Raw genomic sequence first — 69,601 nt, forward strand, 5'->3', positions numbered from 1 at the left:
CACCACTCGCTCATGCCCCGTGTCTCTCTCTTGTTGCCCCCACCCCCGCTCATGCCCCGTGTCTCTCTCCTGTTGCCCCCTACCACCCGGTCATGCCCCGTGTCTCCCTGCTGTTGCCCCCCACCCCCACTCATGCCCCATGTCTCTCCTGTTACCCCCCTCTCATGCCCCGTGTCTCCCTCCTGTTACCCCCCACCCCCCTCTCATGCCCCGTGTCTCTCTCCTGTTGTCCCCTACCCCCAGTCATGACCTGTGTCTTCCTTCTGTTGCCCGCCACCCCCCGGTCATGCCCCATGTCTCCCTGCTGTTGCCCCCCACCCCCCGCTCATGCCCCGTGTCTCCCTCCTTTTACCCCCACACCCCTCTCATACCCCGTGTCTCCCTCGTATTCTCCCCACACCCCGCTCATGCCCCGTGTCTCCCTGCTGTTGCCCCAACCCCCCGCTCATGCCCCATGTCTCCCTGCTGTTGCCCCCTACCCCCCGCTCATGCCCTGTGTCTCTCTCCTGTTACCACCCACCCCCCGCTTATTCCCCGTGTCTCCCTGCTGTTGCCCCCCACTCCCCGCTCATGCCCCGTGTCTCCCTTCTGTTGCCCCCATCCCTCGCTCATGCCCCGTGTCTCTCTCTTGTTACCCCCCGCTCAGCCCCATGTCTCCCTCGTGTTCCACCCATCCCCTGCTCATGCTCCGTGTCTCCCTCCTGTTGCCCCCCACCCCCCGGTCATGCCCCGTGTCTCCCTGTTTTTGCCCCCCACCCCCGCTCATGCCCCGTGTCTCCCTCCTGTTGCCACCCGCCCACCGCTCATGCACTGTGTCTCTCTCCTGTTACCCCCACCCCCTGCTCATTCCCCATGTCTCCCTTGTGTTCCCCCCACCACTTGCTCATCCCCCGTGTATCCCTACTGTTGCCCCCCACCCCCTGCTCATGTCCCGTGTCTCTCTCCTGTTACACCCCACCCCCCTCTCATGCCCCGTGTCTCTATCCTGTTGCCCGCCACCTCCCGGTCATGCCCCGTGTCTCCTGCTGTTGCCCCCCACCCCCGGTCATGCCTGTGTCTCCCTGATGTTGCCCCCCACCCCCGCTCATGCCCCGTGTCTCTCTCCTGTTGCTTCCCACCCCCACTCATGCCCCGTGGCTCCCTGCTGTTGCCCCCACCCCCCGCTCATGCCCGTGTCTCTCTCCTGTTACCCCCCACCCCCGCTCTTGCCCCGTGTCTCCCTCATGTTCCCCAAACCCCTGTTCATGCCCCATGTCTTCTTCTTGTTGCCCCCACCCCCTGCTCATGCTCATGTCTCTCTCCTGTTACCCCCCACCCCCCTCTCATGCCCCGTGTCTCTCTCCTGTTGTCCCCTACCCCCAGTCATGACCTGTGTCTTCCTTCTGTTGCCCGCCACCCCCCGGTCATGCCCCATGTCTCCCTGCGGTTGCCCCCCACCCCTGCTCATGCCCCGTGTCTCCCTCCTTTTACCCCCACACCCCTCTCATACCCCGTGTCTCCCTCGTATTCTCCCCACACCCCGCTCATGCCCCGTGTCTCCCTGTTGTTGCCCCAACCCCCCGCTCATGCCCCATGTCTCCCTGCTGTTGCCCCCCACCCCCCGCTCATGCCCCGTGTCTCTCTCCTGTTACCACCCACCCCCCGCTCATTCCCCGTGTCTCCCTTCTGTTGCCCCCCACTCCCCGCTCATGCCCCGTGTCTCCCTTCTGTTGCCCCCCACCCCCCGCTCATGCCCCGTGTCTCTCTCTTGTTACCCCCCGCTCAGCCCCATGTCTCCCTCGTGTTCCACCCATCCCCTGATCATGCTCCGTGTCTCCCTCCTGTTGCCCCCCACCCCCCGGTCATGCCCCGTGTCTCCCTGTTTTTGCCCCCCACCCCCGCTCATGCCCCGTGTCTCCCTCCTGTTGCCACCCGCCCACCGCTCATGCACTGTGTCTCTCTCCTGTTACCCCCACCCCCTGCTCGTTCCCCATGTCTCACTTGTGTTCCCCCCACCACTTGCTCATCCCCCGTGTATCCCTACTGTTGCCCCCCACCCCCTGCTCATGTCCCGTGTCTCTCTCCTGTTACACTCCACCCCCCTCTCATGCCCCGTGTCTCTATCCTGTTGCCCGCCACCTCCCGGTCATGCCCCGTGTCTCCCTGCTGTTGCCCCCACCCCCGGTCATGCCTGTGTCTCCCTGATGTTGCCCCCCACCCCCGCTCATGCCCCGTGTCTCTCTCCTGTTGCTTCCCACCCCCACTCATGCCCCGTGGCTCCCTGCTGTTGCCCCCACCCCCCGCTCATGCCCCGTGTCTCTCTCCTGTTACCCCCCACCCCGCTCATGCCCCGTGTCTCCCTCATGTTGTCCCCTACCCCCAGTCATGACCTGTGTCTTCCTTCTGTTGCCCGCCACCCCCCGGTCATGCCCCATGTCTCCCTGCTGTTGCCCCCCAACCCCCACTCATGCCCCGTGTCTCCCTCCTTTTACCCCCACACCGCTCTCATACCCCGTGTCTCCCTCGTATTCTCCCCACACCCCTCTCATGCCCCGTGTCTCCCTGCTGTTGCCCCAACCCCCCGCTCATGCCTCATGTCTCCCTGCTGTTGCCCCCTACCCCCCGCTCATGCCCCGAGTCTCTCTCCTGTTACCCCCCACCCCCCGCTCATGCCCCGTGTCTCCCTGCTGTTGCCCCCCACTCCCTGCTCATGCCCCGTGTCTCCCTGCTGTTGCCCCCACCCCCCGCTCATGCCCCGTGTCTCTCTCTTGTTACCCCCCGCTCAGCCCCATGTCTCCCTCGTGTTCCACCCATCCCCCCGCTCATGCCCCGTGTCTCCCTGCTGTTGCCCCCCACCCCCCGCTCATGCCCCGTGTTCCCTCCTGTTGCCACCCACCCACCGCTCATGCACTGTGTCTCTCTCCTGTTACCCCCACCCCTGCTCATTCCCCATGTCTCCCTTGTGTTCCCCCCACCACTTGCTCATCCCCCGTGTATCCCTGCTGTTGCCCCCCACCCCCTGCTCATGTCCCGTGTCTCTCTCATGTTACACCCCACCCCCCTCTCATGTCCCGTGTCTCTATCCTGTTGCCCGCCACCTCCCGGTCATGCCCCGTGTCTCCCTGCTGTTGCCCCCCACCCCCCGGTCATGCCTGTGTCTCCCTGATGTTGCCCCCCACCCCCGCTCATGCCCCGTGTCTCTCTCCTGTTGCTTCCCACCCCCACTCATGCCCCGTGGCTCCCTGCTGTTGCCCCCACCCCCAGCTCATGCCCTGTGTCTCTCTCCTGTTACCCCCCACCCCCCGCTCATGCCCCATGCCTCCCTCATGTTCCCCAAACCCCCGTTCATGCCCCATGTCTTCTTCTTGTTGCCCCCACCCCCTGCTCATGCTCATGTCTCTCTCCTGTTGCCCCCCACCCCCCGGTCATGCCCCGTGACTCCCTGCTGTTGCCCTCTAGCCCCCAGTCATGCCCGTGTCTCCGTGCTGTTGCCCCCACCCCTGCTCATGCCCCTTGTCTCTCTGCTGTTGCCCCCCACCCTACGCTCATGCCCCGTGTCTCTCCCCTGTTACCCCATCCCCCTCTCATTCTCCATGTCTCCCTCGTGTTCCCCCCACCCCCCGGTCATGCCCTGTGTCTCCCTCGTGTTCCCCCCACCCCCCGCTCATGCCCTGTGTCTCCCTGCTGTTGCTTCCCCACCCCCACTCATGCCCTGTGTCTCCCTGCTGTTGCCCCCCACCCACCACTCATGTCCCGTGTCTCCCTCCTGTTGCCCCCCACCTCCCGCTCATGCCCTGTGTCTCTCTCCTGTTACCCCCACCCCTCGCTCATGCCCCGTGTCTCTCTCTTGTTGCCCCAGCACCGCTCATCCCCCGTGTCTCTCTCCTGTTGCCCACCCACCACTCTCTCATGCCTCGTGACTCTCTCCTGTTGCCCCCTACCCCCGGTCATGCCCTGTGTCTCCCTGCTGTTGCCTGCCACCCCAGGTCATGCCCCATGTCTCCCTGCTGTTGCCCCCCACCCCCCGCTCATGCCCCGTGTCTCCCTCCTTTTACACCCACCCCCCCTCATGCCCCGTGTCTCCCTCGTATTCTCCCCACACCCCGCTCATGCCCCGTGTCTCCCTGCTGTTGCCACCACCCCCCGCTCATGCCCCATGTCTCCCTGCTGTTGCCCCCCACCCCCCGCTCATTCCCCGTGTCTCCCTGCTGTTGCCCTCCAACCCCCGCTCATGCCCTGTGTCTCCATGCTGTTGCCCCCACCACCCGCTCATGCCACATGTCTCTCTCTTGTTACCCCCCGCTCATGCCCCATGTCTCCCTCGTGTTCCACCCACCCCCCGCTCATGCCCCGTGTCTCTCTCCTGTTGCCCCCCACCCCCCGGTCATGCCCTATGTCTCCCTGCTGTTGCCCCCCACCCCCTGCTCATGCCCCGTGTCTCCCTCCTGTTCATCTGCACCCACCTCTCATGCCCTGTGTCTCTCTTCTGTTACCCCCACCCCCTCTCATGCCCTGTGTATCTCTCCTGGTGCCCCCCACCCCACGGTCATTCCCCATGTCTCCCTTGTGTTCCCCCCACCACTTGCTCATCCCCGTGTCTCCCTGCTGTTGCCCGCCACCCCCAGCTCATGTCCAGTGTATCCCTCGTGTTCCCTCATCCCCCGCTCATACCCTGTGTCTCCCTCCTGTTACCCCCCAGCCCCCACTCATGCCCCGTGTCTCTCTCCTGGTACTCCCCACCCCCATCTCATGCCCCGTGTCTCCCTCGTGTTCCTCCCACCCCCGCTCATGCCCCGTGTCTCCCTGCTGTTGCCTCCCACCCCCCGCTCATGCCCCGTGTCTCCCTGCTGTTGCCCCCAATCCCCGCTCATGCCCCGTGTCTCCCTCCTGTTGCCCCCAATCCCCGCTCATGCCCCGTGTCTCTCTCCTGTCACCCCCCTCTCATGCACCGTGTCTCCCTCCTGTTACCCACCAAACCCCTCTCATGCCTTGTGTCTCCCTCGTGTTCCCCTCACCCCCGCTCATTCCCTGTGTCTCTCTCCTGTTGCCACGCACCCCCCGGTCATGCCCCATGTCTCCCTGCTGTTGCCTCCCACCCCCCGCTCATGCCCCATTTCTCTCTCCTGTTCCCCGCACCCCCAGGTCATGCCCCGTGTCTCCCTGCTGTTGCCCCTCACCCTCTGCTCATGCCTGTGTCTCCCTGCTGTTGCTCCCCCACCCTCCACTCATGCCCTGTGTCTCCCTGCTGTTGCCCCCCACCACCCGCTCATGCCCCATGTCTCTCTCGTGTTACCCCCCGCTCATGCCCCATGTCTCCCTCGTGTTCCACCCACCCCCCGCTCATGCCCCGTGCCTCTCTTCTGTTGCCTCCCACCCCCCGCTCATACCCCATGTCTCCCTGCTGTTTCCCCCCACCCCCCGCTCATGCCCCGTGTCTCCCTGCTGTTGCCCTCCACCCCCGCTCATTCCCTGTGTCTCCCTGCTTTTGCCCCCATCACCCGCTCATGCCCAATGTCTCTCTCTTGTTACCCCCCGCTCATGCCCCATGTCTCCCTCGTGTTCCACCCACCCCCCGCTCATGCCCCGTGTCTCTCTCCTGTTGCCCCCCAACCCCCAGTCATGCCCCGTGTCTCCCTGCTGTTGCCCCCCACCCCCTGCTCATGCCCCGTGTCTCCCTCCTGTTGATCTGCACCCACCTCTCATGCCCTGTGTCTCTCTTCTGTTACCCCCACCCCTCTCATGCCCTGTGTATCTCTCCTGGTGCCCCCCACCCCACGGTCATTCCCCATTTCTCCCTTGTGTTCCCCCCACCACTTGCTCATCCCCGTGTCTCCCTGCTGTTGCCCCCCACCCCCAGCTCATGTCCCGTGTCTCCCTCGTGTTCCCCCATCCCCCGCTCATACCCTGTGTCTCCCTCCTGTTGCCCCCAGCCCCCGTGTCTCTCTCCTGGTACTCCCCACCCCCATCTCATGCCCCGTGTCTCCCTCGTCATCCTCCCACCCCCGCTCATGCCCCGTGTCTCCCTGCTGTTGCCTCCCACCCCCCGCTCATGCCCCGTGTCTCCCTGCTGTTGCCCCCAATCCCCGCTCATGCCCTGTGTCTCTCTCCTGTTGCCCCCCACCCCCCGCTCATGCCCCGTGTCTCTCTCCTGTTGCCCCCCAACCCCCAGTCATGCCCCGTGTCTCCCTGCTGTTGCCCCCCACCCCCTGCTCATGCCCCGTGTCTCCCTCCTGTTGATCTGCACCCACCTCTCATGCCCTGTGTCTCTCTTCTGTTACCCCCACCCCCTCTCATGCCCTGTGTATCTCTCCTGGTGCCCCCCACCCCACGGTCATTCCCCATTTCTCCCTTGTGTTCCCCCCACCACTTGCTCATCCCCGTGTCTCCCTGCTGTTGCCCCAAACCCCCAGCTCATGTCCCGTGTCTCCCTCGTGTTCCCCCATCCCTCGCTCATACCCTGTGTCTCCCTCCTGTTACCCCCCAGACCCCGTGTCTCTCTCCTGGTACTCCCCACCCCCATCTCATGCCCCGTGTCTCCCTCGTCGTCCTCCCACCCCCGCTCATGCCCCGTGTCTCCCTGCTGTTGCCTCCCACCCCCCGCTCATGCCCCGTGTCTCCCTGCTGTTGCCCCCAATCCCCGCTCATGCCCCGTGTCTCTCTCCTGTCATCCCCATCTCATGCACCGTGTCTCCCTACTGTTACCAACCACACCCCTCTCATGCCTTGTGTCTCCCTCGTGTTCCCCTCACCCCCCGCTCATGCCCTGTGTCTCTCTCCTGTTGCCCCCCACCACCCGGTCATGCCCCATGTCTCCCTGCTGCTGCCCCCCACCCCCCGCTCATGCCCCATTTCTCTATCCTGTTCCCCCCATCCCCAGGTCATGCCCCGTGTCTCCCTGCTGTTGCCCCTCACCCCCTGCCCATGCCTGTGTCTCCCTCGTGTTCCCCTCACCCCCCGCTCATGCCCTGTGTCTCTCTCCTGTTGCCCCCCACCACCCGGTCATGCCCCATGTCTCCCTGCTGTTGTCCCTCACCACCTGCTCATGCCTGTGTCTCCCTGCTGTTGCTCCCCCACCCTCCACTCATGCCCTGTGTCTCCCTGCTGTTGCCCCCCACCCCGGTCATGCCCCGTGTCTCCCTGCTGTTGCCCTCCACCCCCTGCTCATGCCCCGTGTCTCCCTCCTGTTGATCTGCACCCACCTCTCATGCCCTGTGTCTCTCTTCTGTTACCCCCCACCCCCTCTCATGCCCTGTGTATCTCTCCTGGTGCCCCCCACCCCACGGTCATTCCCCATGTCTCCCTTGAGTTCCCCCCACCACTTGCTCATCCCCGTGTCTCCCTGCTGTTGCCCCCCACCCCCAGCTCATGTCCCGTGTCTCCCTCGTGTTCCCCCATCCCCCGCTCATACCCTGTGTCTCCCTCCTGTTACCCCCCAGGCCCCACTCATGCCCCGTGTCTCTCTCCTGGTACTCCCCACCCCCATCTCATGCCCCGTGTCTCCCTCGTGTTCCTCCCACCCCCGCTCATGCCCCGTGTCTCCCTGCTGTTGCCCCCAATCCCCGCTCATGCCCCGTGTCTCTCTCCTGTCACCCCCCTCTCATACACCGTGTCTCCCTCCTGTTACCCACCACACCCCTCTCATGCCTTGTGTCTCCCTCGTGTTCCCCTCACCCCCCGCTCATGCCCTGTGTCTCTCTCCTGTTGCCCCCCACCCCCCGGTCATGCCCCATGTCTCCCTGCTGTTGACCCCCACCCCCCGCTCATGCCCCATTTCTCTCTCCTGTTCCCCCCACCCCCAGGTCATGCCCCGTGTCTCCCTGCTGTTGCCCCTCACCCCCTGCTCATGCCTGTGTCTCCCTGCTGTTGCTCCCCCACCCTCCACTCATGCCCCGTGTCTCTCTCCTGTTACCCCCCACCCCCGCTCATGCCCCGTGTCTCTCTCCTGTTGCCTCCACCCCCGCTCATGCCCCATGTCTCTCTCCTGTTACCCCCCAACACCCGCTCATGCCCCGTGTCTCTCTCCTGTTGCCCCCACCCCCCGCTCATGCCCTGTGTCTCTCTTCTGTTACCCCTGTCCCCCTCTCATGCCCCGTGTCTCCCTGCTGTTGTCCCCCACCCTCTGTTCATGCCCCGTGTCTCCCTGCTGTTGCCCCCAACCCCCGCTCATGCCCCATGTCTCTCTCCTGTTACCCCCCAAACAGCTCTCATGCCCCATGTCTCTCTCCTGTTGCCCCCCACTCCCCAGTCATGCCGCATGTCTCTCTGCTGTTGCCCCCCACCCCCGCTCATGCCCCGTGTCTCTCCCCTGTTACCCCTACCCCCCTCTCATGCCCCATGTCTCCCTCGTGTTCTCCCCACCCCCCAGTCATGCCCCGTGTCTCCCTGCTGTTGCCCCCACCCGCGCTCATGCCCCATGTCTCCCTGCTGTTGATATGCACCCACCTATCATGCCCTGTGTCTCTCTTCTGTTACCCCCCACCCCCTCTCATGCCCTGTGTATCTCTCCTGGTGCCCCCCACCCCCCGGTCATGCTCCGTGTCTCCATGCTGTTGCCCCCACCCCCCGGTCATGCCCTGTGTCTCTCTCCTCTTACTCCCACCCCCCGGTCATGCCCCGCGTCTCCCTACTGTTGCCCCCCACCCCCGATCATGCCCCGTGTCTCTCTCTCCTGTTACCCCCAGCTCCCTCTCATGCCCATGTCGCTCTCCTGTTGACTCCACCCTCGGTCATGCCCCGTGTCTCCCCTGCTGTTGCCCCCCACCCCCCGCTCATGTCCTATGTCTTTCTCCTGTTACCCCCACCCCCGGTCATGCCCTGTTTCTCCCTGCTGTTGCCCCCCACCCCTCGCTCATGCCCCATGTCTCTCTCCTGTTCCCCCACCCCCCCGGCGCATGCCTCATGTCTCCCCTCTTCCCCCCACCCCCCGCTCATGCCCCATGTCTCCCTGCTGTTGCCCCGTGCCCCCCGCTCATGCCCAATGTCTCTCTCCTGTTACCACCCACCCCCATCTCATGCCCCGTGTCTCCCTCCTGTTGCCCCCACCCCCCATCATGCCCCGTGTCTCCCTGCTGTTTCCCCACACCACCCGCTCATTCCCCGTGTCTCTCTCCTGTTACCCCACACCCCACTCTCATGCCTTGTGTCTCTCTCCTGTTACCCCCCACCCTCCTCTCATGCCCCGTGTCTCTCTTTTGTTGCCAATCACCCACCATTCATGCCCCGTGTCTCCCTTTGGTTGCCCCCCACCCCACGGTCATGCCCCGTGTCTCTCTCCTGTTACACCCCACCCCTCGCTCTTGCCCCGTGTCTCCCTGCTGTTGCCCCCCACACCCCACTCATGCCCTGTGTCTCTCTCCTGTTACCCTCCACTCCCCGCTCAGGCCCAGTGTCTCTCTGCTGTTGCCTCCACCCCCCGGTCATGCCTCGTGTCTCCCTGCTGTTGCCCCCACCCCCCGCTCATGCCCCGTGTCTCCCTGCTGTTGCCCCCCACCCCCCGCTTATGTCCCGTGTCTCTCTCCTGTTACCCCCACCCCCCTCTCATGCCCCATGTCTCTCTCCTGTTGCCCACCACCTCCCTGTCATGCCCCGTGTCTCCTTGCTGTTGCCCCCCACCCCCCGGTCATGCCTGTGTCTCCCTGCTGTTGCCCCCCACCCCCTGCTCATGCCCTGTGTCTCCCTCGTGTTCCCCAACCCCCCGTTCATGCCCCATGTCTCCCTCTTGTTGCCCCCACCCCCTGCTCATGCTCATGTCTCTCTCCTTTTGCCCCCACCCCCCGGTCATGCCCCGTGACTCCCTGCTGTTGCCCTCCAGCCCCCAGTCATGCCCGTGTCTCCCTGCTGTTGTACCCACCCCTGCTCATGTGCCGTGTCTCTCTCCTGTTACCCCCCACCCCCCTCTCATGCCCTGTGTCTCCCTCATGTTCCCCCCACCTCCCGCTCATGCCCCATGTCTCCCTCATGTTCCCCAAACCCCCGTTCATGCCCCATGTCTTCTTCTTGTTGCCCCCACCCCCTGCTCATGCTCATGTCTCTCTCCTGTTGCCCCCCACCTCCCGGTCATGCCCCGTGACTCCCTGCTGTTGCCCTCCAGCCCCCAGTCATGCCCGTGTCTCCCTGCTGTTGCCCCCACCCCTGCTCATGCCCCGTGTCTCTCTGCTGTTGCCCCCCACCCCCCGCTCATGCCCCTTGTCTCTCCCCTGTTACCCCATCCCCCTCTCATTCCCCATGTCTCCCTCGTGTTCCCCCCACATCCAGGTCATGCCCTGTGTCTCCCTCGTGTTCCCCCCACCCCCCGCTCATGCCCCGTGTCTCCCTGCTGTTGCCTCCCCACCCCCCGCTAATGCCCTGTGTCTCCCTCCTGTTACCCCCCACCCCCACTCATGCCCCGTGTCTCTCTCGCGTTCCCCCCACCCTCCGCTCATGCCCTGTGTCTCCCTGCTGTTGCCCCCCATCCACCACTCATGTCCCGTGTCTCTCTTGTGTTCCTCCCATCCCCCGCTAATCCCCCGTGTCTCCCTCCTGTTGCCCCCCACCCCCCGCATATGCCCTGTGTCTCTCTCCTGTTACCCCCACCCCTCGCTCATGCCCCGTGTCTCTCTCTTGTTGCCCCAGCCCCGCTCATGCCCCGTGTCTCTCTCCTGTTGCCCACCCACCACCCTCTCATGCCCCGTGTCTCTCTCCTGTTGCCCCCTACCCCCGGTCATGCCCTGTGTCTCCCTGCTGTTGCCCGCCACCCCGGGTCATGCCCCATGTCTCCCTGCTGTTCCCCCCCACCCCCCGCTCATGCCCCGTGTATCCCTCCTTTTACCCCCACCCCCCTCTCATGCCCCGTGTCTCCCTCGTATTCTCCCCACACCCCGCTCATGCCCCGTGTCTCCCTGCTGTTGCCCCCACCCCCCGCTCATGCCCCATGTCTCCCTGCTGTTGCTCCTCACCCCCCGCTCATGCCCCGTGTCTCCCTGCTGTTGCCCTCCACCCCTGCTCATGCCCTGTGTCTCAATGCTGTTGCCCCCCACCACCCGCTCATGCCCCATGTCTCTATCTTGTTACCCCCCGCTCATGCCCCATGTCTCCCTTGTGTTCCACCCACCCCCCGCTCATGCCCCGTGTCTCTCTCCTGTTGCCCCCCACCCCCGGTCATGCCCCGTGTCTCCCTGCTGTTGCCCCCCACCCCCTGCTCATGCCCCATGTCTCCCTCCTGTTGATCTGCACCCACCTCTCATGCCCTGTGTCTCTCTTCTGTTACCCCCCACCCCCTCTCATGCCCTGTGTATCTCTCCTGGTGCCCCCCACCCCACGGTCATTCCCCATGTCTCCCTTGTGTTCCCCCACCACTTGCTCATCCCCGTGTCTCCCTGCTGTTGCCCCCCACCCCATCTCATGTCCCGTGTCTCCCTCGTGTTCCTCCCACCCCCGCTCATGCCCCATGTCTCCCTGCTGTTGCCTCCCACCCCCCGCTCATGCCCCGTGTCTCCCTGCTGTTGCCCCCAATCCCCGCTCATGCCCCGTGTCTCTCTCCTGTCACCCCCCTCTCATGCACCGTGTCTCCCTCCTGTTACCCACCACATCCCTCTCATGCTTTGTGTCTCCCTCGTGTTCCGCTCACCCCCCGCTCATGCCCAGTGTCTTCCTGCTGTTGCCCCCCACCCCCCGCTCATGCCCCATTTCTCTCTCCTGTTACCCCCCACCCTCCTCTCATGCCCCGTGTCTCTCTTTTGTTGCCCCCCACCCCCCGGTCATGCCCCGTGTCTCCCTTCGGTTGCCCTCCACCCCACGGTCATGCCCCGTGTCTCTCTCCTGTTACACCCCACCCCCCGCTCATGCCCCATGTCTCCCTGCTGTTGCCCCCCACACCCCACTCATGCCCTGTGTCTCTCTCCTGTTACCCTCCACTCCCCGCTCAGGCCCAGTGTCTCTCTGCTGTTGCCTCCACCCCCCGGTCATGCCCCGTGTCTCCCTGCTGTTGCCCCCACCCCCCGCTCATGCCCCGTGTCTCCCTGCTGTTGCCCCCCACCCCCCGCTCATGTCCCGTGTCTCTCTCCTGTTACCCCCACCCCCCTCTCATGCCCCATGTCTCTCTCCTGTTGCCCACCACCTCCCTGTCATGCCCCGTGTCTCCCTGCTGTTCCCCCCCACCCCCCGGTCATGCCTGTGTCTCCCTGCTGTTGCCCCCCACCCCCTGCTCATGTCCCGTGTCTCCCTCGTGTTCCCCAACCCCCCGTTCATGCCCCATGTCTCCCTCTTGTTGCCCCCACCCCCTGCTCATGCTCATGTCTCTCTCCTTTTGCCCCCACCCCCCGGTCATGCTCCGTGACTCCCTGCTGTTGCCCTCCAGCCCCCAGTCATGCCCGTGTCTCCCTGCTGTTGCCCCACACCCCTGCTCATGCGCCGTGTCTCTCTCCTGTTACCCCCCACCCCCCTCTCATGCCCCGTGTCTCCCTCATGTTCCCCAAACCCCCGTTCATGCCCCATGTCTTCTTCTTGTTGCCCCCACCCCCTGCTCATGCTCATGTCTCTCTCCTGTTGCCCCCCACCTCCCGGTCATGCCCCGTGACTCCCTGCTGTTGCCCTCCAGCCCCCAGTCATGCCCGTGTCTCCCTGCTGTTGCCCCCACCCCTGCTCATGCCCCGTGTCTCTCTGCTGTTGCCCCCCACCTCCCGGTCATGCCCCGTGACTCCCTGCTGTTGCACTCCAGCCCCCAGTCATGCCCGTGTCTCCCTGCTGTTGCCCCCACCCCTGCTCATGCCCCTTGTCTCTCCCCTGTTACCCCATCCCCCTCTCATTCCCCATGTCTCCCTCGTGTTCCCCCCACATCCCGGTCATGCCCTGTGTCTCCCTCGTGATCCCCCCACCCCGCACTCATGCCCCGTGTTTCCTGCTGTTGCCTCCCCACCCCCCGCTAATGCCCTGTGTCTCCCTCCTGTTACCCCCCACCCCCACTCATGCCCCGTGTCTCTCTCGCGTTCCCCCCACCCTCCGCTCATGCCCTGTGTCTCCCTGCTGTTGCCCCCCACCCACCACTCATGTCCCGTGTCTCTCTTGTGTTCCTCCCATCCCCCGCTAATGCCCCGTGTCTCCCTCCTGTTGCCCCCCACCCCCCGCACATGCCCTGTGTCTCTCTCCTGTTACCCCCACCCCTCGCTCATGCCCCGTGTCTCTCTCTTGTTGCCCCAGCCCCGCTCATGCCCCGTGTCTCTCTCCTGTTGCCCACCCACCACCCTCTCATGCCCTGTGTCTCTCTCCTGTTGCCCCCTACCCCCGGTCATGCCCTGTGTCTCCCTGCTGTTGCCCGCCACCCCGGGTCATGCCCCATGTCTCCCTGCTGTTCCCCCCCACCCCCCGCTCATGCCCCGTGTATCCCTCCTTTTACCCCCACCCCCCTCTCATGCCCCGTGTCTCCCTCGTATTCTCCCCACACCCCGCTCATGCCCCGTGTCTCCCTGCTGTTGCCCCCACCCCCCGCTCATGCCCCATGTCTCCCTGCTGTTGCCCCCCACCCCCCGCTCATGCCCGTGTCTCCCTGCTGTTGCCCTCCACCCCCTGCTCATGCCCTGTGTCTCCATGCTGTTGCCCCCCACCACCCGCTCATGCCCCATGTCTCTATCTTGTTACCCCCCGCTCATGCCCGATGTCTCCCTTGTGTTCCACCCACCCCCCGCTCATGCCCCGTGTTTCTCTCCTGTTGCCCCCCACCCCCCGGTCATGCCCCGTGTCTCCCTGCTGTTGCCCCCCACCCACTGCTCATGCCCCATGTCTCCCTCCTGTTGATCTGCACCCACCTCTCATGCCCTGTGTCTCTCTTCTGTTACCCCCCACCCCCTCTCATGCCCTGTGTATCTCTCCTGGTGCCCCCCACCCCACGGTCATTCCCCATGTCTCCCTTGTGTTCCCCCACCACTTGCTCATCCCCGTGTCTCCCTGCTGTTGCCCCCACCCCATCTCATGTCCCGTGTCTCCCTCGTGTTCCCCCATCCCCCGCTCATACCCTGTGTCTCCATCCTGTTACCCCCCAGCCCCCACTCATGCCCCGTGTCTCTCTCCTGGTACTCCCCACCCCCATCTCATGCCCCGTGTCTCCCTCGTGTTCCTCCCACCCCCGCTCATGCCCCATGTCTCCCTGCTGTTGCCTCCCACCCCCTGCTCATGCCCCGTGTCTCCCTGCTGTTGCGCCCAATCCCCGCTCATGCCCCGTGTCTCGCTCCTGTCACCCCCCTCTCATGCACCATGTCTCCCTCCTGTTACCCACCACACCCCTCTCATGCCTTGTGTCTCCCTCGTGTTCCGCTCACCCCCCGCTCATGCCCTGTGTCTCTCTCCTGTTGCCCCCCACCCCCCGGTCATGCCCCATGTCTCCCTGCTGTTGCCCCCCACCCCCCGCTCATGCCCCATTTCTCTCTCCTGTTACCCCCACCCTCCTCTCATGCCCCGTGTCTCTCTTTTGTTGCCCCCCACCCCCCGGTCATGCCCCGTGTCTCCCTTCGGTTGCCCCCACCCCACGGTCATGCCCCGTGTCTCCCTGCTGTTGCCCCCCATACCCCACTCATGCCCTGTGTCTCTCTCCTGTTACACCCCACCCCCCGCTCATGCCCCATGTCTCCCTGCTGTTGCCCCCCATACCCCACTCATGCCCTGTGTCTCTCTCCTGTTACCCTCCACTCCCCGCTCAGGCCCAGTGTCTCTCTGCTGTTGCCTCCACCCCCCGGTCATGCCCCGTGTCTCCCTGCTGTTGCCCCCACCCCCCGCTCATGCCCCGTGTCTCCCTGCTGTTGCCCCCCACCCCCCGCTCATGTCCCGTGTCTCTCTCCTGTTACCCCCACCCCCCTCTCATGCCCCATGTCTCCATGCTGTTGCCCCCCACCACCCGCTCATGCCCCATGTCTCTATCTTGTTACCCCCCGCTCATGCCCCATGTCTCCCTTGTGTTCCACCCACCCCCCGCTCATGCCCCGTGTTTCTCTCCTGTTGCCCCCCACCCCCCGGTCATGCCCCGTGTCTCCCTGTTGTTGCCCCCCACCCACTGCTCATGCCCCATGTCTCCCTCCTGTTGATCTGCACCCACCTCTCATGCCCTGTGTCTCTCTTCTGTTACCCCCCACCCCCTCTCATGCCCTGTGTATCTCTCCTGGTGCCCCCCACCCCACGGTCATTCCCCATGTCTCCCTTGTGTTCCCCCACCACTTGCTCATCCCCGTGTCTCCCTGCTGTTGCCCCCCACCCCATCTCATGTCCCGTGTCTCCCTCGTGTTCCCCCATCCCCCGCTCATACCCTGTGTCTCCATCCTGTTACCCCCCAGCCCCCACTCATGCCCCGTGTCTCTCTCCTGGTACTCCCCACCCCCATCTCATGCCCTGTGTCTCCCTCGTGTTCCTCCCACCCCCGCTCATGCCCCATGTCTCCCTGCTGTTGCCTCCCACCCCCTGCTCATGCCCCGTGTCTCCCTGCTGTTGCGCCCAATCCCCGCTCATGCCCCGTGTCTCGCTCCTGTCACCCCCCTCTCATGCACCATGTCTCCCTCCTGTTACCCACCACACCCCTCTCATGCCTTGTGTCTCCCTCGTGTTCCGCTCACCCCCCGCTCATGCCCTGTGTCTCTCTCCTGTTGCCCCCCACCCCCCGGTCATGCCCCATGTCTCCCTCCTGTTGCCCCCCACCCCCCGCTCATGCCCCATTTCTCTCTCCTGTTACCCCCCACCCTCCTCTCATGCCCCGTGTCTCTCTTTTGTTGCCCCCCACCCCCCGGTCATGCCCCGTGTCTCCCTTCGGTTGCCCCCCACGGTCATGCCCCGTGTCTCTCTCCTGTTACACCCCACCCCCCGCTCATGCCCCATGTCTCCCTGCTGTTGCCCCCCATACCCCACTCATGCCCTGTGTCTCTCTCCTGTTACCCTCCACTCCCCGCTCAGGCCCAGTGTCTCTCTGCTGTTGCCTCCACCCCCCGGTCATGCCCCGTGTCTCCCTGCTGTTGCCCCCACCCCCCGCTCATGCCCCGTGTCTCCCTGCTGTTGCCCCCCACCCCCCGCTCATGTCCCGTGTCTCTCTCCTGTTACCCCCACCCTCCTCTCATGCCCCGTGTCTCTCTTTTGTTGCCCCCCACCCCCGGTCATGCCCCGTGTCTCCATTCGGTTGCCCCCCACCCCACGGTCATGCCCCGTGTCTCTCTCCTGTTACACCAAACCCCCCGCTCATGCCCCGTGTCTCCCTGCTGTTGCCCCCCACACCTCACTTATGCCCTGTGTCTCTCTCCTGTTACCCTCCACCCCCCGCTCAGGCCCAGTGTCTCTCTGCTGTTGCCTCCACCCCCCGGTCATGCCCCGTGTCTCCCTGCTGTTGCCCCCACCCCCCACTCATGCCCCGTGTCTCCCTGCTGTTGCCCCCACCCCCCGCTCATGTCCCGTGTCTCTCTCCTGTTACCCCCACCCCCCTCTCATGCCCCATGTCTCTCTCCTGTTGCCCACCACCTCCCGGTCATGCCCCGTGTCTCCCTGCTGTTGCCCCCCACCCCCCGGTCATGCCTGTGTCTCCCTGCTGTTGCCCCCTACCCCCTGCTCATGCCCCGTGTCTCCCTCGTGTTCCCCAACCACCCGTTCATGCCCCATGTCTCCCTCTTGTTGCCCCCACCCCCTGCTCATGCTCATGTCTCTCTCCTGTTGCCCCCACCCCCGGTCATGCCCCGTGACTCCCTGCTGTTGCCCTCCAGCCCCCAGTCATGCCCGTGTCTCCCTGCTGTTGCCCCCCACCCCTGCTCATGCGCCGTGTCTCTCTCCTGTTACCCCCCACCCTCCTCTCATGCCCTGTGTCTCCCTCATGTTCCCCCCACCCCCCGCTCATGCCCTGTGTCTCCCTGCTGTTGCCTGCCACCCAACGCTCATGTCCCTTGTCTGCCTTGTGTTCCCCCCATCCCCCGCTCATGCCCCGTGTCTCCCTCCTATTACCCCCCACCCCCCGCTCATGCCCTGTGTCTCTCTCCTGTTACCCCCACCACTCGCTCATGCCCCGTGTCTCTCTCTTGTTGCCCCCACCCCCGCTCATGCCCCGTGTCTCTCTCCTGTTGCCCATCCACCACCCTCTCATGCCCTGTGTCTCTCTCCTGTTACCCCCTACCCCCCGGTCATGCCCCGTGTCTCCCTGCTGTTGCCCCCCACCCCCACTCATGCCCCATGTCTCTCCTGTTACCCCCCTCTCATGCCCCGTGTCTCTCTCCTGTTACCCCCCACCCCCCTCTCATGCCCCGTGTCTCTCTCCTGTTGTCCCCTACCCCCAGTCATGACCTGTGTCTTCCTTCTGTTGCCCGCCACCCCCCGGTCATGCCCCATGTCTCCCTGCTGTTGCCCCCCACCCCCCGCTCATGCCCCTCCTTTTACCCCCACACCCCTCTCAAACCCCGTGTCTCCCTCGTATTCTCCCCACACCCCTCTCATGCCCCGTGTCTCACTGCTGTTGCCCCAACCCCCCGCTCATGCCCCATGTCTCCCTGCTGTTGCCCCCTACCCCCTGCTCATGCCCCGTGTCACTCTCCTGTTACCCCCCACCCCCCGCTCATGCCCTGTATCTCCCTGCTGTTGCCCCCCACTCCCCGCTCATGCCCCGTGTCTCCCTTCTGTTGCCCCCCACCCCCTGCTCATGCCCCGTGTCTCTCTCTTGTTACCCCCCGCTCAGCCCCATGTCTCCCTCGTGTTCCACCCATCCCCCGCTCATGCTCCGTGTCTCTCTAATGTTGCCCCCCACCCCCCGGCCATGCCCCGTGTCTCCCTGCTGTTGCCCCCCACCCCCCGCTCATGCCCCGTGTTTCTCTCTTGTTACCCCCCGCTCAGCCCCATGTCTCCCTCGTGTTCCACCCATCCCCAGATCATGCTCCGTGTCTCTCTCCTGTTGCCCCCCACCCCCCGGTCATGCCCCGTGTCTCCCTGCTGTTGCCCCCCGCTCATGCCCCGTGTCTCCCTCCTGTTGCCACCCGCCCACCGCTCATGCACTGTGTCTCTCTCCTGTTACCCCCACCCCCCGCTCATGCCCCGTGTCTCCCTGCGGTTGCCCCCCACTGCCCACCCCCCGCTCATGCCCTGTGTCTCCCTCCTATTACCCCCCAACCCCGCTCATGCCCCGTGTCTCCCTCGCGTTCCCCCCACCCCCGCTCATGCCCTGTGTCTCCCTGCTGTTGCCTGCCACCCAACGCTCATGTCCCTTGTCTGCCTTGTGTTCCCCCATCCCCCGCTCATGCCCCGTGTCTCCCTCCTGTTACCCCCCACCCCCCGCTCATGCCCTGTGTCTCTCTCCTGTTACCCCCACCACTCGCTCATGCCCCGTGTCTCTCTCTTGTTGCCCCCACCCCCGCTCATGCCCCGTGTCTCTCTCCTGTTGCCCCCTACCACCCGGTCATGCCCCGTGTCTCCCTGCTGTTGCCCCCCACCCCCACTCATGCCCCATGTCTCTCCTGTTACCCCCCTCTCATGCCCCGTGTCTCCCTCCTGTTACCCCCCACCCCCCTCTCATGCCCCGTGTCTCTCTCCTGTTGTCCCCTACCCCCAGTCATGACCTGTGTCTTCCTTCTGTTGCCCGCCACCCCCCGGTCATGCCCCATGTCTCCCTGCTGTTGCCCCCCACCCCCCGCTCATGCCCCGTGTCTCCCTCCTTTTACCCCCACACCCCTCTCATACCCCGTGTCTCCCTCGTATTCTCCCCACACCCCGCTCATGCCCCGTGTCTCCCTGCTGTTGCCCCAACCCCCCGCTCATGCCCCATGTCTCCCTGCTGTTGCCCCCTACCCCCCGCTCATGCCCTGTGTCTCTCTCCTGTTACCACCCACCCCCCGCTTATTCCCCGTGTCTCCCTGCTGTTGCCCCCCACTCCCCGCTCATGCCCCGTGTCTCCCTTCTGTTGCCCCCATCCCCCGCTCATGCCCCGTGTCTCTCTCTTGTTACCCCCCGCTCAGCCCCATGTCTCCCTCGTGTTCCACCCATCCCCTGCTCATGCTCCGTGTCTCCCTTCTGTTGCCCCCCACCCCCCGGTCATGCCCCGTGTCTCCCTGTTTTTGCCGCCCACCCCCGCTCATGCCCCGTGTCTCCCTCCTGTTGCCACCCGCCCACCGCTCATGCACTGTGTCTCTCTCCTGTTACCCCCACCCCCTGCTCATTCCCCATGTCTCCCTTGTGTTCCCCCCACCACTTGCTCATCCCCCGTGTATCCCTACTGTTGCCCCCCACCCCCTGCTCATGTCCCGTGTCTCTCTCCTGTTACACCCCACCCCCCTCTCATGCCCCGTGTCTCTATCCTGTTGCCCGCCACCTCCCGGTCATGCCCCGTGTCTCCTGCTGTTGCCCCCCACCCCCGGTCATGCCTGTGTCTCCCTGATGTTGCCCCCCACCCCCGCTCATGCCCCGTGTCTCTCTCCTGTTGCTTCCCACCCCCACTCATGCCCCGTGGCTCCCTGCTGTTGCCCCCACCCCCCGCTCATGCCCGTGTCTCTCTCCTGTTACCCCCCACCCCCGCTCTTGCCCCGTGTCTCCCTCATGTTCCCCAAACCCCTGTTCATGCCCCATGTCTTCTTCTTGTTGCCCCCACCCCCTGCTCATGCTCATGTCTCCCTCCTGTTACCCCCCACCCCCCTCTCATGCCCCGTGTCTCTCTCCTGTTGTCCCCTACCCCCAGTCATGACCTGTGTCTTCCTTCTGTTGTCCGCCACCCCCCGGTCATGCCCCATGTCTCCCTGCGGTTGCCCCCCACCCCTGCTCATGCCCCGTGTCTCCCTCCTTTTACCCCCACACCCCTCTCATACCCCGTGTCTCCCTCGTATTCTTCCCACACCCCGCTCATGCCCCGTGTCTCCCTGTTGTTGCCCCAACCCCCCGCTCATGCCCCATGTCTCCCTGCTGTTGCCCCCCACCCCCCGCTCATGCCCCGTGTCTCTCTCCTGTTACCACCCACCCCCCGCTCATTCCCCGTGTCTCCCTTCTGTTGCCCCCACTCCCCGCTCATGCCCCGTGTCTCCCTTCTGTTGCCCCCCACCCCCCGCTCATGCCCCGTGTCTCTCTCTAGTTACCCCCCGCTCAGCCCCATGTCTCCCTCGTGTTCCACCCATCCCCTGCTCATGCTCCGTGTCTCCCTCCTGTTGCCCCCCACCCCCCGGTCATGCCCCGTGTCTCCCTGTTTTTGCCCCCCACCCCCGCTCATGCCCCGTGTCTCCCTCCTGTTGCCACCCGCCCACCGCTCATGCACTGTGTCTCTCTCCTGTTACCCCCACCCCCTGCTCGTTCCCCATGTCTCACTTGTGTTCCCCCCACCACTTGCTCATCCCCCGTGTATCCCTACTGTTGCCCCCCACCCCCTGCTCATGTCCCGTGTCTCTCTCCTGTTACACTCCACCCCCCTCTCATGCCCCGTGTCTCTATCCTGTTGCCCGCCACCTCCCGGTCATGCCCCGTGTCTCCCTGCTGTTGCCCCCACCCCCGGTCATGCCTGTGTCTCCCTGATGTTGCCCCCCACCCCCGCTCATGCCCCGTGTCTCTCTCCTGTTGCTTCCCACCCCCACTCATGCCCCGTGGCTCCCTGCTGTTGCCCCCACCCCCCGCTCATGCCCCGTGTCTCTCTCCTGTTACCCCCCACCCCGCTCATGCCCCGTGTCTCCCTCATGTTGTCCCCTACCCCCAGTCATGACCTGTGTCTTCCTTCTGTTGCCCGCCACCCCCCGGTCATGCCCCATGTCTCCCTGCTGTTGCCCCCCACCCCCACTCATGCCCCGTGTCTCCCTCCTTTTACCCCCACACCGCTCTCATACCCCGTGTCTCCCTCGTATTCTCCCCACACCCCTCTCATGCCCCGTGTCTCCCTGCTGTTGCCCCAACCCCCCGCTCATGCCTCATGTCTCCCTGCTGTTGCCCCCTACCCCCCGCTCATGTCCCGAGTCTCTCTCCTGTTACCCCCCACCCCCCGCTCATGCCCCGTGTCTCCCTGCTGTTGCCCCCCACTCCCTGCTCATGCCCCGTGTCTCCCTGCTGTTGCCCCCACCCCCCGCTCATGCCCCGTGTCTCTCTCTTGTTACCCCCCGCTCAGCCCCATGTCTCCCTCGTGTTCCACCCATCCCCCCGCTCATGCCCCGTGTCTCCCTGCTGTTGCCCCCCACCCCCCGCTCATGCCCCGTGTTCCCTCCTGTTGCCACCCACCCACCGCTCATGCACTGTGTCTCTCTCCTGTTACCCCCACCCCTGCTCATTCCCCATGTCTCCCTTGTGTTCCCCCCACCACTTGCTCATCCCCCGTGTATCCCTGCTGTTGCCCCCCACCCCCTGCTCATGTCCCGTGTCTCTCTCATGTTACACCCCACCCCCCTCTCATGTCCCGTGTCTCTATCCTGTTGCCCGCCACCTCCCGGTCATGCCCCGTGTCTCCCTGCTGTTGCCCCCACCCCCCGCTCATGCCCCGTGTCTCTCTCCTGTTACCCCCCACCCCGCTCATGCCCCGTGTCTCCCTCATGTTGTCCCCTACCCCCAGTCATGACCTGTGTCTTCCTTCTGTTGCCCGCCACCCCCCGGTCATGCCCCATGTCTCCCTGCTGTTGCCCCCCACCCCCACTCATGCCCCGTGTCTCCCTCCTTTTACCCCCACACCGCTCTCATACCCCGTGTCTCCCTCGTATTCTCCCCACACCCCTCTCATGCCCCGTGTCTCCCTGCTGTTGCCCCAACCCCCCGCTCATGCCTCATGTCTCCCTGCTGTTGCCCCCTACCCCCCGCTCATGTCCCGAGTCTCTCTCCTGTTACCCCCCACCCCCCGCTCATGCCCCGTGTCTCCCTGCTGTTGCCCCCCACTCCCTGCTCATGCCCCGTGTCTCCCTGCTGTTGCCCCCACCCCCCGCTCATGCCCCGTGTCTCTCTCTTGTTACCCCCCGCTCAGCCCCATGTCTCCCTCGTGTTCCACCCATCCCCCCGCTCATGCCCCGTGTCTCCCTGCTGTTGCCCCCCACCCCCCGCTCATGCCCCGTGTTCCCTCCTGTTGCCACCCACCCACCGCTCATGCACTGTGTCTCTCTCCTGTTACCCCCACCCCTGCTCATTCCCCATGTCTCCCTTGTGTTCCCCCCACCACTTGCTCATCCCCCGTGTATCCCTGCTGTTGCCCCCCACCCCCTGCTCATGTCCCGTGTCTCTCTCATGTTACACCCCACCCCCCTCTCATGTCCCGTGTCTCTATCCTGTTGCCCGCCACCTCCCGGTCATGCCCCGTGTCTCCCTGCTGTTGCCCCCCACCCCCCGGTCATGCCTGTGTCTCCCTGATGTTGCCCCCCAACCCCGCTCATGCCCCGTGTCTCTCTCCTGTTGCTTCCCACCCCCACTCATGCCCCGTGGCTCCCTGCTGTTGCCCCCACCCCCAGCTCATGCCCTGTGTCTCTCTCCTGTTACCCCCCACCCCCCGCTCATGCCCCATGCCTCCCTCATGTTCCCCAAACCCCCGTTCATGCCCCATGTCTTCTTCTTGTTGCCCCCACCCCCTGCTCATGCTCATGTCTCTCTCCTGTTGCCCCCCACCCCCCGGTCATGCCCCCTGACTCCCTGCTGTTGCCCTCTAGCCCCCAGTCATGCCCGTGTCTCCGTGCTGTTGCCCCCACCCCTGCTCATGCCCCTTGTCTCTCTGCTGTTGCCCCCCACCCTACGCTCATGCCCCGTGTCTCTCCCCTGTTACCCCATCCCCCTCTCATTCTCCATGTCTCCCTCGTGTTCCCCCACCCCCCAGTCATGCCCTGTGTCTCCCTCGTGTTCCCCCCACCCCCCGCTCATGCCCTGTGTCTCCCTGCTGTTGCTTCCCCACCCCCACTCATGCCCTGTGTCTCCCTGCTGTTGCCCCCCATCCACCACTCATGTCCCGTGTCTCCCTCCTGTTGCCCCCCACCTCCCGCTCATGCCCTGTGTCTCTCTCCTGTTACCCCCACCCCTCGCTCATGCCCCGTGTCTCTCTCTTGTTGCCCCAGCACCGCTCATCCCCCGTGTCTCTCTCCTGTTGCCCACCCACCACTCTCTCATGCCTCGTGACTCTCTCCTGTTGCCCCCTACCCCCGGTCATGCCCTGTGTCTCCCTGCTGTTGCCTGCCACCCCGGGTCATGCCCCATGTCTCCCTGCTGTTGCCCCCCACCCCCCGCTCATGCCCCGTGTCTCCCTCCTTTTACACCCACCCCCCTCATGCCCCGTGTCTCCCTCGTATTCTCCCCACACCCCGCTCATGCCCCGTGTCTCCCTGCTGTTGCCACCACCCCCCGCTCATGCCCCATGTCTCCCTGCTGTTGCCCCCCACCCCCCGCTCATTCCCCGTGTCTCCCTGCTGTTGCCCTCCAACCCCCGCTCATGCCCTGTGTCTCCATGCTGTTGCCCCCACCCCCCGCTCATGCCCCGTGTCTCTCTCCTGTTGCCCCCCATCCCCCGGTCATGCCCTATGTCTCCCTGCTGTTGCCCCCCACCCCCTGCTCATGCCCCGTGTCTCCCTCCTGTTCATCTGCACCCACCTCTCATGCCCTGTGTCTCTCTTCTGTTACCCCCCACCCCCTCTCATGCCCTGTGTATCTCTCCTGGTGCCCCCCACCCCACGGTCATTCCCCATGTCTCCCTTGTGTTCCCCCCACCACTTGCTCATCCCCGTGTCTCCCTGCTGTTGCCCGCCACCCCCAGCTCATGTCCAGTGTATCCCTCGTGTTCCCTCATCCCCCGCTCATACCCTGTGTCTCCCTCCTGTTATCCCCCAGCCCCCACTCATGCCCCGTGTCTCTCTCCTGGTACTCCCCACCCCCATCTCATGCCCCGTGTCTCCCTCGTGTTCCTCCCACCCCCGCTCATGCCCCGTGTCTCCCTGCTGTTGCCTCCCACCCCCCGCTCATGCCCCGTGTCTCCCTGCTGTTGCCCCCAATCCCCGCTCATGCCCCGTGTCTCCCTGCTGTTGCCCCCAATCCCCGCTCATGCCCCGTGTCTCTCTCCTGTCACCCCCCTCTCATGCACCGTGTCTCCCTCCTGTTACCCACCAAACCCCTCTCATGCCTTGTGTCTCCCTCGTGTTCCCCTCACCCCCGCTCATTCCCTGTGTCTCTCTCCTGTTGCCACGCACCCCCCGGTCATGCCCCATGTCTCCCTGCTGTTGCCTCCCACCCCCCGCTCATGCCCCATTTCTCTCTCCTGTTCCCCGCATCCCCAGGTCATGCCCCGTGTCTCCCTGCTGTTGCCCCTCACCCTCTGCTCATGCCTGTGTCTCCCTGCTGTTGCTCCCCCACCCTCCACTCATGCCCTGTGTCTCCCTGCTGTTGCCCCCCACCACCCGCTCATGCCCCATGTCTCTCTCGTGTTACCCCCCGCTCATGCCCCATGTCTCCCTCGTGTTCCACCCACCCCCCGCTCATGCCCCGTGCCTCTCTTCTGTTGCCTCCCACCCCCCGCTCATACCCCATGTCTCCCTGCTGTTTCCCCCCACCCCCCGCTCATGCCCCGTGTCTCCCTGCTGTTGCCCTCCACCCCCGCTCATGCCCTGTGTCTCCCTGCTTTTGCCCCCATCACCCGCTCATGCCCAATGTCTCTCTCTTGTTACCCCCCGCTCATGCCCCATGTCTCCCTCGTGTTCCACCCACCCCCCGCTCATGCCCCGTGTCTCTCTCCTGTTGCCCCCCAACCCCCAGTCATGCCCCGTGTCTCCCTGCTGTTACCCCCCACCCCCTGCTCATGCCCCGTGTCTCCCTCCTGTTGATCTGCACCCACCTCTCATGCCCTGTGTCTCTCTTCTGTTACCCCCACCCCTCTCATGCCCTGTGTATCTCTCCTGGTGCCCCCCACCCCACGGTCATTCCCCATTTCTCCCTTGTGTTCCCCCCACCACTTGCTCATCCCCGTGTCTCCCTGCTGTTGCCCCCCACCCCCAGCTCATGTCCCGTGTCTCCCTCGTGTTCCCCCATCCCCCGCTCATACCCTGTGTCTCCCTCCTGTTGCCCCCAGCCCCCGTGTCTCTCTCCTGGTACTCCCCACCCCATCTCATGCCCCGTGTCTCCCTCGTCGTCCTCCCACCCCCGCTCATGCCCCGTGTCTCCCTGCTGTTGCCTCCCACCCCCCGCTCATGCCCCGTGTCTCCCTGCTGTTGCCCCCAATCCCCGCTCATGCCCTGTGTCTCTCTCCTGTTGCCCCCCACCACCCGCTCATGCCCCGTGTCTCCCTGCTGTTGCCCTCCACCCCCGCTCATGCCCTGTGTCTCCCTGCTTTTGCCCCCATCACCCCCTCATGCCCAATGTCTCTCTCTTGTTACCCCCCGCTCATGCCCCATGTCTCCCGTGTGTTCCACCAACCCCCCGCTCATGCCCTGTGTCTCTCTCCTATTACCCCCACCCCCCGCTCATGCCCCGTGTCTCCCTGCTGTTGCCCCCAATCCCCGCTCATGCCCTGTGTCTCTCTCCTGTTGCCCCCCACCACCCGCTCATGCCCCGTGTCTCCCTGCTGTTGCCCTCCACCCCCGCTCATGCCCTGTGTCTCCCTGCTTTTGCCCCCATCACCCCCTCATGCCCAATGTCTCTCTCTTGTTACCCCCCGCTCATGCCCCATGTCTCCCGTGTGTTCCACCAACCCCCCGCTCATGCCCTGTGTCTCTCTCCTATTACCCCCATCCCCCTCTCATGCCCCATGTCTCCCTGCTGTTCCACCACCCTCTGCTCATGCCCCGTGCCTCCCTGCTGTTGCCCCAACCCCCGCTCATGCCCCGTGTCTCTCTCCTGTTACCCCCCCAATGCCCTCTCATTCCCCATGTCTCCCTCGTGTTTATCACACCACCCGGTCATGCCCTGTGTCTCAATGCTGTTGCCCCCACCCCACGTTCATGCCCCATGTCTCCCTGCTGTTTCCCCCCACCCCCGATCATGCCCCGTGTCTCCCTGCTGTTGCCCCCCACCCCCCCGCTCATGCCCTGTGTCTCTTCGTGTTCCCCCCACCCCCGGCTAATACCCTGTGACTCCCTGCTGTTGCCCCCCATCCCCTGCTCATGCCCCGTGTCTCCCTCCTGTTACCCCCCACCCCCCGCTCATGCCCCGTGTCTCCCTGCTGTTGCCCCCCACCCCCCACTCATGCCCAGTGTCTCTCTCCTGTTATCCTCCATGCCCTGCTCATGCCCAGTGTCTCTCTGCTGTTGCCCCCACCCCCGGTCATGCCCTGTGTCTCCCTGCTGTTGCCCCACACCCCCCTCATGCCCCATGTCTCCCTGCTGTTGCCCCCACCCCCGCTCATGTCCCGTGTCTCTCTCCTGTTACCCCCACCCCCCACTCATGCCCAGTGTCTCTCTCCTGTTATCCTCCATGCCCTGCTCATGCCCAGTGTCTCTCTCCGGTTGCCCCCACCCCCCGCTCATGCCCTGTGTCTCTCTCCTATTACCCCCATCCCCCTCTCATGCCCCATGTCTCCCTGCTGTTCCACCACCCTCTGCTCATGCCCCGTGCCTCCCTGCTGTTGCCCCAACCCCCGCTCATGCCCCGTGTCTCTCTCCTGTTACCCCCCCAATGCCCTCTCATTCCCCATGTCTCCCTCGTGTTTCCCACACCACCCGGTCATGCCCCGTGTCTCCCTGCTGTTGCCCCACCCCACGTTCATGCCCCATGTCTCCCTGCTGTTTCCCCCCACCCCCGATCATGCCCCGTGTCTCCCTGCTGTTGCCCCCCACCCCCCGCTCATGTCCCGTGTCTCTCTCCTGTTACCCCCAACCCCCTCTCATGCCCCGTGTCTCTCTCCTGTTTCCCGCCACCACCCAGTCATGCCCCGTGTCTCCCTGCTGTTGCCCCCTCCCCCGGTCATGCCTGTGTCTCCCTGCTGTTGCCCCCCACCTCCACACATGCCCCGTGTCTCTCTCCTGTTGCTCCCCACCCACACTCATGCCCCGTGTCTCGCTGCTGTTGCCCCCACCCCCGCTCATGCCCCGTGTCTCTCTCCTGTTACCTCCACCCCCCGCTCATGCCCCGTGTCTCCCTCGTGTTCCCCAACCCCCCGTTCATGCCCCATGTCTCCCTCTTGTTGCCCCCACCCCCTGCTCATGCTCATGTCTCTCTCCTGTTGCTCCCCCACCCCCCGGTCATGCACCGTGACTCCCTGCTGTTGCCCTCCAGCCCCAGTCATGCCCGTGTCTCCCTGCTGTTGCCCCCCACCCCTGCTCATGCCCCGTGTCTCTCTCCTGTTACGCCCCACCCCCCTCTCATGCCCTGTGTCTCCCTCGTATTCCTCCCACCCCCCTGCTCATGCCCCGTGGCTCCCTGCTGATGCCCCCCGACCCCCCACCCCCGGCTCATGCCCTGTGTCTCCCTCCTCTTACCCCCCACCCCCCGCTCATGCCCCGTGTCTCCCTCGCGTTCTCCCCACCCTCCTCTCATCCCCCCTGTCTCTCTTTTGTTGCCCGCCACCCCCGGTCATGCCCCGTGTCTCCCTGCTGTTGCCCCTCACCCCCCGCTCATGACCGTGTCTTCCTGCTGTTGCTCCCCTATCCCCCGCTCATGCCCTGTGTCTCTCTCCTATTACCCCCAACCCCGCTCATGCTCCGTGTCTCTCCCCTGCTGCCCCCACAACCCCCGCTCATGCCCCATGTCTCTCTCCTGTTACCCCCCAACGCCCGCTCATGCCTCGTGTCTCTCTCCTGTTGCCCCCACCCCCCACTCATGCCCTGTGTCTCTCTCCTATTACCCCATCCCCCTCTCATGCCCCGTGTCTCCCTGCTGTTCCCCCACCCTCTGCTCATGCCCCGTGCCTCCCTGCTGTTGCCCCAACCCCCGCTCATGCCCCATGTCTCGCTGCTTTTGCCCCCTGCCCCCAGCTCATGCCCTGTGTCTCTCTCCTGTTACCATCCACCCTCCTCTCATGCCCCGTGTCTCCCTCCTGTTGCCCCCCACCCCCGCTCATGCCCCGTGTCTCTCTCCTGTTACCCCCCACCCCCCTCTCATGCCCTGTGTTTCCCTCGTGTTCCCCCACTCCCGTTCATGCCCTGTGTCTCCCTGCTGTTACCCCCACCCCACGTTCATGCCCCGTGACTCCCTGCTGTTCCCCCCACCCCCGATCATGCCCCTGTGTCTCCCTGCTGTTGCCCTCACCCCCCCGCTCATGCCCTGTGTCTCTTTCGTGTTCCCCCCACCCCCCGCTCATACCCCGTATCTCCCTGCTGTTGCCCCCACCCCCCACTCATGCCCAGTGTCTCTCTCCTGTTACCCTCCACGCCCCGCTTATGCCCAGTGTCTCTCTGCTGTTGCCCCCACCCCCCGGTCATGCCCTGTGTCTCCCTGCTGTTGCCCCACACCCCCCATGCCCCGTGTCTCCCTGCTGTTGCCCCAACCCCCCGCTCATGTCCCGTGTCTCTCTCCTGTTAACCCCACCCTACTCTCATGCCCCGTGTCTCTCTCCTGTTGCCTGCCACCTCCCAGTCATGCCCTGTGTCTCCCTGCTGTTGCCCTCCGCCCCCCGGTCATGCCTGTGTCTCCCTGCTGTTGCCCCCCACCTCCACTCATGCCCCGTGTCTCTCTCCTGTTGCTCCCCACCCCCACTCATGCCCCGTGTCTCCCTGCTGTTGCCCCCACCCCCCGCTCATGCCACATGTCTCTCTCCTGTTACCCCCATCCCCCGCACATGCCCCGTGTCTCCCTCGTGTTCCCCAACCCCCCATTCATGCCCCATGTCTCCCTCTTGTTGCCCTCACCCCCTGCTCATGCCTCTCTCCTGTTGCCCCCCACCCCCCAGTCATGCCCCGTGACTCCCTGCTGTTGCCCTCCAGCCCCAGTCATGCCCGTGTCTCCCTGCTGTTGCCCCCCACCCCTGCTCATGCCCTGTGTCTCTCTCCTGTTACCCCCCACCCCCCTCTCATGCCCTGTGTCTCCCTCGTGTTCGCCCCACCCCCCGCTCATGCCCCGTGGCTCCCTACTGTTGCCCCCCACCCCCGGCTCATGCCCTGTGCCTCCCTCCTCTTACCCCCCACCCCCCTCTCATGCCCCGTGTCTCGCTCGCGTTCCCCCCACCCCCGGCTCATGCCCTGTGTCTCCCTGCTGTTGCCCCCACCCACCGCTCATGTCCCGTGTCTCCCTTGTGTTCCCCCACCCCCCGCTCATGCCCTGTCTCTCTCTCCTGTTACCCCCACCCCTCGCTCATGCCCCGTGTCTCTCTCTTGTTGCCCCCACCCCCACTCATGCCCTGTGTCTCTCTCCTGTTGCCCACCCACCACCCTCTCATGCCCCGTGTCTCTCTCCTGTTGCACCCTACCCCGTGGTCATGCCCTGTGTCTCCCTGCTGTTGCCCCCCACCCCCGCTCATGCTCCATGTCTCTCTCCTGTTACCCCCACCCCCTCTCATGCCCCATGTCTCTCTCCTGTTACCCCCCACTCCCTCTCATGCCCCGTGTCTCCCTCGTATTCTCCCCACACACCGCTCATGCCCTGTGTCTCCCTGCTGTTGCCCCCACCCCCCGCTCAAGCCCCATGTCTCCCTGCTGTTGCCCCCCACCCCCCGCTCATGCCCTGTGTCTCTCTCCTGTTACCCCACACCCCCTGCTCATGCCCCGTGTCTCCCTGCTGTTGTCCCCACCCCCCGCTCAAGCCCCATGTCTCCCTGCTGTTGCCCCCCACCCCCCGCTCATGCCCCGTGTCTCTCTCCTTTTACCCCCACCCCCCTCTCAAGCCCTGTGTCTCCCTCATATTCTCCCCACACACCGCTCATGCCCCGTGTCTCCCTGCTGTTGCCCCCACCCCCCGCTCAAGCCCCATGTCTCCCTGCTGTTGATCTGCACCCACCTCTCATGCCCTGTGTCTCTCTTCTGTTACCCCCCACCCCCTCTCATGCCCTGTGTATCTCTCCTGGTGCCCCCCACCCCACGGTCATTCCCCATGTCTCCCTTGTGTTCCCCCACCACTTGCTCATCCCCGTGTCTCCCTGCTGTTGCCCCCACCCCATCTCATGTCCCGTGTCTCCCTCGTGTTCCCCCATCCCCCGCTCATACCCTGTGTCTCCATCCTGTTACCCCCCAGCCCCCACTCATGCCCCGTGTCTCTCTCCTGGTACTCCCCACCCCCATCTCATGCCCCGTGTCTCCCTCGTGTTCCTCCCACCCCCGCTCATGCCCCATGTCTCCCTGCTGTTGCCTCCCACCCCCTGCTCATGCCCCGTGTCTCCCTGCTGTTGCGCCCAATCCCCGCTCATGCCCCGTGTCTCGCTCCTGTCACCCCCCTCTCATGCACCATGTCTCCCTCCTGTTACCCACCACACCCCTCTCATGCCTTGTGTCTCCCTCGTGTTCCGCTCACCCCCCGCTCATGCCCTGTGTCTCTCTCCTGTTGCCCCCCACCCCCCGGTCATGCCCCATGTCTCCCTGCTGTTGCCCCCCACCCCCCGCTCATGCCCCATTTCTCTCTCCTGTTACCCCCACCCTCCTCTCATGCCCCGTGTCTCTCTTTTGTTGCCCCCCACCCCCCGGTCATGCCCCGTGTCTCCCTTCGGTTGCCCCCCACCCCACGGTCATGCCCCGTGTCTCCCTGCTGTTGCCCCCCACCCCCCGCTCATGCCCTGTGTCTCTCTCCTGTTACACCCCACCCCCCGCTCATGCCCCATGTCTCCCTGCTGTTGCCCCCCATACCCCACTCATGCCCTGTGTCTCTCTCCTGTTACCCTCCACTCCCCGCTCAGGCCCAGTGTCTCTCTGCTGTTGCCTCCACCCCCCGGTCATGCCCCGTGTCTCCCTGCTGTTGCCCCCACCCCCCGCTCATGCCCCGTGTCTCCCTGCTGTTGCCCCCCACCCCCCGCTCATGTCCCGTGTCTCTCTCCTGTTACCCCCACCCCCCTCTCATGCCCCATGTCTCCATGCTGTTGCCCCCCACCACCCGCTCATGCCCCATGTCTCTATCTTGTTACCCCCCGCTCATGCCCCATGTCTCCCTTGTGTTCCACCCACCCCCCGCTCATGCCCCGTGTTTCTCTCCTGTTGCCCCCCACCCCCCGGTCATGCCCCGTGTCTCCCTGTTGTTGCCCCCCACCCACTGCTCATGCCCCATGTCTCCCTCCTGTTGATCTGCACCCACCTCTCATGCCCTGTGTCTCTCTTCTGTTACCCCCCACCCCCTCTCATGCCCTGTGTATCTCTCCTGGTGCCCCCCACCCCACGGTCATTCCCCATGTCTCCCTTGTGTTCCCCCACCACTTGCTCATCCCTGTGTCTCCCTGCTGTTGCCCCCCACCCCATCTCATGTCCCGTGTCTCCCTCGTGTTCCCCCATCCCCCGCTCATACCCTGTGTCTCCATCCTGTTACCCCCCAGCCCCCACTCATGCCCCGTGTCTCTCTCCTGGTACTCCCCACCCCCATCTCATGCCCTGTGTCTCCCTCGTGTTCCTCCCACCCCCGCTCATGCCCCATGTCTCCCTGCTGTTGCCTCCCACCCCCTGCTCATGCCCCTTGTCTCCCTGCTGTTGCGCCCAATCCCCGCTCATGCCCCGTGTCTCGCTCCTGTCACCCCCCTCTCATGCACCATGTCTCCCTCCTGTTACCCACCACACCCCTCTCATGCCTTGTGTCTCCCTCGTGTTCCGCTCACCCCCCGCTCATGCCCTGTGTCTCTCTCCTGTTGCCCCCCACCCCCCGGTCATGCCCCATGTCTCCCTCCTGTTGCCCCCCACCCCCCGCTCATGCCCCATTTCTCTCTCCTGTTACCCCCCACCCTCCTCTCATGCCCCGTGTCTCTCTTTTGTTGCCCCCCACCCCCCCGGTCATGCCCCGTGTCTCCCTTCGGTTGCCCCCCACGGTCATGCCCCGTGTCTCTCTCCTGTTACACCCCACCCCCCGCTCATGCCCCATGTCTCCCTGCTGTTGCCCCCCATACCCCACTCATGCCCTGTGTCTCTCTCCTGTTACCCTCCACTCCCCGCTCAGGCCCAGTGTCTCTCTGCTGTTGCCTCCACCCCCCGGTCATGCCCCGTGTCTCCCTGCTGTTGCCCCCACCCCCCGCTCATGCCCCGTGTCTCCCTGCTGTTGCCCCCCACCCCCCGCTCATGTCCCGTGTCTCTCTCCTGTTACCCCCACCCTCCTCTCATGCCCCGTGTCTCTCTTTTGTTGCCCCCCACCCCCGGTCATGCCCCGTGTCTCCATTCGGTTGCCCCCCACCCCACGGTCATGCCCCGTGTCTCTCTCCTGTTACACCAAACCCCCCGCTCATGCCCCGTGTCTCCCTGCTGTTGCCCCCCACACCTCACTTATGCCCTGTGTCTCTCTCCTGTTACCCTCCACCCCCCGCTCAGGCCCAGTGTCTCTCTGCTGTTGCCTCCACCCCCCGGTCATGCCCCGTGTCTCCCTGCTGTTGCCCCCACCCCCCACTCATGCCCCGTGTCTCCCTGCTGTTGCCCCCACCCCCCGCTCATGTCCCGTGTCTCTCTCCTGTTACCCCCACCCCCCTCTCATGCCCCATGTCTCTCTCCTGTTGCCCACCACCTCCCGGTCATGCCCCGTGTCTCCCTGCTGTTGCCCCCCACCCCCCGGTCATGCCTGTGTCTCCCTGCTGTTGCCCCCTACCCCCTGCTCATGCCCCGTGTCTCCCTCGTGTTCCCCAACCACCCGTTCATGCCCCATGTCTCCCTCTTGTTGCCCCCACCCCCTGCTCATGCTCATGTCTCTCTCCTGTTGCCCCCACCCCCGGTCATGCCCCGTGACTCCCTGCTGTTGCCCTCCAGCCCCCAGTCATGCCCGTGTCTCCCTGCTGTTGCCCCCCACCCCTGCTCATGCGCCGTGTCTCTCTCCTGTTACCCCCCACCCTCCTCTCATGCCCTGTGTCTCCCTCATGTTCCCCCCACCCCCCGCTCATGCCCTGTGTCTCCCTGCTGTTGCCTGCCACCCAACGCTCATGTCCCTTGTCTGCCTTGTGTTCCCCCCATCCCCCGCTCATGCCCCGTGTCTCCCTCCTATTACCCCCCACCCCCCGCTCATGCCCTGTGTCTCTCTCCTGTTACCCCCACCACTCGCTCATGCCCCGTGTCTCTCTCTTGTTGCCCCCACCCCCGCTCATGCCCCGTGTCTCTCTCCTGTTGCCCATCCACCACCCTCTCATGCCCTGTGTCTCTCTCCTGTTACCCCCTACCCCCCGGTCATGCCCCGTGTCTCCCTGCTGTTGCCCCCCACCCCCACTCATGCCCCATGTCTCTCCTGTTACCCCCCTCTCATGCCCCGTGTCTCTCTCCTGTTACCCCCCACCCCCCTCTCATGCCCCGTGTCTCTCTCCTGTTGTCCCCTACCCCCAGTCATGACCTGTGTCTTCCTTCTGTTGCCCGCCACCCCCCGGTCATGCCCCATGTCTCCCTGCTGTTGCCCCCCACCCCCCGCTCATGCCCCTCCTTTTACCCCCACACCCCTCTCAAACCCCGTGTCTCCCTCGTATTCTCCCCACACCCCTCTCATGCCCCGTGTCTCACTGCTGTTGCCCCAACCCCCCGCTCATGCCCCATGTCTCCCTGCTGTTGCCCCCTACCCCCTGCTCATGCCCCGTGTCACTCTCCTGTTACCCCCCACCCCCCGCTCATGCCCTGTATCTCCCTGCTGTTGCCCCCCACTCCCCGCTCATGCCCCGTGTCTCCCTTCTGTTGCCCCCCACCCCCTGCTCATGCCCCGTGTCTCTCTCTTGTTACCCCCCGCTCAGCCCCATGTCTCCCTCGTGTTCCACCCATCCCCCGCTCATGCTCCGTGTCTCTCTAATGTTGCCCCCCACCCCCCGGCCATGCCCCGTGTCTCCCTGCTGTTGCCCCCCACCCCCCGCTCATGCCCCGTGTTTCTCTCTTGTTACCCCCCGCTCAGCCCCATGTCTCCCTCGTGTTCCACCCATCCCCAGATCATGCTCCGTGTCTCTCTCCTGTTGCCCCCCACCCCCCGGTCATGCCCCGTGTCTCCCTGCTGTTGCCCCCCGCTCATGCCCCGTGTCTCCCTCCTGTTGCCACCCGCCCACCGCTCATGCACTGTGTCTCTCTCCTGTTACCCCCACCCCCCGCTCATGCCCCGTGTCTCCCTGCGGTTGCCCCCCACTGCCCACCCCCCGCTCATGCCCTGTGTCTCCCTCCTATTACCCCCCAACCCCGCTCATGCCCCGTGTCTCCCTCGCGTTCCCCCCACCCCCGCTCATGCCCTGTGTCTCCCTGCTGTTGCCTGCCACCCAACGCTCATGTCCCTTGTCTGCCTTGTGTTCCCCCATCCCCCGCTCATGCCCCGTGTCTCCCTCCTGTTACCCCCCACCCCCCGCTCATGCCCTGTGTCTCTCTCCTGTTACCCCCACCACTCGCTCATGCCCCGTGTCTCTCTCTTGTTGCCCCCACCCCCGCTCATGCCCCGTGTCTCTCTCCTGTTGCCCCCTACCACCCGGTCATGCCCCGTGTCTCCCTGCTGTTGCCCCCCACCCCCACTCATGCCCCATGTCTCTCCTGTTACCCCCCTCTCATGCCCCGTGTCTCCCTCCTGTTACCCCCCACCCCCCTCTCATGCCCCGTGTCTCTCTCCTGTTGTCCCCTACCCCCAGTCATGACCTGTGTCTTCCTTCTGTTGCCCGCCACCCCCCGGTCATGCCCCATGTCTCCCTGCTGTTGCCCCCCACCCCCCGCTCATGCCCCGTGTCTCCCTCCTTTTACCCCCACACCCCTCTCATACCCCGTGTCTCCCTCGTATTCTCCCCACACCCCGCTCATGCCCCGTGTCTCCCTGCTGTTGCCCCAACCCCCCGCTCATGCCCCATGTCTCCCTGCTGTTGCCCCCTACCCCCCGCTCATGCCCTGTGTCTCTCTCCTGTTACCACCCACCCCCCGCTTATTCCCCGTGTCTCCCTGCTGTTGCCCCCCACTCCCCGCTCATGCCCCGTGTCTCCCTTCTGTTGCCCCCATCCCCCGCTCATGCCCCGTGTCTCTCTCTTGTTACCCCCCGCTCAGCCCCATGTCTCCCTCGTGTTCCACCCATCCCCTGCTCATGCTCCGTGTCTCCCTCCTGTTGCCCCCCACCCCCCGGTCATGCCCCGTGTCTCCCTGTTTTTGCCGCCCACCCCCGCTCATGCCCCGTGTCTCCCTCCTGTTGCCACCCGCCCACCGCTCATGCACTGTGTCTCTCTCCTGTTACCCCCACCCCCTGCTCATTCCCCATGTCTCCCTTGTGTTCCCCCCACCACTTGCTCATCCCCCGTGTATCCCTACTGTTGCCCCCCACCCCCAGCTCATGTCCCGTGTCTCTCTCCTGTTACACCCCACCCCCCTCTCATGCCCCGTGTCTCTATCCTGTTGCCCGCCACCTCCCGGTCATGCCCCGTGTCTCCTGCTGTTGACCCTCACCCCCGCTCATGCCCTGTGTCTCTCTCCTGTTACCCCTACCCCCTCTCATGCCCCGTGTCTCCCTCGTGTTCCCCCCACCACCCGCTCATGCCCCTTGTCTCCCTGCTGTTGCCCCCACCCCGCGCTCAAGCCCCGTGTTTCCCTGCAGTTGCCCCCACCACCGCTCATGCCACGTGTCTCTCTCCTGTTACCCCCAACCCCCTCTCATGCCCCGTGTCTCTCTCCTGTTACCCCCCACCCCCTCTCATGCCCCGTGTCTCTCTCCTGTTGCCGCGACGCCCCCATCATGCCCCGTGTCTCCCTGCTGTTTCCCCCCACCCCCCTCTCATGCCCTGTGTCTCTCTCCTGTTACCCCCCACCCTCCTCTCATGCCCCGTGTCTCTCTTTTGTTGCCCCCCACCCCCGGTCATGCCCCGTGTCTCCATTCGGTTGCCCCCCACCCCACGGTCATGCCCCGTGTCTCTCTCCTGTTACACCAAACCCCCCGCTCATGCCCCGTGTCTCCCTGCTGTTGCCCCCCACACCTCACTTATGCCCTGTGTCTCTCTCCTGTTACCCTCCACCCCCCGCTCAGGCCCAGTGTCTCTCTGCTGTTGCCTCCACCCCCCGGTCATGCCCCGTGTCTCCCTGCTGTTGCCCCCACCCCCCACTCATGCCCCGTGTCTCCCTGCTGTTGCCCCCACCCCCCGCTCATGTCCCGTGTCTCTCTCCTGTTACCCCCACCCCCCTCTCATGCCCCATGTCTCTCTCCTGTTGCCCACCACCTCCCGGTCATGCCCCATGTCTCCCTGCTGTTGCCCCCCACCCCCCGGTCATGCCTGTGTCTCCCTGCTGTTGCCCCCTACCCCCTGCTCATGCCCCGTGTCTCCCTCGTGTTCCCCAACCACCCGTTCATGCCCCATGTCTCCCTCTTGTTGCCCCCACCCCCTGCTCATGCTCATGTCTCTCTCCTGTTGCCCCCACCCCCGGTCATGCCCCGTGACTCCCTGCTGTTGCCCTCCAGCCCCCAGTCATGCCCGTGTCTCCCTTCTGTTGCCCCCCACCCCTGCTCATGCGCCGTGTCTCTCTCCTGTTACCCCCCACCCTCCTCTCATGCCCTGTGTCTCCCTCATGTTCCCCCCACCCCCCGCTCATGCCCTGTGTCTCCCTGCTGTTGCCTGCCACCCAACGCTCATGTCCCTTGTCTGCCTTGTGTTCCCCCCATCCCCCGCTCATGCCCCGTGTCTCCCTCCTATTACCCCCCACCCCCCGCTCATGCCCTGTGTCTCTCTCCTGTTACCCCCACCACTCGCTCATGCCCCGTGTCTCTCTCTTGTTGCCCCCACCCCCGCTCATGCCCCGTGTCTCTCTCCTGTTGCCCCCTACCACCCGGTCATGCCCCGTGTCTCCCTGCTGTTGCCCCCCACCCCCACTCATGCCCCATGTCTCTCCTGTTACCCCCCTCTCATGCCCCGTGTCTCCCTCCTGTTACCCCCCACCCCCCTCTCATGCCCCGTGTCTCTCTCCTGTTGTCCCCTACCCCCAGTCATGACCTGTGTCTTCCTTCTGTTGCCCGCCACCCCCCGGTCATGCCCCATGTCTCCCTGCTGTTGCCCCCCACCCCCCGCTCATGCCCCGTGTCTCCCTCCTTTTACCCCCACACCCCTCTCATACCCCGTGTCTCCCTCGTATTCTCCCCACACCCCACTCATGCCCCGTGTCTCCCTGCTGTTGCCCCAACCCCCCGCTCATGCCCCATGTCTCCCTGCTGTTGCCCCCTACCCCCCGCTCATGCCCTGTGTCTCTCTCCTGTTACCACCCACCCCCCGCTTATTCCCCGTGTCTCCCTGCTGTTGCCCCCCACTCCCCGCTCATGCCCCGTGTCTCCCTTCTGTTGCCCCCATCCCCCGCTCATGCCCCGTGTCTCTCTCTTGTTACCCCCCGCTCAGCCCCATGTCTCCCTCGTGTTCCACCCATCCCCTGCTCATGCTCCGTGTCTCCCTCCTGTTGCCCCCCACCCCCCGGTCATGCCCCGTGTCTCCCTGTTTTTGCCCCCCACCCCCGCTCATGCCCCGTGTCTCCCTCCTGTTGCCACCCGCCCACCGCTCATGCACTGTGTCTCTCTCCTGTTACCCCCACCCCCTGCTCATTCCCCATGTCTCCCTTGTGTTCCCCCCACCACTTGCTCATCCCCCGTGTATCCCTACTGTTGCCCCCCACCCCCTGCTCATGTCCCGTGTCTCTCTCCTGTTACACCCCACCCCCCTCTCATGCCCCGTGTCTCTATCCTGTTGCCCGCCACCTCCCGGTCATGCCCCGTGTCTCCTGCTGTTGCCCCCCACCCCCGGTCATGCCTGTGTCTCCCTGATGTTGCCCCCCACCCCCGCTCATGCCCCGTGTCTCTCTCCTGTTGCTTCCCACCCCCACTCATGCCCCGTGGCTCCCTGCTGTTGCCCCCACCCCCCGCTCATGCCCGTGTCTCTCTCCTGTTACCCCCCACCCCCGCTCTTGCCCCGTGTCTCCCTCATGTTCCCCAAACCCCTGTTCATGCCCCATGTCTTCTTCTTGTTGCCCCCACCCCCTGCTCATGCTCATGTCTCTCTCCTGTTACCCCCCACCCCCCTCTCATGCCCCGTGTCTCTCTCCTGTTGTCCCCTACCCCCAGTCATGACCTGTGTCTTCCTTCTGTTGCCCGCCACCCCCCGGTCATGCCCCATGTCTCCCTGCGGTTGCCCCCCACCCCTGCTCATGCCCCGTGTCTCCCTCCTTTTACCCCCACACCCCTCTCATACCCCGTGTCTCCCTCGTATTCTCCCCACACCCCGCTCATGCCCCGTGTCTCCCTGTTGTTGCCCCAACCCCCCGCTCATGCCCCATGTCTCCCTGCTGTTGCCCCCCACCCCCCGCTCATGCCCCGTGTCTCTCTCCTGTTACCACCCACCCCCCGCTCATTCCCCGTGTCTCCCTTCTGTTGCCCCACACTCCCCGCTCATGCCCCGTGTCTCCCTCCTGTTGCCACCCGCCCACCGCTCATGCACTGTGTCTCTCTCCTGTTACCCCCACCCCCTGCTCGTTCCCCATGTCTCACTTGTGTTCCCCCCACCACTTGCTCATCCCCCGTGTATCCCTACTGTTGCCCCCCACCCCCTGCTCATGTCCCGTGTCTCTCTCCTGTTACACTCCACCCCCCTCTCATGCCCCGTGTCTCTATCCTGTTGCCCGCCACCTCCCGGTCATGCCCCGTGTCTCCCTGCTGTTGCCCCCACCCCCGGTCATGCCTGTGTCTCCCTGATGTTGCCCCCCACCCCCGCTCATGCCCCGTGTCTCTCTCCTGTTGCTTCCCACCCCCACTCATGCCCCGTGGCTCCCTGCTGTTGCCCCCACCCCCCGCTCATGCCCCGTGTCTCTCTCCTGTTACCCCCCACCCCGCTCATGCCCCGTGTCTCCCTCATGTTGTCCCCTACCCCCAGTCATGACCTGTGTCTTCCTTCTGTTGCCCGCCACCCCCCGGTCATGCCCCATGTCTCCCTGCTGTTGCCCCCCACCCCCACTCATGCCCCGTGTCTCCCTCCTTTTACCCCCACACCGCTCTCATACCCCGTGTCTCCCTCGTATTCTCCCCACACCCCTCTCATGCCCCGTGTCTCCCTGCTGTTGCCCCAACCCCCCGCTCATGCCTCATGTCTCCCTGCTGTTGCCCCCTACCCCCCGCTCATGCCCCGAGTCTCTCTCCTGTTACCCCCCACCCCCCGCTCATGCCCCGTGTCTCCCTGCTGTTGCCCCCCACTCCCTGCTCATGCCCCGTGTCTCCCTGCTGTTGCCCCCACCCCCCGCTCATGCCCCGTGTCTCTCTGTTGTTACCCCCCGCTCAGCCCCATGTCTCCCTCGTGTTCCACCCATCCCCCCGCTCATGCCCCGTGTCTCCCTGCTGTTGCCCCCCACCCCCCGCTCATGCCCCGTGTTCCCTCCTGTTGCCACCCACCCACCGCTCATGCACTGTGTCTCTCTCCTGTTACCCCCACCCCTGCTCATTCCCCATGTCTCCCTTGTGTTCCCCCCACCACTTGCTCATCCCCCGTGTATCCCTGCTGTTGCCCCCCACCCCCTGCTCATGTCCCGTGTCTCTCTCATGTTACACCCCACCCCCCTCTCATGTCCCGTGTCTCTATCCTGTTGCCCGCCACCTCCCGGTCATGCCCCGTGTCTCCCTGCTGTTGCCCCCCACCCCCGGTCATGCCTGTGTCTCCCTGATGTTGTCCCCCACCCCCGCTCATGCCCGTGTCTCTCTCCTGTTGCTTCCCACCCCCACTCATGCCCCGTGGCTCCCTGCTGTTGCCCCCACCCCCAGCTCATGCCCTGTGTCTCTCTCCTGTTACCCCCCACCCCCGCTCATGCCCCATGCCTCCCTCATGTTCCCCAAACCCCCGTTCAAAGCCCCATGTCTTCTTCTTGTTGCCCCCACCCCCTGCTCATGCTCATGTCTCTCTCCTGTTGCCCCCCACCCCCCGGTCATGCCCCGTGACTCCCTGCTGTTGCCCTCTAGCCCCCAGTCATGCCCGTGTCTCCGTGCTGTTGCCCCCACCCCTGCTCATGCCCCTTGTCTCTCTGCTGTTGCCCCCCACCCTACGCTCATGCCCCGTGTCTCTCCCCTGTTACCCCATCCCCCTCTCATTCTCCATGTCTCCCTCGTGTTCCCCCCACCCCCCGGTCATGCCCTGTGTCTCCCTCGTGTTCCCCCCACCCCCCGCTCATGCCCTGTGTCTCCCTGCTGTTGCTTCCCCACCCCCACTCATGCCCTGTGTCTCCCTGCTGTTGCCCCCCACCCACCACTCATGTCCCGTGTCTCCCTCCTGTTGCCCCCCACCTCCCGCTCATGCCCTGTGTCTCTCTCCTGTTACCCCCACCCCTCGCTCATGCCCCGTGTCTCTCTCTTGTTGCCCCAGCACCGCTCATCCCCCGTGTCTCTCTCCTGTTGCCCACCCACCACTCTCTCATGCCTCGTGACTCTCTCCTGTTGCCCCCTACCCCCGGTCATGCCCTGTGTCTCCCTGCTGTTGGCTGCCACCCCGGGTCATGCCCCATGTCTCCCTGCTGTTGCCCCTCACCCCCCGCTCATGCCCCGTGTCTCCCTCCTTTTACACCCACCCCCCCTCATGCCCCGTGTCTCCCTCGTATTCTCCCCACACCCCGCTCATGCCCCGTGTCTCCCTGCTGTTGCCACCACCCCCCGCTCATGCCCCATGTCTCCCTGCTGTTGCCCCCCACCCCCCGCTCATTCCCCGTGTCTCCCTGCTGTTGCCCTCCAACCCCCGCTCATGCCCTGTGTCTCCATGCTGTTGCCCCCACCACCCGCTCATGCCACATGTCTCTCTCTTGTTACCCCCCGCTCATGCCCCATGTCTCCCTCGTGTTCCACCCACCCCCCGCTCATGCCCTGTGTCTCTCTCCTGTTGCCCCCCACCCCCCGGTCATGCCCTATGTCTCCCTGCTGTTGCCCCCCACCCCCTGCTCATGCCCCGTGTCTCCCTCCTGTTCATCTGCACCCACCTCTCATGCCCTGTGTCTCTCTTCTGTTACCCCCCACCCCCTCTCATGCCCTGTGTATCTCTCCTGGTGCCCCCCACCCCACGGTCATTCCCCATGTCTCCCTTGTGTTCCCCCCACCACTTGCTCATCCCCGTGTCTCCCTGCTTTTGCCCGCCACCCCCAGCTCATGTCCAGTGTTTCCCTCGTGTTCCCTCATCCCCCGCTCATACCCTGTGTCTCCCTCCTGTTACCCCCCAGCCCCCACTCATGCCCCGTGTCTCTCTCCTGGTACTCCCCACCCCCATCTCATGCCCCGTGTCTCCCTTGTGTTCCTCCCACCCCCGCTCATGCCCCGTGTCTCCCTGCTGTTGCCTCCCACCCCCCGCTCATGCCCCGTGTCTCCCTGCTGTTGCCCCCAATCCCCGCTCATGCCCCGTGTCTCCCTGCTGTTGCCCCCAATCCCCGCTCATGCCCCGTGTCTCTCTCCTGTCACCCCCCTCTCATGCACCGTGTCTCCCTCCTGTTACCCACCAAACCCCTCTCATGCCTTGTGTCTCCCTCGTGTTCCCCTCACCCCCGCTCATTCCCTGTGTCTCTCTCCTGTTGCCACGCACCCCCCGGTCATGCCCCATGTCTCCCTGCTGTTGCCTCCCACCCCCCGCTCATGCCCCATTTCTCTCTCCTGTTCCCCGCACCCCCAGGTCATGCCCCGTGTCTCCCTGCTGTTGCCCCTCACCCTCTGCTCATGCCTGTGTCTCCCTGCTGTTGCTCCCCCACCCTCCACTCATGCCCTGTGTCTCCCTGCTGTTGCCCCCCACCACCCGCTCATGCCCAATGTCTCTCTCTTGTTACCCCCCGCACATGCCCCATGTCTCCCGTGTGTTCCACCCACCCCCGCTCATGCCCCGTGTCTCTCTCCTGTTGCCCCCCAACCCCCAGTCATGCCCCGTGTCTCCCTGCTGTTGCCCCCCACCCCCTGCTCATGCCCCGTGTCTCCCTCCTGTTGATCTGCACCCACCTCTCATGCCCTGTGTCTCTCTTCTGTTACCCCCACCCCCTCTCATGCCCTGTGTATCTCTCCTGGTGCCCCCCACCCCACGGTCATTCCCCATTTCTCCCTTGTGTTCCCCCCACCACTTGCTCATCCCCGTGTCTCCCTGCTGTTGCCCCAAACCCCCAGCTCATGTCCCGTGTCTCCCTCGTGTTCCCCCATCCCTCGCTCATACCCTGTGTCTCCCTCCTGTTACCCCCCAGACCCCGTGTCTCTCTCCTGGTACTCCCCACCCCCATCTCATGCCCCGTGTCTCCCTCGTCGTCCTCCCACCCCCGCTCATGCCCCGTGTCTCCCTGCTGTTGCCTCCCACCCCCCGCTCATGCCCCGTGTCTCCCTGCTGTTGCCCCCAATCCCCGCTCATGCCCCGTGTCTCTCTCCTGTCATCCCCCTCTCATGCACCGTGTCTCCCTACTGTTACCAACCACACCCCTCTCATGCCTTGTGTCTCCCTCGTGTTCCCCTCACCCCCCGCTCATGCCCTGTGTCTCTCTCCTGTTGCCCCCCACCACCCGGTCATGCCCCATGTCTCCCTGCTGTTGCCCCCCACCCCCCGCTCATGCCCCATTTCTCTATCCTGTTCCCCCCATCCCCAGGTCATGCCCCGTGTCTCCCTGCTGTTGCCCCTCACCCCCTGCCCATGCCTGTGTCTCCCTCGTGTTCCCCTCACCCCCCGCTCATGCCCTGTGTCTCTCTCCTGTTGCCCCCCACCACCCGGTCATGCCCCATGTCTCCCTGCTGTTGTCCCTCACCACCTGCTCATGCCTGTGTCTCCCTGCTGTTGCTCCCCCACCCTCCACTCATGCCCTGTGTCTCCCTGCTGTTGCCCCCCACCCCCGGTCATGCCCCGTGTCTCCCTGCTGTTGCCCTCCACCCCCTGCTCATGCCCCGTGTCTCCCTCCTGTTGATCTGCACCCACCTCTCATGCCCTGTGTCTCTCTTCTGTTACCCCCACCCCCTCTCATGCCCTGTGTATCTCTCCTGGTGCCCCCCACCCCACGGTCATTCCCCATGTCTCCCTTGTGTTCCCCCCACCACTTGCTCATCCCCGTGTCTCCCTGCTGTTGCCCCCCACCCCCAGCTCATGTCCCGTGTCTCCCTCGTGTTCCCCCATCCCCCGCTCATACCCTGTGTCTCCCTCCTGTTACCCCCCAGGCCCCACTCATGCCCCGTGTCTCTCTCCTGGTACTCCCCACCCCCATCTCATGCCCCGTGTCTCCCTCGTGTTCCTCCCACCCCCGCTCATGCCCCGTGTCTCCCTGCTGTTGCCCCCAATCCCCGCTCATGCCCCGTGTCTCTCTCCTGTCACCCCCCTCTCATACACCGTGTCTCCCTCCTGTTACCCACCACACCCCTCTCATGCCTTGTGTCTCCCTCGTGTTCCCCTCACCCCCCGCTCATGCCCTGTGTCTCTCTCCTGTTGCCCCCCACCCCCCGGTCATGCCCCATGTCTCCCTGCTGTTGACCCCCACCCCCCGCTCATGCCCCATTTCTCTCTCCTGTTCCCCCCACCCCCAGGTCATGCCCCGTGTCTCCCTGCTGTTGCCCCTCACCCCCTGCTCATGCCTGTGTCTCCCTGCTGTTGCTCCCCCACCCTCCACTCATGCCCCGTGTCTCTCTCCTGTTACCCCCCACCCCCGCTCATGCCCCGTGTCTCTCTCCTGTTGCCTCCACCCCCGCTCATGCCCCATGTCTCTCTCCTGTTACCCCCCCAACACCCGCTCATGCCCCGTGTCTCTCTCCTGTTGCCCCCACCCCCCGCTCATGCCCTGTGTCTCTCTTCTGTTACCCCTGTCCCCCTCTCATGCCCCGTGTCTCCCTGCTGTTGTCCCCCACCCTCTGTTCATGCCCCGTGTCTCCCTGCTGTTGCCCCCAACCCCCGCTCATGCCCCATGTCTCTCTCCTGTTACCCCCCAAACAGCTCTCATGCCCCATGTCTCTCTCCTGTTGCCCCCCACTCCCCGGTCATGCCGCATGTCTTTCTGCTGTTGCCCCCACCCCCGCTCATGCCCCGTGTCTCTCCCCTGTTACCCCTACCCCCCTCTCATGCCCCATGTCTCCCTCGTGTTCTCCCCACCCCCCAGTCATGCCCCGTGTCTCCCTGCTGTTGCCCCCACCCGCGCTCATGCCCCATGTCTCCCTGCTGTTGATATGCACCCACCTATCATGCCCTGTGTCTCTCTTCTGTTACCCCCCACCCCCTCTCATGCCCTGTGTATCTCTCCTGGTGCCCCCCACCCCCCGGTCATGCTCCGTGTCTCCATGCTGTTGCCCCCACCCCCCGGTCATGCCCTGTGTCTCTCTCCTCTTACTCCCACCCCCCGGTCATGCCCCGCGTCTCCCTACTGTTGCCCCCCACCCCCGATCATGCCCCGTGTCTCTCTCTCCTGTTACCCCCAGCTCCCTCTCATGCCCATGTCGCTCTCCTGTTGACTCCACCCTCGGTCATGCCCCGTGTCTCCCCTGCTGTTGCCCCCCACCCCCCGCTCATGTCCTATGTCTTTCTCCTGTTACCCCCACCCCCGGTCATGCCCTGTTTCTCCCTGCTGTTGCCCCCCACCCCTCGCTCATGCCCCATGTCTCTCTCCTGTTCCCCCACCCCCCCCGGCGCATGCCTCATGTCTCCCCTCTTCCCCCCACCCCCCGCTCATGCCCCATGTCTCCCTGCTGTTGCCCCGTGCCCCCCGCTCATGCCCAATGTCTCTCTCCTGTTACCACCCACCCCCATCTCATGCCCCGTGTCTCCCTCCTGTTGCCCCCACCCCCCATCATGCCCCGTATCTCCCTGCTGTTTCCCCACACCACCCGCTCATTCCCCGTGTCTCTCTCCTGTTACCCCCCACCCCACTCTCATGCCTTGTGTCTCTCTCCTGTTACCCCCCACCCTCCTCTCATGCCCCGTGTCTCTCTTTTGTTGCCAATCACCCACCATTCATGCCCCGTGTCTCCCTTTGGTTGCCCCCCACCCCACGGTCATGCCCCGTGTCTCTCTCCTGTTACACCCCACCCCTCGCTCTTGCCCCGTGTCTCCCTGCTGTTGCCCCCCACACCCCACTCATGCCCTGTGTCTCTCTCCTGTTACCCTCCACTCCCCGCTCAGGCCCAGTGTCTCTCTGCTGTTGCCTCCACCCCCCGGTCATGCCTCGTGTCTCCCTGCTGTTGCCCCCACCCCCCGCTCATGCCCCGTGTCTCCCTGCTGTTGCCCCCCACCCCCCGCTTATGTCCCGTGTCTCTCTCCTGTTACCCCCACCCCCCTCTCATGCCCCATGTCTCTCTCCTGTTGCCCACCACCTCCCTGTCATGCCCCGTGTCTCCTTGCTGTTGCCCCCCACCCCCCGGTCATGCCTGTGTCTCCCTGCTGTTGCCCCCCACCCCCTGCTCATGCCCTGTGTCTCCCTCGTGTTCCCCAACCCCCCGTTCATGCCCCATGTCTCCCTCTTGTTTCCCCCACCCCCTGCTCATGCTCATGTCTCTCTCCTTTTGCCCCCACCCCCCGGTCATGCCCCGTGACTCCCTGCTGTTGCCCTCCAGCCCCCAGTCATGCCCGTGTCTCCCTGCTGTTGCCCCCCACCCCTGCTCATGTGCCGTGTCTCTCTCCTGTTACCCCCCACCCCCCTCTCATGCCCTGTGTCTCCCTCATGTTCCCCCCACCTCCCGCTCATGCCCCATGTCTCCCTCATGTTCCCCAAACCCCCGTTCATGCCCCATGTCTTCTTCTTGTTGCCCCCACCCCCTGCTCATGCTCATGTCTCTCTCCTGTTGCCCCCCACCTCCCGGTCATGCCCCGTGACTCCCTGCTGTTGCCCTCCAGCCCCCAGTCATGCCCGTGTCTCCCTGCTGTTGCCCCCACCCCTGCTCATGCCCCGTGTCTCTCTGCTGTTGCCCCCCACTCCCCGCTCATGCCCCTTGTCTCTCCCCTGTTACCCCATCCCCCTCTCATTCCCCATGTCTCCCTCGTGTTCCCCCCACATCCAGGTCATGCCCTGTGTCTCCCTCGTGTTCCCCCCACCCCCCGCTCATGCCCCGTGTCTCCCTGCTGTTGCCTCCCCACCCCCCGCTAATGCCCTGTGTCTCCCTCCTGTTACCCCCCACCCCCACTCATGCCCCGTGTCTCTCTCGCGTTCCCCCCACCCTCCGCTCATGCCCTGTGTCTCCCTGCTGTTGCCCCCCATCCACCACTCATGTCCCGTGTCTCTCTTGTGTTCCTCCCATCCCCCGCTAATGCCCCGTGTCTCCCTCCTGTTGCCCCCCACCCCCCGCATATGCCCTGTGTCTCTCTCCTGTTACCCCCACCCCTCGCTCATGCCCCGTGTCTCTCTCTTGTTGCCCCAGCCCCGCTCATGCCCCGTGTCTCTCTCCTGTTGCCCACCCACCACCCTCTCATGCCCCGTGTCTCTCTCCTGTTGCCCCCTACCCCCGGTCATGCCCTGTGTCTCCCTGCTGTTGCCCGCCACCCCGGGTCATGCCCCATGTCTCCCTGCTGTTCCCCCCCACCCCCCGCTCATGCCCCGTGTATCCCTCCTTTTACCCCCACCCCCCTCTCATGCCCCGTGTCTCCCTCGTATTCTCCCCACACCCCGCTCATGCCCCGTGTCTCCCTGCTGTTGCCCCCACCCCCCGCTCATGCCCCATGTCTCCCTGATGTTGCTCCTCACCCCCCGCTCATGCCCCGTGTCTCCCTGCTGTTGCCCTCCACCCCTGCTCATGCCCTGTGTCTCCATGCTGTTGCCCCCCACCACCCGCTCATGCCCCATGTCTCTATCTTGTTACCCCCCGCTCATGCCCCATGTCTCCCTTGTGTTCCACCCACCCCCCGCTCATGCCCCGTGTCTCTCTCCTGTTGCCCCCCACCCCCGGTCATGCCCCGTGTCTCCCTGCTGTTGCCCCCCACCCCCTGCTCATGCCCCATGTCTCCCTCCTGTTGATCTGCACCCACCTCTCATGCCCTGTGTCTCTCTTCTGTTACCCCCCACCCCCTCTCATGCCCTGTGTATCTCTCCTGGTGCCCCCCACCCCACGGTCATTCCCCATGTCTCCCTTGTGTTCCCCCACCACTTGCTCATCCCCGTGTCTCCCTGCTGTTGCCCCCCACCCCATCTCATGTCCCGTGTCTCCCTCGTGTTCCTCCCACCCCCGCTCATGCCCCATGTCTCCCTGCTGTTGCCTCCCACCCCCCGCTCATGCCCCGTGTCTCCCTGCTGTTGCCCCCAATCCCCGCTCATGCCCCGTGTCTCTCTCCTGTCACCCCCCTCTCATGCACCGTGTCTCCCTCCTGTTACCCACCACATCCATCTCATGCTCTCATGCTTTGTGTCTCCCTCGTGTTCCGCTCACCCCCCGCTCATGCCCAGTGTCTTCCTGCTGTTGCCCCCCACCCCCCGCTCATGCCCCATTTCTCTCTCCTGTTACCCCCCACCCTCCTCTCATGCCCCGTGTCTCTCTTTTGTTGCCCCCCACCCCCCGGTCATGCCCCGTGTCTCCCTTCGGTTGCCCCCCACCCCACGGTCATGCCCCGTGTCTCTCTCCTGTTACACCCCACCCCCCGCTCATGCCCCATGTCTCCCTGCTGTTGCCCCCCACACCCCACTCATGCCCTGTGTCTCTCTCCTGTTACCCTCCACTCCCCGCTCAGGCCCAGTGTCTCTCTGCTGTTGCCTCCACCCCCCGGTCATGCCCCGTGTCTCCCTGCTGTTGCCCCCACCCCCCGCTCATGCCCCGTGTCTCCCTGCTGTTGCCCCCCACCCCCCGCTCATGTCCCGTGTCTCTCTCCTGTTACCCCCACCCCCCTCTCATGCCCCATGTCTCTCCCCTGTTGCCCACCACCTCCCTGTCATGCCCCGTGTCTCCCTGCTGTTCCCCCCCACCCCCCGGTCATGCCTGTGTCTCCCTGCTGTTGCCCCCCACCCCCTGCTCATGTCCCGTGTCTCCCTCGTGTTCCCCAACCCCCCGTTCATGCCCCATGTCTCCCTCTTGTTGCCCCCACCCCCTGCTCATGCTCATGTCTCTCTCCTTTTGCCCCCACCCCCCGGTCATGCTCTGTGACTCCCTGCTGTTGCCCTCCAGCCCCCAGTCATGCCCGTGTCTCCCTGCTGTTGCCCCACACCCCTGCTCATGCGCCGTGTATCTCTCCTGTTACCCCCCACCCCCCTCTCATGCCCCGTGTCTCCCTCATGTTCCCCAAACCCCCGTTCATGCCCCATGTCTTCTTCTTGTTGCCCCCACCCCCTGCTCATGCTCATGTCTCTCTCCTGTTGCCCCCCACCTCCCGGTCATGCCCCGTGACTCCCTGCTGTTGCCCTCCAACCCCCAGTCATGCCCGTGTCTCCCTGCTGTTGCCCCCACCCCTGCTCATGCCCCGTGTCTCTCTGCTGTTGCCCCCCACCTCCCGGTCATGCCCCGTGACTCCCTGCTGTTGCACTCCAGCCCCCAGTCATGCCCGTGTCTCCCTGCTGTTGCCCCCACCCCTGCTCATGCCCCTTGTCTCTCCCCTGTTACCCCATCCCCCTCTCATTCCCCATGTCTCCCTCGTGTTCCCCCCACATCCCGGTCATGCCCTGTGTCTCCCTCGTGTTCCCCCCACCCCCTGCTCATGCCCTGTGTCTCTCTTCTGTTACCCCTGTCCCCCTCTCATGCCCCGTGTCTCCCTGCTGTTGTCCCCCACCCTCTGTTCATGCCCCGTGTCTCCCTGCTGTTGCCCCCAACCCCCGCTCATGCCCCATGTCTCTCTCCTGTTACCCCCCAAACAGCTCTCATGCCCCATGTCTCTCTCCTGTTGCCCCCCACTCCCCGGTCATGCCGCATGTCTCTCTGCTGTTGCCCCCCACCCCCGCTCATGCCCCGTGTCTCTCCCCTGTTACCCCTACCCCCCTCTCATGCCCCATGTCTCCCTCGTGTTCTCCCCACCCCCCAGTCATGCCCCGTGTCTCCCTGCTGTTGCCCCCACCCGCGCTCATGCCCCATGTCTCCCTGCTGTTGATATGCACCCACCTATCATGCCCTGTGTCTCTCTTCTGTTACCCCCCACCCCCTCTCATGCCCTGTGTATCTCTCCTGGTGCCCCCCACCCCCCGGTCATGCTCCGTGTCTCCATGCTGTTGCCCCCACCCCCCGGTCATGCCCTGTGTCTCTCTCCTCTTACTCCCACCCCCCGGTCATGCCCCACGTCTCCCTACTGTTGCCCCCCACCCCCGATCATGCCCCGTGTCTCTCTCTCCTGTTACCCCCAGCTCCCTCTCATGCCCATGTCGCTCTCCTGTTGACTCCACCCTCGGTCATGCCCCGTGTCTCCCCTGCTGTTGCCCCCCACCCCCCGCTCATGTCCTATGTCTTTCTCCTGTTACCCCCACCCCCGGTCATGCCCTGTTTCTCCCTGCTGTTGCCCCCCACCCCTCGCTCATGCCCCATGTCTCTCTCCTGTTCCCCCACCCCCCCGGCGCATGCCTCATGTCTCCCCTCTTCCCCCCACCCCCCGCTCATGCCCCATGTCTCCCTGCTGTTGCCCCGTGCCCCCCGCTCATGCCCAATGTCTCTCTCCTGTTACCACCCACCCCCGTCTCATGCCCCGTGTCTCCCTCCTGTTGCCCCCCACCCCCCATCATGCCCCGTGTCTCCCTGCTGTTTCCCCACACCCCCCGCTCATGCCCCGTGTCTCTCTCCTGTTACCCCCCACCCCACTCTCATGCCTTGTGTCTCTCTCCTGTTACCCCCCACCCTCCTCTCATGCCCCGTGTCTCTCTTTTGTTGCCCCCCACCCCCCGGTCATGCCCCGTGTCTCCCTTTGGTTGCCCCCCACCCCACGGTCATGCCCCGTGTCTCTCTTCTGTTACACCCCACCTCTCGCTCTTGCCCCGTGTCTCCCTGCTGTTGCCCCCCACACCCCACTCATGCCCTGTGTCTCTCTCCTGTTACCCTCCACTCCCCGCTCAGGCCCAGTGTCTCTCTGCTGATGCCTCCACCCCCCGGTCATGCCTCGTGTCTCCCTGCTGTTGCCCCCACCCCCCGCTCATGCCCCGTGTCTCCCTGCTGTTGCCCCCCACCCCCCGCTTATGTCCCGTGTCTCTCTCCTGTTACCCCCACCCCCCTCTCATGCCCCATGTCTCTCTCCTGTTGCCCACCACCTCCCTGTCATGCCCCGTGTCTCCTTGCTGTTGCCCCCCACCCCCCGGTCATGCCTGTGTCTCCCTGCTGTTGCCCCCCACCCCCTGCTCATGCCCCGTGTCTCCCTCGTGTTCCCCAACCCCCCGTTCATGCCCCATGTCTCCCTCTTGTTGCCCCCACCCCCTGCTCATGCTCATGTCTCTCTCCTTTTGCCCCCAGCCCCCGGTCATGCCCCGTGACTCCCTGCTGTTGCCCTCCAGCCCCCAGTCATGCCCGTGTCTCCCTGCTGTTGCCCCCCACCCCTGCTCATGTGCCGTGTCTCTCTCCTGTTACCCCCCACCCCCCTCTCATGCCCTGTGTCTCCCTCATGTTCCCCCCACCTCCCGCTCATGCCCCATGTCTCCCTCATGTTCCCCAAACCCCCGTTCATGCCCCATGTCTTCTTCTTGTTGCCCCCACCCCCTGCTCATGCTCATGTCTCTCTCCTGTTGCCCCCCACCTCCCGGTCATGCCCCGTGACTCCCTACTGTTGCCCTCCAGCCCCCAGTCATGCCCGTGTCTCCCTGCTGTTGCCCCCACCCCTGCTCATGCCCCGTGTCTCTCTGCTGTTGCCCCCCACCCCCCGCTCATGCCCCTTGTCTCTCCCCTGTTACCCCATCCCCCTCTCAATCCCCATGTCTCCCTCGTGTTCCCCCCACATCCAGGTCATGCCCTGTGTCTCCCTCGTGTTCCCCCCACCCCCCGCTCATGCCCCGTGTCTCCCTGCTGTTGCCTCCCCACCCCCCGCTAATGCCCTGTGTCTCCCTCCTGTTACCCCCCACCCCCACTCATGCCCCGTGTCTCTCTCGCGTTCCCCCCACCCTCCGCTCATGCCCTGTGTCTCCCTGCTGTTGCCCCCACCCACCACTCATGTCCCGTGTCTCTCTTGTGTTCCTCCCATCCCCCGCTAATGCCCCGTGTCTCCCTCCTGTTGCCCCCCACCCCCCGCACATGCCCTGTGTCTCTCTCCTGTTACCCCCACCCCTCGCTCATGCCCCGTGTCTCTCTCTTGTTGCCCCAGCCCCGCTCATGCCCCGTGTCTCTCTCCTGTTGCCCACCCACCACCCTCTCATGCCCCGTGTCTCTCTCCTGTTGCCCCCTACCCCCGGTCATGCCCTGTGTCTCCCTGCTGTTGCCCGCCACCCCGGGTCATGCCCCATGTCTCCCTGCTGTTCCCCCCCACCCCCCGCTCATGCCCCGTGTATCCCTCCTTTTACCCCCACCCCCCTCTCATGCCCCGTGTCTCCCTCGTATTCTCCCCACACCCCGCTCATGCCCCGTGTCTCCCTGCTGTTGCCCCCGCTCATGCCCCATGTCTCCCTGCTGTTGCTCCTCACCCCCCGCTCATGCCCCGTGTCTCCCTGCTGTTGCCCTCCACCCCTGCTCATGCCCTGTGTCTCCATGCTGTTGCCCCCCACCACCCGCTCATGCCCCATGTCTCTATCTTGTTACCCCCCGCTCATGCCCCATGTCTCCCTTGTGTTCCACCCACCCCCCGCTCATGCCCCGTGTCTCTCTCCTGTTGCCCCCCACCCCCGGTCATGCCCCGTGTCTCCCTGCTGTTGCCCCCCACCCCCTGCTCATGCCCCGTGTCTCCCTGCTGTTGCCCCCCACACCCCACTCATGCCCTGTGTCTCTCTCCTGTTACCCTCCACTCCCCGCTCAGGCCCAGTGTCTCTCTGCTGATGCCTCCACCCCCCGGTCATGCCTCGTGACTCCCTGCTGTTGCCCCCACCCCCCGCTCATGCCCCGTGTCTCCCTGCTGTTGCCCCCCACCCCCCGCTTATGTCCCGTGTCTCTCTCCTGTTACCCCCACCCCCCTCTCATGCCCCATGTCTCTCTCCTGTTGCCCACCACCTCCCTGTCATGCCCCGTGTCTCCTTGCTGTTGCCCCCCACCCCCCGGTCATGCCTGTGTCTCCCTGCTGTTGCCCCCCACCCCCTGCTCATGCCCCGTGTCTCCCTCGTGTTCCCCAACCCCCCGTTCATGCCCCATGTCTCCCTCTTGTTGCCCCCACCCCCTGCTCATGCTCATGTCTCTCTCCTTTTGCCCCCAGCCCCCGGTCATGCCCCGTGACTCCCTGCTGTTGCCCTCCAGCCCCCAGTCATGCCCGTGTCTCCCTGCTGTTGCCCCCCACCCCTGCTCATGTGCCGTGTCTCTCTCCTGTTACCCCCCACCCCCCTCTCATGCCCTGTGTCTCCCTCATGTTCCCCCCACCTCCCGCTCATGCCCCATGTCTCCCTCATGTTCCCCAAACCCCCGTTCATGCCCCATGTCTTCTTCTTGTTGCCCCCACCCCCTGCTCATGCTCATGTCTCTCTCCTGTTGCCCCCCACCTCCCGGTCATGCCCCGTGACTCCCTGCTGTTGCCCTCCAGCCCCCAGTCATGCCCGTGTCTCCCTGCTGTTGCCCCCACCCCTGCTCATGCCCCGTGTCTCTCTGCTGTTGCCCCCCACCCCCCGCTCATGCCCCTTGTCTCTCCCCTGTTACCCCATCCCCCTCTCAATCCCCATGTCTCCCTCGTGTTCCCCCCACATCCAGGTCATGCCCTGTGTCTCCCTCGTGTTCCCCCCACCCCCCGCTCATGCCCCGTGTCTCCCTGCTGTTGCCTCCCCACCCCCCGCTAATGCCCTGTGTCTCCCTCCTGTTACCCCCCACCCCCACTCATGCCCCGTGTCTCTCTCGCGTTCCCCCCACCCTCCGCTCATGCCCTGTGTCTCCCTGCTGTTGCCCCCACCCACCACTCATGTCCCGTGTCTCTCTTGTGTTCCTCCCATCCCCCGCTAATGCCCCGTGTCTCCCTCCTGTTGCCCCCCACCCCCCGCACATGCCCTGTGTCTCTCTCCTGTTACCCCCACCCCTCGCTCATGCCCCGTGTCTCTCTCTTGTTGCCCCAGCCCCGCTCATGCCCCGTGTCTCTCTCCTGTTGCCCACCCACCACCCTCTCATGCCCCGTGTCTCTCTCCTGTTGCCCCCTACCCCCGGTCATGCCCTGTGTCTCCCTGCTGTTGCCCGCCACCCCGGGTCATGCCCCATGTCTCCCTGCTGTTCCCCCCCACCCCCCGCTCATGCCCCGTGTATCCCTCCTTTTACCCCCACCCCCCTCTCATGCCCCGTGTCTCCCTCGTATTCTCCCCACACCCCGCTCATGCCCCGTGTCTCCCTGCTGTTGCCCCCACCCCCCGCTCATGCCCCATGTCTCCCTGCTGTTGCTCCTCACCCCCCGCTCATGCCCCGTGTCTCCCTGCTGTTGCCCTCCACCCCTGCTCATGCCCTGTGTCTCCATGCTGTTGCCCCCCACCACCCGCTCATGCCCCATGTCTCTATCTTGTTACCCCCCGCTCATGCCCCATGTCTCCCTTGTGTTCCACCCACCCCCCGCTCATGCCCCGTGTCTCTCTCCTGTTGCCCCCCACCCCCGGTCATGCCCCGTGTCTCCCTGCTGTTGCCCCCCACCCCCTGCTCATGCCCCATGTCTCCCTCCTGTTGATCTGCACCCACCTCTCATGCCCTGTGTCTCTCTTCTGTTACCCCCCACCCCCTCTCATGCCCTGTGTATCTCTCCTGGTGCCCCCCACCCCACGGTCATTCCCCATGTCTCCCTTGTGTTCCCCCACCACTTGCTCATCCCCGTGTCTCCCTGCTGTTGCCCCCCACCCCATCTCATGTCCCGTGTCTCCCTCGTGTTCCTCCCACCCCCGCTCATGCCCCATGTCTCTCTCCTGTTACCCCCACCCCCCTCTCATGCCCCATGTCTCTCCCCTGTTGCCCACCACCTCCCTGTCATGCCCCGTGTCTCCCTGCTGTTCCCCCCCACCCCCCGGTCATGCCTGTGTCTCCCTGCTGTTGCCCCCCACCCCCTGCTCATGTCCCGTGTCTCCCTCGTGTTCCCCAACCCCCCGTTCATGCCCCATGTCTCCCTCTTGTTGCCCCCACCCCCTGCTCATGCTCATGTCTCTCTCCTTTTGCCCCCACCCCCCGGTCATGCTCCGTGACTCCCTGCTGTTGCCCTCCAGCCCCCAGTCATGCCCGTGTCTCCCTGCTGTTGCCCCACACCCCTGCTCATGCGCCGTGTATCTCTCCTGTTACCCCCCACCCCCCTCTCATGCCCCGTGTCTCCCTCATGTTCCCCAAACCCCCGTTCATGCCCCATGTCTTCTTCTTGTTGCCCCCACCCCCTGCTCATGCTCATGTCTCTCTCCTGTTGCCCCCCACCTCCCGGTCATGCCCCGTGACTCCCTGCTGTTGCCCTCCAGCCCCCAGTCATGCCCGTGTCTCCCTGCTGTTGCCCCCACCCCCCGCTAATGCCCTGTGTCTCCCTCCTGTTACCCCCCACCCCCACTCATGCCCCGTGTCTCTCTCGCGTTCCCCCCACCCTCCGCTCATGCCCTGTGTCTCCCTGCTGTTGCCCCCACCCACCACTCATGTCCCGTGTCTCTCTTGTGTTCCTCCCATCCCCCGCTAATGCCCCGTGTCTCTATCTTGTTACCCCCCGCTCATGCCCCATGTCTCCCTTGTGTTCCACCCACCCCCCGCTCATGCCCCGTGTCTCTCTCCTGTTGCCCCCCACCCCCCGGTCATGCCCCGTGTCTCCCTGCTGTTGCCCCCCACCCCCTGCTCATGCCCCATGTCTCCCTCCTGTTGATCTGCACCCACCTCTCATGCCCTGTGTCTCTCTTCTGTTACCCCCCACCCCCTCTCATGCCCTGTGTATCTCTCCTGGTGCCCCCCACCCCACGGTCATTCCCCATGTCTCCCTTGTGTTCCCCCACCACTTGCTCATCCCCGTGTCTCCCTGCTGTTGCCCCCCACCCCATCTCATGTCCCGTGTCTCCCTCGTGTTCCTCCCACCCCCGCTCATGCCCCATGTCTCCCTGCTGTTGCCTCCCACCCCCCACTCATGCCCCGTGTCTCCCTGCTGTTGCCCCCAATCCCCGCTCATGCCCCGTGTCTCTCTCCTGTCACCCCCCTCTCATGCACCGTGTCTCCCTCCTGTTACCCACCACATCCATCTCATGCTCTCATGCTTTGTGTCTCCCTCGTGTTCCGCTCACCCCCCGCTCATGCCCAGTGTCTTCCTGCTGTTGCCCCCCACCCCCCGCTCATGCCCCATTTCTCTCTCCTGTTACCCCCCACCCTCCTCTCATGCCCCGTGTCTCTCTTTTGTTGCCCCCCACCCCCCGGTCATGCCCCGTGTCTCCCTTCGGTTGCCCCCCACCCCACGGTCATGCCCCGTGTCTCTCTCCTGTTACACCCCACCCCCCGCTCATGCCCCATGTCTCCCTGCTGTTGCCCCCCACACCCCACTCATGCCCTGTGTCTCTCTCCTGTTACCCTCCACTCCCCGCTCAGGCCCAGTGTCTCTCTGCTGTTGCCTCCACCCCCCGGTCATGCCCCGTGTCTCCCTGCTGTTGCCCCCACCCCCCGCTCATGCCCCGTGTCTCCCTGCTGTTGCCCCCCACCCCCCGCTCATGTCCCGTGTCTCTCTCCTGTTACCCCCACCCCCCTCTCATGCCCCATGTCTCTCTCCTGTTGCCCACCACCTCCCTGTCATGCCCCGTGTCTCCCTGCTGTTCCCCCCCACCCCCCGGTCATGCCTGTGTCTCCCTGCTGTTGCCCCCCACCCCCTGCTCATGTCCCGTGTCTCCCTCGTGTTCCCCAACCCCCCGTTCATGCCCCATGTCTCCCTCTTGTTGCCCCCACCCCCTGCTCATGCTCATGTCTCTCTCCTTTTGCCCCCACCCCCCGGTCATGCTCCGTGACTCCCTGCTGTTGCCCTCCAGCCCCCAGTCATGCCCGTGTCTCCCTGCTGTTGCCCCACACCCCTGCTCATGCGCCGTGTATCTCTCCTGTTACCCCCCACCCCCCTCTCATGCCCCGTGTCTCCCTCATGTTCCCCAAACCCCCGTTCATGCCCCATGTCTTCTTCTTGTTGCCCCCACCCCCTGCTCATGCTCATGTCTCTCTCCTGTTGCCCCCCACCTCCCGGTCATGCCCCGTGACTCCCTGCTGTTGCCCTCCAGCCCCCAGTCATGCCCGTGTCTCCCTGCTGTTGCCCCCACCCCTGCTCATGCCCCGTGTCTCTCTGCTGTTGCCCCCCACCTCCCGGTCATGCCCCGTGACTCCCTGCTGTTGCACTCCAGCCCCCAGTCATGCCCGTGTCTCCCTGCTGTTGCCCCCACCCCTGCTCATGCCCCTTGTCTCTCCCCTGTTACCCCATCCCCCTCTCATTCCCCATGTCTCCCTCGTGTTCCCCCCACATCCCGGTCATGCCCTGTGTCTCCCTCGTGTTCCCCCCACCCCCCGCTCATGCCCTGTGTCTCTCTTCTGTTACCCCTGTCCCCCTCTCATGCCCCGTGTCTCCCTGCTGTTGTCCCCCACCCTCTGTTCATGCCCCGTGTCTCCCTGCTGTTGCCCCCAACCCCCGCTCATGCCCCATGTCTCTCTCCTGTTACCCCCCAAACAGCTCTCATGCCCCATGTCTCTCTCCTGTTGCCCCCCACTCCCCGGTCATGCCGCATGTCTCTCTGCTGTTGCCCCCCACCCCCGCTCATGCCCCGTGTCTCTCCCCTGTTACCCCTACCCCCCTCTCATGCCCCATGTCTCCCTCGTGTTCTCCCCACCCCCCAGTCATGCCCCGTGTCTCCCTGCTGTTGCCCCCACCCGCGCTCATGCCCCATGTCTCCCTGCTGTTGATATGCACCCACCTATCATGCCCTGTGTCTCTCTTCTGTTACCCCCCACCCCCTCTCATGCCCTGTGTATCTCTCCTGGTGCCCCCCACCCCCCGGTCATGATCCGTGTCTCCATGCTGTTGCCCCCACCCCCCGGTCATGCCCTGTGTCTCTCTCCTCTTACTCCCACCCCCCGGTCATGCCCCGCGTCTCCCTACTGTTGCCCCCCACCCCCGATCATGCCCCGTGTCTCTCTCTCCTGTTACCCCCAGCTCCCTCTCATGCCCATGTCGCTCTCCTGTTGACTCCACCCTCGTTCATGCCCCGTGTCTCCCCTGCTGTTGCCCCCCACCCCCCGCTCATGTCCTATGTCTTTCTCCTGTTACCCCCACCCCCGGTCATGCCCTGTTTCTCCCTGCTGTTGCCCCCCACCCCTCGCTCATGCCCCATGTCTCTCTCCTGTTCCCCCACCCCCCCGGCGCATGCCTCATGTCTCCCCTCTTCCCCCCACCCCCCGCTCATGCCCCATGTCTCCCTGCTGTTGCCCCGTGCCCCCCGCTCATGCCCAATGTCTCTCTCCTGTTACCACCCACCCCCGTCTCATGCCCCGTGTCTCCCTCCTGTTGCCCCCCACCCCCCATCATGCCCCGTGTCTCCCTGCTGTTTCCCCACACCCCCCGCTCATGCCCCGTGTCTCTCTCCTGTTACCCCCCACCCCACTCTCATGCCTTGTGTCTCTCTCCTGTTACCCCCCACCCTCCTCTCATGCCCCATGTCTCTCTTTTGTTGCCCCCCACCCCCCGGTCATGCCCCGTGTCTCCCTTTGGTTGCCCCCCACCCCACGGTCATGCCCCGTGTCTCTCTCCTGTTACACCCCACCCCTCGCTCTTGCCCCGTGTCTCCCTGCTGTTGCCCCCCACACCCCACTCATGCCCTGTGTCTCTCTCCTGTTACCCTCCACTCCCCGCTCAGGCCCAGTGTCTCTCTGCTGATGCCTCCACCCCCCGGTCATGCCTCGTGTCTCCCTGCTGTTGCCCCCACCCCCCGCTCATTCCCCGTGTCTCCCTGCTGTTGCCCCCCACCCCCCGCTTATGTCCCGTGTCTCTCTCCTGTTACCCCCACCCCCCTCTCATGCCCCATGTCTCTCTCCTGTTGCCCACCACCTCCCTGTCATGCCCCGTGTCTCCTTGCTGTTGCCCCCCAGCCCCCGGTCATGCCTGTGTCTCCCTGCTGTTGCCCCCCACCCCCTGCTCATGGTCCGTGTCTCCCTCGTGTTCCCCAACCCCCCGTTCATGCCACATGTCTCCCTCTTGTTGCCCCCACCCCCTGCTCATGCTCATGTCTCTCTCCTTTTGCCCCCAGCCCCCGGTCATGCCCCGTGACTCCCTGCTGTTGCCCTCCAGCCCCCAGTCATGCCCGTGTCTCCCTGCTGTTGCCCCCCACCCCTGCTCATGTGCCGTGTCTCTCTCCTGTTACCCCCCACCCCCCTCTCATGCCCTGTGTCTCCCTCATGTTCCCCCCACCTCCCGCTCATGCCCCATGTCTCCCTCATGTTCCCCAAACCCCCGTTCATGCCCCATGTCTTCTTCTTGTTGCCCCCACCCCCTGCTCATGCTCATGTCTCTCTCCTGTTGCCCCCCACCTCCCGGTCATGCCCCGTGACTCCCTGCTGTTGCCCTCCAGCCCCCAGTCATGCCCGTGTCTCCCTGCTGTTGCCCCCACCCCTGCTCATGCCCCGTGTCTCTCTGCTGTTGCCCCCCACCCCCCGCTCATGCCCCTTGTCTCTCCCCTGTTACCCCATCCCCCTCTCATTCCCCATGTCTCCCTCGTGTTCCCCCCACATCCAGGTCATGCCCTGTGTCTCCCTCTTGTTCCCCCCACCCCCCGCTCATGCCCCGTGTCTCCCTGCTGTTGCCTCCCCACCCCCCGCTAATGCCCTGTGTCTCCCTCCTGTTACCCCCCACCCCCACTCATGCCCCGTGTCTCTCTCGCGTTCCCCCCACCCTCCGCTCATGCCCTGTGTCTCCCTGCTGTTGCCCCCACCCACCACTCATGTCCCGTGTCTCTCTTGTGTTCCTCCCATCCCCCGCTAATGCCCCGTGTCTCCCTCCTGTTGCCCCCCACCCCCCGCACATGCCCTGTGTCTCTCTCCTGTTACCCCCACCGCTCGCTCATGCCCCGTGTCTCTCTCTTGTTGCCCCAGCCCCGCTCATGCCCCGTGTCTCTCTCCTGTTGCCCACCCACCACCCTCTCATGCCCCGTGTCTCTCTCCTGTTGCCCCCTACCCCCGGTCATGCCCTGTGTCTCCCTGCTGTTGCCCGCCACCCCGGGTCATGCCCCATGTCTCCCTGCTGTTCCCCCCCACCCCCCGCTCATGCCCCGTGTATCCCTTCTTTTACCCCCACCCCCCTCTCATGCCCCGTGTCTCCCTCGTATTCTCCCCACACCCCGCTCATGCCCCGTGTCTCCCTGCTGTTGCCCCCACCCCCCGCTCATGTCCCATGTCTCCCTGCTGTTGCTCCTCACCCCCCGCTCATGCCCCGTGTCTCCCTGCTGTTGCCCTCCACCCCTGCTCATGCCCTGTGTCTCCATGCTGTTGCCCCCCACCACCCGCTCATGCCCCATGTCTCTATCTTGTTACCCCTCGCTCATGCCCCATGTCTCCCTTGTGTTCCACCCACCCCCCGCTCATGCCCCGTGTCTCTCTCCTGTTGCCCCCCACCCCCGGTCATGCCCCGTGTCTCCCTGCTGTTGCCCCCCACCCCCTGCTCATGCCCCATGTCTCCCTCCTGTTGATCTGCACCCACCTCTCATGCCCTGTGTCTCTCTTCTGTTACCCCCCACCCCCTCTCATGCCCTGTGTATCTCTCCTGGTGCCCCCCACCCCACGGTCATTCCCCATGTCTCCCTTGTGTTCCCCCACCACTTGCTCATCCCCGTGTCTCCCTGCTGTTGCCCCCCACCCCATCTCATGTCCCGTGTCTCCCTCGTGTTCCTCCCACCCCCGCTCATGCCCCATGTCTCCCTGCTGTTGCCTCCCACCCCCCGCTCATGCCCCGTGTCTCCCTGCTGTTGCCCCCAATCCCCGCTCATGCCCCGTGTCTCTCTCCTGTCACCCCCCTCTCATGCACCGTGTCTCCCTCCTGTTACCCACCACATCCCTCTCATGCTTTGTGTCTCCCTCGTGTTCCGCTCACCCCCCGCTCATGCCCAGTGTCTTCCTGCTGTTGCCCCCCACCCCCCGCTCATGCCCCATTTCTCTCTCCTGTTACCCCCCACCCTCCTCTCATGCCCCGTGTCTCTCTTTTGTTGCCCCCCACCCCCCGGTCATGCCCCGTGTCTCCCTTCGGTTGCCCTCCACCCCACGGTCATGCCCCGTGTCTCTCTCCTGTTACACCCCACCCCCCGCTCATGCCCCATGTCTCCCTGCTGTTGCCCCCCACACCCCACTCATGCCCTGTGTCTCTCTCCTGTTACCCTCCACTCCCCGCTCAGGCCCAGTGTCTCTCTGCTGTTGCCTCCACCCCCCGGTCATGCCCCGTGTCTCCCTGCTGTTGCCCCCACCCCCCGCTCATGCCCCGTGTCTCCCTGCTGTTGCCCCCCACCCCCTGCTCATGTCCCGTGTCTCTCTCCTGTTACCCCCACCCCCCTCTCATGCCCCATGTCTCTCTCCTGTTGCCCACCACCTCCCTGTCATGCCCCGTGTCTCCCTGCTGTTCCCCCCCACCCCCCGGTCATGCCTGTGTCTCCCTGCTGTTGCCCCCCACCCCCTGCTCATGTCCCGTGTCTCCCTCGTGTTCCCCAACCCCCCGTTCATGCCCCATGTCTCCCTCTTGTTGCCCCCACCCCCTGCTCATGCTCATGTCTCTCTCCTTTTGCCCCCACCCCCCGGTCATGCTCCGTGACTCCCTGCTGTTGCCCTCCAGCCCCCAGTCATGCCCGTGTCTCCCTGCTGTTGCCCCACACCCCTGCTCATGCGCCGTGTCTCTCTCCTGTTACCCCCCACCCCCCTCTCATGCCCCGTGTCTCCCTCATGTTCCCCAAACCCCCGTTCATGCCCCATGTCTTCTTCTTGTTGCCCCCACCCCCTGCTCATGCTCATGTCTCTCTCCTGTTGCCCCCCACCTCCCGGTCATGCCCCGTGACTCCCTGCTGTTGCCCTCCAGCCCCCAGTCATGCCCGTGTCTCCCTGCTGTTGCCCCCACCCCTGCTCATGCCCCGTGTCTCTCTGCTGTTGCCCCCCACCTCCCGGTCATGCCCCGTGACTCCCTGCTGTTGCACTCCAGCCCCCAGTCATGCCCGTGTCTCCCTGCTGTTGCCCCCACCCCTGCTCATGCCCCTTGTCTCTCCCCTGTTACCCCATCCCCCTCTCATTCCCCATGTCTCCCTCGTGTTCCCCCCACATCCCGGTCATGACCTGTGTCTCCCTCGTGTTCCCCCCACCCCCCACTCATGCCCCGTGTTTCCTGCTGTTGCCTCCCCACCCCCGCTAATGCCCTGTGTCTCCCTCCTGTTACCCCCCACCCCCACTCATGCCCCGTGTCTCTCTCGCGTTCCCCCCACCCTCCGCTCATGCCCTGTGTCTCCCTGCTGTTGCCCCCCACCCACCACTCATGTCCCGTGTCTCTCTTGTGTTCCTCCCATCCCCCGCTAATGCCCCGTGTCTCCCTCCTGTTGCCCCCCACCCCCCGCACATGCCCTGTTTCTCTCTCCTGTTACCCCCACCCCTCGCTCATGCCCCGTGTCTCTCTCTTGTTGCCCCAGCCCCGCTCATGCCCCGTGTCTCTCTCCTGTTGCCCACCCACCACCCTCTCATGCCCTGTGTCTCTCTCCTGTTGCCCCCTACCCCCGGTCATGCCCTGTGTCTCCCTGCTGTTGCCCGCCACCCCGGGTCATGCCCCATGTCTCCCTGCTGTTCCCCCCCACCCCCCGCTCATGCCCCGTGTATCCCTCCTTTTACCCCCACCCCCCTCTCATGCCCCGTGTCTCCCTCGTATTCTCCCCACACCCCGCTCATGCCCCGTGTCTCCCTGCTGTTGCCCCCACCCCCCGCTCATGCCCCATGTCTCCCTGCTGTTGCCCCCCACCCCCCGCTCATGCCCGTGTCTCCCTGCTGTTGCCCTCCACCCCCTGCTCATGCCCTGTGTCTCCATGCTGTTGCCCCCCACCACCCGCTCATGCCCCATGTCTCTATCTTGTTACCCCCCGCTCATGCCCCATGTCTCCCTTGTGTTCCACCCACCCCCCGCTCATGCCCCGTGTCTCTCTCCTGTTGCCCCCCACCCCCCGGTCATGCCCCGTGTCTCCCTGATGTTGCCCCCCACCCCCTGCTCATGCCCCATGTCTCCCTCCTGTTGATCTGCACCCACCTCTCATGCCCTGTGTCTCTCTTCTGTTACCCCCCACCCCCTCTCATGCCCTGTGTATCTCTCCTGGTGCCCCCCACCCCACGGTCATTCCCCATGTCTCCCTTGTGTTCCCCCACCACTTGCTCATCCCCGTGTCTCCCTGCTGTTGCCCCCCACCCCATCTCATGTCCCGTGTCTCCCTCGTGTTCCCCCATCCCCCGCTCATACCCTGTGTCTCCCTCCTGTTACCCCCCAGCCCCCACTCATGCCCCGTGTTTCTCTCCTGGTACTCCCCACCCCCATCTCATGCCCCGTGTCTCCCTCGTGTTCCTCCCACCCCCGCTCATGCCCCATGTCTCCCTGCTGTTGCCTCCCACCCCCCGCTCATGCCCCGTGTCTCCCTGCTGTTGCGCCCAATCCCCACTCATGCCCCGTGTCTCTCTCCTGTCACCCCCCTCTCATGCACCGTGTCTCCCTCCTGTTACCCACCACACCCCTCTCATGCCTTGTGTCTCCCTCGTGTTCCGCTCACCCCCCGCTCATGCCCTGTGTCTCTCTCCTGTTGCCCCCACCCCCCGGTCATGCCCCATGTCTCCCTGCTGTTGCCCCCCACCCCCCGCTCATGCCCCATTTCTCTCTCCTGTTACCCCCCACCCTCCTCTCATGCCCCGTGTCTCACTTTTGTTGCCCCCCACCCCCCGGTCATGCCCCGTGTCTCCCTTCGGTTGCCCCCCACCCCACGGTCATGCCCCGTGTCTCTCTCCTGTTACACCCCACCCCCCGCTCATGCCCCATGTCTCCCTGCTGTTGCCCCCCACACCCCACTCATGCCCTGTGTCTCTCTCCTTTTACCCTCCACTCCCCGCTCAGGCCCAGTGTCTCTCTGCTGTTGCCTCCACCCCCCGGTCATGCCCCGTGTCTCCCTGCTGTTTCCCCCACCCCCCGCTCATGCCCCGTGTCTCCCTGCTGTTGCCCCCCACCCCCCGCTCATGTCCCGTGTCTCTCTCCTGTTACCCCCACCCCCCTCTCATGCCCCATGTCTCTCTCCTGTTGCCCACCACCTCCCTGTCATGCCCCGTGTCTCCCTGCTGTTGCCCCCCACCCCCCGGTCATGCCTGTGTCTCCCTGCTGTTGCCGCCCACCCACCACTCATGTCCCGTGTCTCTCTTGTGTTCCTCCCATCCCCCGCTAATGCCCCGTGTCTCCCTCCTGTTGCCCCCCACCCCCCGCACATGCCCTGTGTCTCTCTCCTGTTACCCCCACCCTTCGCTCATGCCCCGTGTCTCTCTCTTGTTGCCCCAGCCCCGCTCATGCCCCGTGTCTCTCTCCTGTTGCCCACCCAAAACCCTCTCATGCCCCGTGTCTCTCTCCTGTTGCCCCCTACCCCCGGTCATGCCCTGTGTCTCCCGGCTGTTGCCCGCCACCCCGGGTCATGCCCCATGTCTCCCTGCTGTTCCCCCCCACCCCCCGCTCATGCCCCGTGTATCCCTCCTTTTACCCCCACCCCCTCTCATGCCACGTGTCTCCCTCGTATTCTCCCCACACCCCGCTCATGCCCCGTGTCTCCCTGCTGTTGCCCCCACCCCCCGCTCATGCCCCATGTCTCCCTGCTGTTGCCCCCCACCCCCCACTCATGCCCCGTGTCTCCCTGCTGTTGCCCTCCACCCACTGCTCATGCCCTGTGTCTCCATGCTGTTGCCCCCCACCACCCGCTCATGCCCCATGTCTCTATCTTGTTACCCTCCGCTCATGCCCCATGTCTCCCTTGTGTTCCACCCACCCCCCGCTCATGCCCCGTGTTTCTCTCCTGTTGCCCCCCACCCCCCGGTCATGCCCCGTGTCTCCCTGCTGTTGCCCCCCACCCACTGCTCATGCCCCATGTCTCCCTCCTGTTGATCTGCACCCACCTCTCATGCCCTGTGTCTCTCTTCTGTTACCCCCCACCCCCTCTCATGCCCTGTGTATCTCTCCTGGTGCCCCCCACCCCACGGTCATTCCCCATGTCTCCCTTGTGTTCCCCCACCACTTGCTCATCCCCGTGTCTCCCTGCTGTTGCCCCCCACCCCATCTCATGTCCCGTGTCTCCCTCGTGTTCCCCCATCCCCCGCTCATACCCTGTGTCTCCATCCTGTTACCCCCCAGCCCCCACTCATGCCCCGTGTCTCTCTCCTGGTACTCCCCACCCCCATCTCATGCCCCGTGTCTCCCTCGTGTTCCTCCCACCCCCGCTCATGCCCCATGTCTCCCTGCTGTTGCCTCCCACCCCCTGCTCATGCCCCGTGTCTCCCTGCTGTTGCGCCCAATCCCCGCTCATGCCCCGTGTCTCGCTCCTGTCACCCCCCTCTCATGCACCATGTCTCCCTCCTGTTACCCACCACACCCCTCTCATGCCTTGTGTCTCCCTCGTGTTCCGCTCACCCCCCGCTCATGCCCTGTGTCTCTTTCCTGTTGCCCCCCACCCCCCGGTCATGCCCCATGTCTCCCTGCTGTTGCCCCCCACCCCCCGCTCATGCCCCATTTCTCTCTCCTGTTACCCCCCACCCTCCTCTCATGCCCCGTGTCTCTCTTTTGTTGCCCCGCACCCCCCGGTCATGCCCCGTGTCTCCCTTCGGTTGCCCCCCACCCCACGGTCATGCCCCGTGTCTCTCTCCTGTTACACCCCACCCCCCGCTCATGCCCCATGTCTCCCTGCTGTTGCCCCCATACCCCACTCATGCCCTGTGTCTCTCTCCTGTTACCCTCCACTCCCCGCTCAGGCCCAGTGTCTCTCTGCTGTTGCCTCCACCCCCCGGTCATGCCCCGTGTCTCCCTGCTGTTGCCCCCACCCCCCGCTCATGCCCCGTGTCTCCCTGCTGTTGCCCCCCACCCCCCGCTCATGTCCCGTGTCTCTCTCCTGTTACCCCCACCCCCCTCTCATGCCCCATGTCTCCATGCTGTTGCCCCCCACCACCCGCTCATGCCCCATGTCTCTATCTTGTTACCCCCCGCTCATGCCCCATGTCTCCCTTGTGTTCCACCCACCCCCCGCTCATGCCCCGTGTTTCTCTCCTGTTGCCCCCCACCCCCCGGTCATGCCCCGTGTCTCCCTGCTGTTGCCCCCCACCCACTGCTCATGCCCCATGTCTCCCTCCTGTTGATCTGCACCCACCTCTCATGCCCTGTGTCTCTCTTCTGTTACCCCCCACCCCCTCTCATGCCCTGTGTATCTCTCCTGGTGCCCCCCACCCCACGGTCATTCCCCATGTCTCCCTTGTGTTCCCCCACCACTTGCTCATCCCCGTGTCTCCCTGCTGTTGCCCCCCACCCCATCTCATGTCCCGTGTCTCCCTCGTGTTCCCCCATCCCCCGCTCATACCCTGTGTCTCCATCCTGTTACCCCCCAGCCCCCACTCATGCCCCGTGTCTCTCTCCTGGTACTCCCCACCCCCATCTCATGCCCCGTGTCTCCCTCGTGTTCCTCCCACCCCCGCTCATGCCCCATGTCTCCCTGCTGTTGCCTCCCACCCCCTGCTCATGCCCCGTGTCTCCCTGCTGTTGCGCCCAATCCCCGCTCATGCCCCGTGTCTCGCTCCTGTCACCCCCCTCTCATGCACCATGTCTCCCTCCTGTTACCCACCACACCCCTCTCATGCCTTGTGTCTCCCTCGTGTTCTGCTCACCCCCTGCTCATGCCCTGTGTCTCTCTCCTGTTGCCCCCCACCCCCCGGTCATGCCCCATGTCTCCCTCCTGTTGCCCCCCACCCCCCGCTCATGCCCCATTTCTCTCTCCTGTTACCCCCCACCCTCCTCTCATGCCCCGTGTCTCTCTTTTGTTGCCCCCCACCCCCCGGTCATGCCCCGTTTCTCCCTTCGGTTGCCCCCCACCCCACGGTCATGCCCCGTGTCTCTCTCCTGTTACACCCCACCCCCCGCTCATGCCCCATGTCTCCCTGCTGTTGCCCCCCATACCCCACTCATGCCCTGTGTCTCTCTCCTGTTACCCTCCACTCCCCGCTCAGGCCCAGTGTCTATCTGCTGTTGCCTCCACCCCCCGGTCATGCCCCGTGTCTCCCTGCTGTTGCCCCCACCCCCCGCTCATGCCCCGTGTCTCCCTGCTGTTGCCCCCCACCCCCCGCTCATGTCCCGTGTCTCTCTCCTGTTACCCCCACCCCCCTCTCATGCCCCATGTCTCTCTCCTGTTGCCCACCACCTCCCTGTCATGCCCCGTGTCTCCCTGCTGTTGCCCCCCACCCCCCGGTCATGCCTGTGTCTCCCTGCTGTTGCCCCCCACCCCCTGCTCATGTCCCGTGTCTCCCTCGTGTTCCCCAACCCCCCGTTCATGCCCCATGTCTCCCTCTTGTTGCCCCCACCCCCTGCTCATGCTCATGTCTCTCTCCTTTTGCCCCCACCCCCCGGTCATGCCCCGTGACTCCCTGCTGTTGCCCTCCAGCCCCCAGTCATGCCCGTGTCTCCTTGCTGTTGCCCCCCACCCCTGCTCATGCGCCGTGTCTCTCTCCTGTTACCCCCCACCCCCCTCTCATGCCCGTGTCTCCCTGCTGTTGCCCCCACCCCTGCTGATGCCCCGTGTCTCTCTGCTGTTGCCCCCCACCCCCCGCTCATGCCCCTTGTCTCTCCCCTGTTACCCCATCCCCCTCTCATTCCCCATGTCTCCCTCGTGTTCCCCCCACATCCCGGTCATGCCCTGTGTCTCCCTCGTGTTCCCCCCACCCCCCGCTCATGCCCCGTGTCTCCCTGCTGTTGCCTCCCCACCCCCCGCTAATGCCCTGTGTCTCCCTCCTGTTACCCCCCACCCCCACTCATGCCCCGTGTCTCTCTCGCGTTCCCCCCACCCTCCGCTCATGCCCTGTGTCTCCCTGCTGTTGCCCCCCTCCCACCACTCATGTCCCGTGTCTCTCTTGTGTTCCTCCCATCCCCCGCTAATGCCCCGTGTCTCCCTCCTGTTGCCCCCCACCCCCCGCACATGCCCTGTGTCTCTCTCCTGTTACCCCCAGCCCTCGCTCATGCCCCGTGTCTCTCTCTTGTTGCCCCAGCCCCGCTCATGCCCCGTGTCTCTCTCCTGTTGCCCACCCACCACCCTCTCATGCCCCGTGTCTCTCTCCTGTTGCCCCCTACCCCCGGTCATGCCCTGTGTCTCCCTGCTGTTGCCGCCACCCCGGGTCATGCCCCATGTCTCCCTGCTGTTCCCCCCCACCCCCCGCTCATGCCCCGTGTATCCCTCCTTTTACCCCCACCCCCCTCTCATGCCCCGTGTCTCCCTCGTATTCTCCCCACACCCCGCTCATGCCCCGTGTCTCCCTGCTGTTGCCCCCACCCCCCGCTCATGCCCCATGTCTCCCTGCTGTTGCCCCCCACCCCCCGCTCATGCCCCGTGTCTCCCTGATGTTGCCCTCCACCCCCAGCTCATGCCCTGTGTCTCCATGCTGTTGCCCCCCACCACCCGCTCATGCCCCATGTCTCTATCTTGTTACCCCCGCTCATGCCCCATGTCTCCCTTGTGTTCCACCCACCCCCCGGTCATGCCCCGTGTCTCTCTCCTGTTGCCCCCCACCCCCCGGTCATGCCCCGTGTCTCCCTGCTGTTGCCCCCCACCCCCTGCTCATGCCCCATGTCTCCCTCCTGTTGATCTGCACCCACCTCTCATGCCCTGTGTCTCTCTTCTGTTACCCCCCACCCCCTCTCATGCCCTGTGTATCTCTCGTGCCCCTGTGCCCCCCACCCCACGGTCATTCCCCATGTCTCCCTTGTGTTCCCCCACCACTTGCTCATCCCCGTGTCTCCCTGCTGTTGCCCCCCACCCCATCTCATGTCCCGTGTCTCCCTCGTGTTCCCCCCATCCCCCGCTCATACCCTGTGTCTCCCTCCTGTTACCCCCCAGCCCCCACTCATGCCCCGTGTCTCTCTCCTGGTACTCCCCACCCCCATCTCATGCCCCGTGTCTCCCTCGTGTTCCTCCCACCCCCGCTCATGCCCCATGTCTCCCTGCTGTTGCCTCCCACCCCCCGCTCATGCCCTGTGTCTCCCTGCTGTTGCACCCAATCCCCGCTCATGCCCCGTGTCTCTCTCCTGTCACCCCCCTCTCATGCACCGTGTCTCCCTCCTGTTACCCACCACACCCCTCTCATGCCTTGTGTCTCCCTCGTGTTCCGCTCACCCCCGCTCATGCCCTGTGTCTCTCTCCTGTTGCCCCCCCACCCCCCGGTCATGCCCCATGTCTCCCTGCTGTTGCCCCCCACCCCCCGCTCATGCCCCATTTCTCTCTCCTGTTACCCCCCACCCTCCTCTCATGCCCCGTGTCTCTCTTTTGTTGCCCCCCACCCCCCGGTCATGCCCCGTGTCTCCCTTCGGTTGCCCCCCACCCCACGGTCATGCCACGTGTCTCTCTCCTGTTACACCCCACCCCCCGCTCATGCCCCATGTCTCCCTGCTGTTGCCCCCCACACCCCATTCATGCCCTGTGTCTCTCTCCTGTTACCCTCCACTCCCCGCTCAGGCCCACTGTCTCTCTTCTGTTGCCTCCACCCCCCGGTCATGCCCCATGTCTCCCTGCTGTTGCCCCCACCCCCCGCTCATGCCCCGTGTCTCCCTGCTGTTGCCCCCCACCCCCCGCTCATGTCCCGTTTCTCTCTCCTGTTACCCCCACCCCCCTCTCATGCCCCATGTCTCTCTCCTGTTGCCCACCACCTCCCTGTCATGCCCCGTGTCTCCCTGCTGTTGCCCCCCACCCCCCGGTCATGCCTGTGTCTCCCTGCTGTTGCCCCCCACCCCCTGCTCATGTCCCGTGTCTCCCTCGTGTTCCCCAACCCCCCGTTCATGCCCCATGTCTCCCTCTTGTTGCCCCCACCCCCTGCTCATGCTCATGTCTCTCTCTTTTTGCCCCCCACCCCCCGGTCATGCCCCGTGACTCCCTGCTGTTGCCCTCCAGCCCCCAGTCATGCCCGTGTCTCCCTGCTGTTGCCCCCCACCCCCTGCCCATGCGCCGTGTATCTCTCCTGTTACCCCCCACCCCCCTCTCATGCCCTGTGTCTCCCTCATGTTCCCCCCACCCCCGCTCATGCCCCGTGTCTCCCTCATGTTCCCCAAACCCCCGTTCATGCCCCATGTCTTCTTCTTGTTGCCCCCACCCCTGCTCATGCTCATGTCTCTCTCCTGTTGCCCCCACCTCCCGGTCATGCCCCGTGACTCCCTGCTGTTGCCCTCCAGCCCCCAGTCATGCCCGTGTCTCCCTGCTGTTGCCCCCACCCCTGCAATGCCCCGTGTCTCTCTGCTGTTGCCCCCCACCCCCCGCTCATGCCCCTTGTCTCTCCCCTGTTACCCCATCCCCCTCTCATTCCCCATGTCTCCCTGGTGTTCCCCCCACATCCCGGTCATGCCCTGTGTCTCCCTCGTGTTCCCCCCACCCCCCGCTCATGCCCCGTGTCTCCCTCCTGTTGCCTCCCCACCCCCCGCTAATGCCCTGTTTCTCCCTCCTGTTACCCCCCACCCCCACTCATGCCCCGTGTCTCTCTCGCGTTCCCCACACCCTCCGCTCATGCCCTGTGTCTCCCTGCTGTTGCCCCCACCCACCACTCATGTCCCGTGTCTCTCTTGTGTTCCTCCCATCCCCCGCTAATGCCCCGT

The sequence above is a fragment of the Ambystoma mexicanum genome, chromosome 3q (genome assembly GCF_040938575.1).
Source record: "Ambystoma mexicanum isolate Mex_15411 chromosome 3q, UKY_AmexF1_1, whole genome shotgun sequence".
In the NCBI taxonomy this organism is placed as follows: domain Eukaryota; kingdom Metazoa; phylum Chordata; class Amphibia; order Caudata; family Ambystomatidae; genus Ambystoma; species Ambystoma mexicanum.